Raw genomic sequence first — 72,089 nt, 5'->3', positions numbered from 1 at the left:
AAGCAGAAAATCCTGCAAGGTCGGAAAAGAAAGTGCCGATCCTGGGGATGCGTGAAGTAGCCTGCTGCATGATGAGGTTCAGCTGATGTGCATAGCAGTGGACGTAGTGCGCATTTTCGTACACATCCACTATTTTACGCTGCACTCCGCCGGTGGCTCCCCTCATCACACTTGCTCCGTCGTAAGCCTGGGCAATAAGTTTGGCCTTTTGTCCATGTGAGAGTATGGTGCTGAGCCTCTCCAGCAGCGCTGTAGCGATGGTGTCGGCGGTTGCGTTCTCGATCAAAATGAACTCGAAAAAACGCTCTTGGACGTTACTTTTAGCATCGATGTAGCGTATCACAAGCACCAACTGGCAGTGGGTGGAAACGTCAGTCGTCTCGTCAGCTTGAATGGCGATAAAATCAGCACTCTTTACTTCCTCCAGGATGTAATCCTTAAGCACTGACAACATACAGTCCAACAGCTCGTTCTGTATCGTCTTTGACGTGCCCTTAAAAACGGTAGCTGTCTTCAGGTGCTCCTCCAGCACACTGTCGAGGGAGGCAACAAAATCCACTAAGCCCCGGAAAATGCCGGGGTTGTCCGAGGAGTCAGTCTCCTCGTGCCCACGCAAGGCCAACTCAAAAGCCCCACAGAACTTCACACAATCGATAATTTTGGATAGAATGTGCCTGTTTTTATCCACCTCCTCATTGTGTTTCCTCACCGCAATCCTGTGGCCGTCATCCAGCTGCGTAGCAATGTTCACCCTTCCTAATACAGCTAGCTTTACAGAGTTGTCCATGTGTGCCCTGGTGTTCTCATGTTTCTTTACCTTCTCTGACAGGTGCTTCATATCCCTCACTCCGGTACCTGTCCAAGCTGAATCTGACCCCGTCGTTTTAAAAAGCAAGCACGGAAAGCAAAATAAAGCATTAGCATCAGTGCACCCAGCTAGCCAAGCCTTCCTGGTGTACCAGCTACGGGAGAAGCCGCGCATATACTGCTTCCCTTTCTCGCTAGCCTGCTGTCTGATTGAGAGGTCAGGTTGATCTGGGCCCAGCTCTTTCACCCGAACTTTCTCTGACAAAGTTCTCCTCTCAAACGGATCTTGGAGGAGAGATTTCACCGAGTTAGGGTTGGGTCTTGGAGGAGTAACGTTTGCGTTCGCCATTGTCGTCTAGTAAAAATGGCGCCACTGGAGCCCGGTCCTTATTTTATCAGGGGCGAGCTTGGGGCGATAAAATAATCGCCCTCCTTGGATTCGAATTAAAATCGCTGATTAGCTACATTTTATGTCATACATTCATATCTTAAATTAGCAATTGGCTTAACTGCTACGTAGACCCGCCTCCTCGGGGCACTTTCTGTATCGCCCAGAGCTGACGAGGCGTTTGACAGGCAGAGGAAAGTTTGCGAATATGATTTTCTATCATATCTTACCAGTGGCGGCTGGCCGATAGAGGGCGCTAGGGCGCCGCCCCCTTAAATAAAATTATTTAAAAATAAAAAATAAAATAAAAATAATAATAATAATAATAATAATAATAATAATAAAAACATCAGTATGTCAATATTTGTGTGTTTGAAATATGGAATGCACACAGTAATATGTGTAAGATATGATAGAAAATCATATTCGCAAACTTTCCTCTGCCTGTCAAACGCCTCGTCAGCTCTGGGCGATACAGAAAGTGCCCCGAGGAGGCGGGTCTACGTAGCAGTTAAGCCAATTGCTAATTTAAGATATGAATGTATGACATAAAATGTAGCTAATCAGCGATTTTAATTCGAATCCAAGGAGGGCGATTATTTTATCGCCCCAAGCTCGCCCCTGATAAAATAAGGACCGGGCTCCAGTGGCGCCATTTTTACTAGACGACAATGGCGAACGCAAACGTTACTCCTCCAAGACCCAACCCTAACTCGGTGAAATCTCTCCTCCAAGATCCGTTTGAGAGGAGAACTTTGTCAGAGAAAGTTCGGGTGAAAGAGCTGGGCCCAGATCAACCTGACCTCTCAATCAGACAGCAGGCTAGCGAGAAAGGGAAGCAGTATATGCGCGGCTTCTCCCGTAGCTGGTACACCAGGAAGGCTTGGCTAGCTGGGTGCACTGATGCTAATGCTTTATTTTGCTTTCCGTGCTTGCTTTTTAAAACGACGGGGTCAGATTCAGCTTGGACAGGTACCGGAGTGAGGGATATGAAGCACCTGTCAGAGAAGGTAAAGAAACATGAGAACACCAGGGCACACATGGACAACTCTGTAAAGCTAGCTGTATTAGGAAGGGTGAACATTGCTACGCAGCTGGATGACGGCCACAGGATTGCGGTGAGGAAACACAATGAGGAGGTGGATAAAAACAGGCACATTCTATCCAAAATTATCGATTGTGTGAAGTTCTGTGGGGCTTTTGAGTTGGCCTTGCGTGGGCACGAGGAGACTGACTCCTCGGACAACCCCGGCATTTTCCGGGGCTTAGTGGATTTTGTTGCCTCCCTCGACAGTGTGCTGGAGGAGCACCTGAAGACAGCTACCGTTTTTAAGGGCACGTCAAAGACGATACAGAACGAGCTGTTGGACTGTATGTTGTCAGTGCTTAAGGATTACATCCTGGAGGAAGTAAAGAGTGCTGATTTTATCGCCATTCAAGCTGACGAGACGACTGACGTTTCCACCCACTGCCAGTTGGTGCTTGTGATACGCTACATCGATGCTAAAAGTAACGTCCAAGAGCGTTTTTTCGAGTTCATTTTGATCGAGAACGCAACCGCCGACACCATCGCTACAGCGCTGCTGGAGAGGCTCAGCACCATACTCTCACATGGACAAAAGGCCAAACTTATTGCCCAGGCTTACGACGGAGCAAGTGTGATGAGGGGAGCCACCGGCGGAGTGCAGCGTAAAATAGTGGATGTGTACGAAAATGCGCACTACGTCCACTGCTATGCACATCAGCTGAACCTCATCATGCAGCAGGCTACTTCACGCATCCCCAGGATCGGCACTTTCTTTTCCGACCTTGCAGGATTTTCTGCTTTCTTCTCCAGGTCTCCCAAGCGAACCACCGTGCTTGACGAAGTGGTTGCGCATAGACTCCCCAGAGCCTCTACAACACGGTGGAACTTCCACAGTCGCGCTGTAAACACTGTGTACGAGTACAGGGATGACCTCCTAACGTGTTTCCAGACCATCAGAGACTCTGGGAACTTTGATGCCCCGACTGTCAGAGAGGCGGGGGGCTTTGTGAGGATGCTCGAAGACGAGGCTTTCTGTTTTTTCCTGGCACTGTTCCACAAGATCATGCCAAATGTGGACATGCTTTTCAGCCAGCTGCAGAAGAGGAACATCGACCCTGTCTTCATTAAAACACTTGTCCAGAGGTTCACAGAAAGCATGCTAACAATCAGGTAAATAACTATATTTACTATTGGCTGATAAAGATGCTGTTAGAAAGATGAATAGTTCACTTACAACAGTTTAAAAGCCTAAATGTGTCTGGTCATCAAAGTGAGTGATTATCATAGAGCCGTCACAATTATATTTGTTTTAGTATTTTAAAAGGAAAGAGAAGACATTTACATTACATTTTAGTCATTTAGCAGACGCTCTTATCCAGAGCGACTTACAGTTAAGAGTGCATACATTTTTTCATACTGGCCCCCGTGGGAAACGAACCCACAACCCTGGCGTTGCAAGCGCCATGCTCTACCAACTGAGCTACACGGGACCACATTAGTTTTGGCAAGATCTGAAAAAAGAAGTTGGTGGAGTGCAACCCTCAAACATTGAAGAATTACAGCAGTTTGCTGCTGAAGAATGGGCCAAATTGCCAGCAGAAAAGGTGCAGCAAGCTCATTGATGTCTACAATAAGCATATGTTGGCAGCTATCTTGGCCAAAAGCTGTGCAACCAAGTACTAGCTCCAGGGTGCCAATAATTTAGTCCATGACATTTGTCTATATTTTCTAAATTACAATTGTAAACTTAAGTTTACAGAAATATAATTAAAGGTGTGGAGACCCATTTTTTCCTCTCAAATTTCAACTGATTTTAGAAGAAATAGGGAATTATTTAAGAAAAGCCCAAGGGTGCCAATATATTTGGACACAACTGTATGCCTTCAGTCTAATTGGAATGTATGGCAGTAGAGTTGTTTGTATTTCTCCCTAACCAAAATGGCTGCCATTAGGATACCATTCAGGATTTTTTTTCACCTGTGTTACCACGACAATCACGCCAAATGAGCATTGCATTTGTGTGCTCCTTCAGTGTGAATGCGCAAATTTGATATGGGTCACATGTAAAACTGATACATAATTGATACAGATTTACGGTATGTTGCCTATATATTACTATATACCGGTATTGATGCACAGACCAGTTTGGGTTTTTACTTTACCTTCTATAACGGTATTTCAATGTTTGGTTTGTTAAATGTGGTAATGCCACTCCGCCATGTGTAACGTCCGTTTTTCTAGTTTACTCCGCAATTTGGGTCGTCTCTCTCCCTCTCTCACCAAGTACCACCCCGTCACTCAAGGAGCGCAGTTGTTGTTACTCGACCACGAGAACAAGTGTTTGTCCAAAAAGACACAATCAGACGTTGATAATAATGCAGGAAAGTACTACACAGTTTGTAATAATTATTCAGGTGTCCACCAGGTCAATTTCTAGAAGAGGCCTAGTTGTTATTGAAGATTAACTTTATTGCTAAGTGCACAGCAGAACAAAATTATGTTGCATCCCTCTCACAAATGTAATAGAAAAAGGCTTTAAAACGTAATAACATCAGTTAATTATGTACATCACAGGTTAAAAGCAGTTACTAGACATAGTTTGTGTGTATATACACACTATCTGTCTGTCTGTCTGTCTGTCTGTCTGTCTATATATATATATATATATATATATATATATATATAAATAAAAGTCACTGGTTGTGTGTTGAGGGGGAATTACAGTGAGCTAAGAAGTCTGATTGCAAGTTATCAAATTAAACTTTATTTTTTGGACCCAGGGCCTCAATTCCCTCTTTGTGTGGGGACAGCGCATCTGACGAGCAGCAACAGCCCATCAAGCGACGGAGGATGCTGGGACCAGGAGAACAACAGAGGTTGGCTATAGAGGTAAGTTGTGATGTAATTGTCAGTGTTTCCCCATAGAACTTTTTTCAGGCCTGGTAGTATGTAGCCAAAACCCTGAACAATCAGCACCTTGGTAATCATATACTTGAGTTGGACATAGGCATGTGTCAGTCAGGATCACTTGCATCAAAATAGCTTAATTGCAAATTAAAGCTGATGATGTATCTTTTACAGGTATGTGATACCATCCTGAGTCATGCCAAAGAGAGGTTCTCCTTCACCCAGCACCTCATCAGCGCAACACTATTGCACGGAGAGTTGTTCCCACAACACAGTGTGAAGTTCCCCGATACAGCGCTTGAAACAACCGTGGAGGCGTACCCCATGTTGAACAAGGCCAAGCTCAAAACCGAACTGTCCCTCATCTATGAGAACAGTGAGTTCAAGGCTTGTAGTGGTGCAGTGCCCCTGTACCAGTTCTTCATGGAGAACAACCTTCAGAGCACTTTCACAGAGACTGCCAGCCTCCTCAAGATCCTCATCACCACACCCATGACAACTGCTGAGTCAGAAAGGTGCTTCTCTACACTGAAAAGGATCAAGACCTTCCTGAGAAACAGCATGACACAGGATCGCCTGAACGCTCTGGCCATGCTCTCCATGGAGAAGAAACTTGTCAGGGACATTCCTGACTTTAATCAAAGGGTCATTGAGAGGTTTGCCACTCAGAAGGACAGACGGGCAAAATTCCTGTACAAATAAGATGACAGACACACACACACAGAGCAGCTCTGGCCGCATGTTTCTTTGTATATAGTTGACCTTAGCATAAAAAATCCAGTTATATATGGTACTCTAGAAAGTCTTAATAGTGTCTTTGCTAATATTACTGTATATATGTTGTTTTGTATCAATTAATTGTTGCAGTTCTGGAGCACATTAACAATTAGTCACATTTAGTATGATCATAAAATACTGTATGCTATTCTTCCAGTCAAAGGTTTGAGTTCATCCACTTGATATCCATTTCTATATTATACATCCTTTTATACAGTGTAAGATTTCCTATAAACTTTATAATAATTTCATGTTATTGTCCACTTTCCACTCTGTTCTGACAGCATGCCTGTTGCGTTGCCTGTTTACTACCAATGGTAAAAAGTTCACTTTAAATGCAAATGAAAGGCTTGGGTTTGTGTAATATGTTTTTGTGTAAGAATGCCTCAACTTTTTAATATTGGCATTAAATAATTACTGAATGTTTCACTGAGCACTGCTGTCCTGCAGTTTGTGTTAAAATATATCGCGATGGTTACAGGAAAAAAAAAGTATGGCACAGCCCCACCGAGAATATTTTTCACCAGCCGCCACTGCAATTGAGAAAGTAAAGCAAATTCTAGCTTGGTATATAATTAGCATAATCTGCAGGGGGAAATATGTAAATTAGCATTCAATAACATAATTTGAAGTGGTTTCCCAGATCAATAATTGAAAAGCTACTCCATGGTGTGCTTGTCACCATATCCTTCAAAGATGTTAAGTTAGGCTACACACGCTTACTGCCAGGCCTCTAACCCTGACTGTCTATATGCACAACATGGCAATGGTAGGGAATTCATTGGATGGGTTACTGGAAATTCATGGTTTATATTAAATGTGGATATCAACCCCCCTGTTGTATCAAATCAAAGGCAACTCAAGAAAATCTAGTTTTTAATATAAGGCATTGACATGGACCAACTACAAGAAAAGCCTAAACTACATGCAACAAACTCATGAGATTGCAGTGCAATCTATAGAATATGGAGTTGCACTGCTGTGCATCATTTCAACGTGGGGCAGATATTTTGTTACCCACAAATGATGCAGCCCCTACCCAATTGATCCTCAATAACTGTCCCAAATGTTGTGTATGCCTTCATGATGTTAGAGAGAAAGGCGTGCTACAGTGTCATCTACTGGACAAGTATAACAATTGCAGTCTTCAGAGCTCAATTTCAGCATAGGCCAACTGAACGTAGCGTAGCCTACGTTCAAAAATGTATATATGGCAGAGGCACACACGCCATTGCTGTGTATGCAAGTTTAGATACAAATAACGAATTGATTGATTCGCTCATGTAAACGAGAGGCAACCGACATGCACGCTGTTTTATTCCACTTTGAGAAAACCATGGTCAAGATAGTAGAACAGGTGCTTCGATACAAGTGCTTTTCTTTAGTTCAACTGACAGGTAGGCCTGTATGTAGAGAATTGGTTCCTTTGCTATTACTTGACTCTTTCAAAATTATATTTATATTTAGTATAGTCTCAGAATACGGTAGGAAAGAAAGATCTTAATCAACATGAACAGCGCTGGAACTGATCCGCCATAATTGCGTGGGACCATTATGACGTAAATAGTTTACCTGTCTGCCAACATGGGCGGGTAATTTAATCTCATCACAAATACGCCAAATTATTGATTACATTAAAATGTAGGCATATCTTGTATGGGAACATCAGGCATATTCAATTATAATTAATCACAAAGATTGGTCAAATGAATTACTTATTTACTATTACCACCCATTATTGCTAAATTATATGTCACTATTGATTTGGAAATCATGCTGGAAAACGCAGTCAAAGTCAAACAATTTCCTGTAAACCTCAATATCATTAGGCCTTTTTGATGTGAGTTATATATCTTGCTTTACCTAATTTCCTCATATACAGTACCAGTCAAATGTTTGGACACACCTACTCATTCAAGGGTTTTTCTTTATTTTTACTATTTTCTACATTGTATAATAACAGTGAAGACATCAAAACTATGAAATAACACATATGGAATCATGTAGTAACCAAAGAAGTAAACAAATCAAAATATATTTTATATTTGAGATTCTTCAAATAGCCACCCTTTGCCTTGATGACAGCTTTGCGCACTCTTGGCATTCTCTCAACCAGCTTCACCTGGAATGATTTTCCAACAGTCTTGAAGGAGTTCCCACATATGCTGAGCACTTGTTGGCTGCTTTTCCTTCACTCTGCCGTCTGACTCATCCCAAACCATCTCAATTGGGTTGAAGTCGGGGGATTGTGGAGGCCAGGTCATCTGATGCAGCACTCCATCACTCTCCTTCTTGGTAAAATAGCCCTTACACAGCCTGGAGGTGTGTTGGGTCATTGTCCTGTTGAAAAACAAATGATAGTCCCACTAAGCCAAACCAGATGGGATGGCGTATCGCTGCAGAATGCTGTGGCCTCGCGACTAGCTCTTAGGAAACTTTGCAGTATTTTGTTTTTTTATGTATTATTTTTTACATTATTAGCTCAAAGTGTTTTGCATCATTACATACAGCCGGGAAAAACTACTGGATATCAGAGTGGCGGTAACTCACCAGCATTACGACCAGAAGAAGCAGATCCTTTGTTTGCTCTCCCCAGGGCAACTGAACTGATTCCAGCAGCTGACCCAAAACATCGCTGGCGGAGGAGAGGCACTCGGAGCAGCCTGCTGGTCCGACTTAGGAGGCATGCACACCACCCACCGCTTCCAATTATTCTACTCGCTAATGTTCAATCTTTGGTTAACAAAGTCGACGAACTATGGGCAAGGATTTCTTTCCAGAGAGACATCAAGGCCTGTAACATACTCAGTTTCACGGAAACATGGCTCTCTTGGGATATTCTGTCGAAATCGGTCCAGCCAGATGGGTTCTCAGTTCATCGCGCAGACAGGAATAAATATATCTCTGGGAAGCAGAAGGGTGGAGGTGTGTGTTTCATGATTAACGACTCGTGGTGTAATTGTAGTAACATAGAGGAACTCGAGTCCTTCTGTTCACCCGACCTAGAATATCTCACAATCAAATGCCGACCGTATTATCTCCCAAGATAATTTTATTTGGTTATAGTCACGGCCGTGTATATCCCCCCTCAAGCCGATACCACGACGGCCCTCCAAGAACTTCACTGGACCTTATGCAAACTGGAAACCACATATCCTGAGGCTGCATTGTAGCCGGGGATTTTAACAAAGCAAATTTGAGGACTAGGCTGCCGAAGTTCTATCAACATATCGACTGTTAATATCCTCGACCATTGCTATTCAAACTTCCGGGATGGTTATAAGGCCCTCCCGCGCCCTCCTTTCGGCAAATCTGACCACGACTCCATTTTGCTTCTCCCTTCCTATAGGCAGAAACTCAAACAGGAAGTACCCGTGCTAAGGACTATTCAACGCTGGTCTGACCAATCAGAATCCACGCTTCAAGATTGTTTTGATCACGCGGACTGGGATATGTTCCGGGTAGCTTCCGAAAATAATTTAGCCATATACACTGAAACGGTGACTGAGTTTATCAGGAAGTGTATAGGTGATGTTGTGCACACTGTGACTATTAAAACCTACCCTAACCAGAAACCGTGGATAGACGGCAGCATTCGCGCAAATCTGAAAGCGTGAACCACCGCATTCATCCATGGCAAGGTGACTGGGAATATGGCAGAATACAAACAGTGTAGCTACTCATTCCGCATGGCAATTAAACTGGCAAAACATCAGTATAGAGACAAAGTGGAGTTGCAATTCAACGGCTCAGACACGAGACGTATGTGGCAGGGTCTACAGACAACCACGGACTACAAAAATAAAACCAGCCACGTCGCCGACACCGTCGTCTCGCTTCCAGACAAGCTAAACACCTTCTTCGCCCGCTTTGAGGATAACACAGTGCCACTGACGAGGCCCACTACCAAGGACTGTGGCCTCTCCTTCTCCATGGCCGACGTGATTAAGACATTTAAGCATGTTAACTCCCGCAGGGCTGCCGGCCCAGACGGCATCCCTAGCCGTGTCCTCAGAGCATGCGCAGACCAGCTGGCTGGTGTGTTCATGGACATATTCAATCTCTCCCTTTCCCAGTCTGTTGTTCCCACATGCTTCAAGATGGCCACCATTGTTCCTGTACCCAAGAAAGCAAAGGTAACTGAACTAAATGACTATCTCCCTGTAGCACTCACCTCTGTCATCATGAAGTGCTTTGAGAGACTAGTCAAGGATCATATCACCTCTACCTTACCTGTCACCCTAGACCCACTTCAATTTGCTTACCGCCCCAATAGATCCACAGACGATGCAATCGCCATCACAATGCACACTGCCCTATCCCATCAGGACAAGAGGAATACCTATGTAAGAATGCTGTTCATTGACTATAGCTCAGCATTCAACACCATAGTACCCTCCAAGCTCATCATTAAGCTCGAGGCCCTGGGTCTGAACCCCGCCCTGTGCAACGGGATCCTGGACTTCCTGACGGGCCGTCCCCAGGTGGTGAAGGTATGAAACAACATCCCCACTTCGCTGATCCTCAACACTGGGGCCCCACAAGGGTGCGTGCTCAGCCCCCTCCTGTACTCCCTGTCCACCCATGACTGCGTGGCCAAGCACGCCTCCAACTCAACCATCAAGTTTGCAGACAACACAACAGTAGAAGGCTTGATTACCAACATTGACGAGACCGCCTACAGGGAGGAGATGAGGGCTCTGGGAGTCTGGTGCCAGGAAAATAACCTCTCACTCAACATTAACAAAACAAAGGAGATGATCGTGGACTTCAGGAAACAGCAGAGGGTGCACCCCCCTATCCACATCGACGGGACTGCAGTGGAGAAGGTGGAAAGCTTCAAGTTCCTTGGCGTACACATCACTGACAAACTGAAATGGTCCACCCACGCAGGCAGTGTGGTGAAGAAGGCGCAACAGAGCCTCTTCAACCTCAGGAGAAGGCGAGGTCAGTATAGGTGCATCAAAACTGGGACCGAGAGAATGAAAAACAGCTTCTATCTCAAGGCCATCAGACTGTTAAATAGCCATCACTAGCACATTAGAGGCTGCTGCTGCCTATTGAAATCACTGGCCACTTTAAGAAATGGAACACTAGTCACTTTAATAATGTTTACATATCTTGCACTACTCATCTCATATGTATATACTGCATTCTATTCTATAATATTCTTTTGTATCTTAGTCCATGCCGCTCTGTCATTGCTTGTCCATATACAGTGGGGAAAAAAAGTATTTAGTCAGTCACCAATTGTGCAAGTTCTCCCACTTAAAAAGATGAGAGAGGCCTGTAATTTTCATCATAGGTACACGTCAACTATGACAGACAAAATGAGGAAAAAATTTCCAGAAAATCACATTGTAGGATTTTTTATGAATTTATTTGCAAATTATGGTGGAAAATAAGTATTTGGTCAATAATAAAAGTTTCTCAATACTTTGTTATATACCCTTTGTTGGCAATGACACAGGTCAAACATTTTCTGTAAGTCTTCACAAGGTTTTCACACACTGTTGCTGGTATTTTGGCCCATTCCTCCATGCAGATCTCCTCTAGAGCAGTGATGTTTTAGGGCTGTCGCTGGGCAACACGGACTTTCAACTCCCTCCAAAGATTTTCTATGGGGTTGAGATCTGGAGACTGGCTAGGCCACTCCAGGACCTTGAAATGCTTCTTACGAAGCCACTCCTTCGTTGCCCGGGCGGTGTGTTTGAAATCATTGTCATGCTGAAAGACCCAGCCACGTTTCATCTTCAATGCCCTTGCTGATGGAAGGAGGTTTTCACTCAAAATCTCACGATACATGGCCCCATTCATTCTTTCCTTTACACGGATCAGTTGTCCTGGTCCCTTTGCAGAAAAACAGCCCCAAAGCATGATGTTTCCACCCCCATGCTTCACAGTAGGTATGGTGTTATTTGGATGCAACTCAGCATTCTTTGTCCTCCAAACACGACGAGTTGAGTTTTTACCAAAAAGTTCTATTTTGGTTTCATCTGACCATATGACATTCTCCCAATCCTCTTCTGGATCATCCAAATGCACTCTAGCAAACTTCAGACGGGCCTGGACATGTACTGGCTTAAGCAGGGGGACACGTCTTGCACTGCAGGATTTGAGTCCCTGGCGGCGTAGTGTGTTACTGATGGTAGGCTTTGTAACTTTGGTCCCAGCTCTCTGCAGGTCATTCACTAGGTCCCCCCGTGTGGTTCTGGGATTTTTGCTCACCGTTCTTGTGATCATTTTGACCCCACGGGGTGAGATCTTGCGTGGAGCCCTAGATCGAGGGAGATTATCAGTGGTCTTGTATGTCTTCCATTTCCTAACAATTGCTCCCACAGTTGATTTCTTCAAACCAAGCTGCTTACCTATTGCAGATTCAGTCTTCCCAGCCTGGTGCAGGTCTACAATTTTGTTTCTGGTGTCCTTTGACAGCTCTTTGGTCTTGGCCATAGTGGAGTTTGGAGTGTGACTGTTTGAGGTTGTGGACAGGTGTCTTTTATACTGATAACAAGTTCAAACAGGTGCCATTAATACAGGTAACGAGTGGAGGACAGAGGAGCCTCTTAAAGAAGAAGTTACAGGTCTGTGAGAGACAGAAATCTTACTTGTTTGTAGGTGACCAAATACTTATTTTCCACCATCATTTGCAAATAAATTCATAAAAAATCCTACAATGTGATTTTCTGGATTTTTTTTTCTCAATTTGTCTGTCATAGTTGACGTGTACCTATGATGAAAATGACAGGCCTCTCTCATCTTTTTAAGTGGGAGAACTTGCACAATTGGTGGCTGACTAAATACTTTTTTTCCCCACTGTATGTATATATTCTTAAATCCCATTCCTTACTCGTTTTGTGTGTATTGGGTATATGTTGTGAAATTGTTAGATATTACTGCACTGTCGGAGCTAGAAGCACAAGCATTTCGCTACAACCGCTATAACATCTGCTAAACACGTGTATGTGACAAATAAAATGTTATTTGATTTGGTAGCCATGCTGGTTAAGTGTGCCTTGAATTCTAAATAAATCACAGACAGTGTCACCAGAAAAGCACCCCCACACCATAACACCTCCTCCTCCATGCTTTACAGTGGGAATTACACATGCGGAGATCATCCGTTCACCCACACCGCGTCTCTCAAAGACACAGCGGTTGGAACCAAAAATCTCAAATTTGGACTCCAGACCAAAGGACAAATTTCCACCGGTCTAATGTCCATTGCTCATGTTTCTTGGCCCAAGCAAGTCTCTTCTTCTTATTGGTGTCCTTTAGTAGTGGTTTCTTTGCAGCAATTCGACCATGAAGGCCTGATTCACACACTCTTTTGAACAGTTGATGTTGAGATGTGTCTGTGACTTGAACTCTGTGAAGCATTTATTTGGGCTGCCATTTCTGAGGCTGGTAACTCTAATTAACGTATCCTCTGCAGCAGAGGTAACTCTGGGTCTTCCATTCCTGTGGAGGTCCTCATGAGAGCCAGTTTCATCATAGCGCTTGATGGTTTTTGCGACTGCACTTGAAGAAACGTTCAAAGTTCTTGAAATGTTCCGTATTGACTATCCTTCATGTCTTAAAGTAATGATAGACTGTCGTTTCTCTTTGCTTATTTGAGCTGTTCTTTCCATAATATGGACTTAGTCTTTTACCAAATAGGGCTATCTTCTGAAATGCTTTTAAAATGCTTATTTTACTAAATGCACTAACAGTGTCCATAAAACAGAATAAAAAAATCAGTAGCCATAAAACAGTGTCCATAAATCAGTGTCCATAAACCGTGTCTTCAGGTGTTGCGCGGTTAATCAGGGATTAGTCGGAGCCGTCAGAGAAGCCCGAGGCGTCTCTGTACTTGTCAGCGGCCTCCTGTTTGCCGTCGCCTTTGGATCTCCTCCGGACCTGAGGAAACCCTCCAGGGAAACCATGCGCTGCTCCATGCCATCCATCTTGAGCAGGACCTGCTCCTGCAACTCAAATCCCTGGTGCAGCTTCTGCATGTTGCCTTTGCACTGGAGGAATCCTCCTTTGCCCTAACAGAAATGTTGCCAGACATACATTCAAAAAACAAAAATGTGTCCTTCAAAAAACAGTAACATAGAAATACATAGAGAGCAGTATGATTTTAGGACTTTTCTCCAACCTGTACCAGGCCTTTGTAAGCTACAGTGGGGAAAAAAAGTATTTAGTCAGCCACCAATTGTGCAAGTTCCCCCACTTAAAAAGATGAGTGAGGCCTGTAATTTTCATCATAGGTACACGTCAACTATGACAGACAAAATGAGAAAAAAAAATCCAGAAAATCACATTGTAGGATTTTTTATGAATTTATTTGCAAATTATGGTGGAAAATAAGTATTTGGTCAATAACAAAAGTTTCTCAATACTTTGTTATATACCCTTTGTTGGCAATGACACAGGTCAAACGTTTTCTGTAAGTCTTCACAAGGTTTTCACACACTGTTGCTGGTATTTTGGACTATTCCTCCATGCAAATCTCCTCTAGAGCAGTGATGTTTTGGGGCTGTCGTTGGGCAACACGGACTTTCAACTCCCTCCAAAGATTTTCTATGGGGTTGAGATCGGGAGACTGGCTAGGCCACTCCAGGACCTTGAAATGCTTCTTACGAAGCCACTCCTTCGTTGCCCGGGCGGTGTGTTTGGGATCATTGTCATGCTGAAAGACCCAGCCACGTTTAATCTTCAATGCCCTTGCTGATGGAAGGAGGTTTTCACTCAAAATCTCACGATACATGGCCCCATTCATTCTTTCCTTTACACGCATCAGTCGTCCTGGTCCCTTCGCAGAAAAACAGCCCCAAAGCATGATGTTTCCACCCCCATGCTTCACAGTAGGTATGGTGTTCTTTGGATGCAACTCAGCATTCTTTGTCCTCCAAACACGACGAGTTGAGTTTTTACCAAAAAGTTATATTTTGGTTTCATCTGACCATATGACATTCTCCCAATCCTCTTCTGGATCATCCAAATGCACTCTAGCAAACTTCAGACGGGCCTGGACATGTACTGGCTTAAGCAGGGGGACACGTCTGGCCCTGCAGGATTTGAGTCCCTGGCGGCGTAGTGTGTTACTGATGGTAGGCTTTGTTACTTTGGTCCCAGCTCTCTGCAGGTCATTCACTAGGTCCCCCCGTGTGGTTCTGGGATTTTTGCTCACCGTTCTTGTGATCATTTTGACCCCACGGGGTGAGATCTTGCGTGGAGCCCCAGATCGAGGGAGATTATCAGTGGTCTTTTATGTCTTCCATTTCCTAATAATTGCTCCCACAGTTGATTTCTTCAAACCAAGCTGCTTACCTATTGTAGATTCAGTCTTCCCAGCCTGGTGCAGGTCTGCAATTTTGTTTCTGGTGTCCTTTGACAGCTCTTTGGTCTTGGCCATAGTGGAGTTTGGAGTGTGACTGTTTGAGGTTGTGGACAGGTGTCTTTTATACTGATAACAAGTTCAAACAGGTGCCATTAATACAGGTAACGAGTGGAGGACAGAGGAGCCTCTTAAAGAAGAAGTTACAGGTCTGTGAGAGCCAGAAATCTTGCTTGTTTGTAGGTGACCAAATACTTATTTTCCACCATAATTTGCAAATAAATTCATAAAAAATCCTACAATGTGATTTTGGGATTTTATTTTCTCATTTTGTCTGTCATAGTTGACGTGTACCTATGATGAAAATTACAGGCCTCTCTCATCTTTTTAAGTGGGAGAACTTGCACAATTGGTGGCTGACTAAATACCTTTTTCCCCCCACTGTATGTAAGCAATGTAGGCAAGTACACAGCAGTGCACATTTTCAATGTAGACCATATGTAAAACTAGGGCAGAGATTTTATTACCACCAAAAATAATTAACAAAATTCATAAATTGACTAAGAGTAACTATTCACCAATCTGTCCAGGGCTCTTCTTCCAGCTGATCCACAGGTAAATCATGGAGATGACCAGAAAGGCCATGCTGAGGGCCAGGATCATGCAGCCGAAGTCGTGCAGGGCCATGTCCAAGAAGGAGGTGTCATACTCCTTGCTCTCCACCACCTTTCTCAGCTCATCAGGTGTGATCTCCATCCCAACCCTTGACCAGGTTGGGTGTTTGCAGTACTCCACGCCAATATCAACACAGACCATCTTCAGATAATGAAGTAGCTCATAAAACAGCTCTGTGTTCTTATCTTTGGAGGCCAGAGATGTGTATCCAATCGTGTCTGAGTAAAGAATGAGGGCCTGAGCCAGTGCAGCCTCAGACCAGCTCAGCAGCCCCATTATTACATCATATGTACCATGATTGCATCATGACTGCCAAATGACAACTATACCAACTTTGAAAATGAATCATTTGTGAAAATAGCACCCTGGTGTGCTCATCAAAACAAATGTATCAAACACAGTGCATCTTAAATAATGAATTAAACAATTTTCTAATTCTTCTAACCTTAACAGTTTTCTTAAAACAAACAGGTGTATCAAGACACAAGGCGGCAAAATTTAGTTCAGAACTGAGTTATATTTTAAGAACAGAACAGGCTCCAAGTCCTGTCTCGTTGTCAGCGCTCCCGAGTGCTGGTTGTCAGCGCTGCCGAGTGGTTGCCCTCGTCTTCACTCTCTCCTGATGAGCAGCAACATGAGGAAGATTCCACAGCGTCACAGCGGGTTAGTTCTCGGCCCCTGTTATTTCGAGGTGCTTTCCCCCGTCTCCTACGTTCCTCATCCATCGCCTGAAGCTTCTTCTCCAGGGCTAGCAGCCTCACCTCCACGCCCTTCAGTTGTTGGAGATGCTCTGACAGCATGGCGGATGTGTAATGCACATCCAACTTCTTCTGCAGGAAAAACACATTTCAGAGATGATTTTTTTTACCACCATTTTGATAAGTTAAATCCTTAGTATTCCTCAGTGTTTTGGGCCAGATATTCCTACAACCAGCTTTCCTGGGACTAAACCTCGACAAGCACCAATATAGAGGACTTACATATCTAGTTATGTTTCTCAAAAATCTAAATGTTGCCCTGATGTGAAAGTGGGTAATAATGTTACTTACCAGTAATGTCTTGATCAGCTTCCTCTTGTATATTCTGTAAAGAGTATTAAAGGCAACAAATGCCAAGGAGATCACTAGCAGGTACGGGAGCACAGGTTCTATTGCACTGAAAACTAGGCTAATCCCACTGGCACTGGGTCTGAAAAATGCAGCAAGTTCCTCTGGAGTTATATCTATTCCAACCGTTGCCCATGCCGGAAGGCTGGGGAAAATTGAATTTTTGGGGGGTGGAGGACTGGAAAAGGGCCATATAGAAAAGGCCATCTTTACCAGATTAAACCACACACAGTGAAGCTGACACAGGCATTAGAAATGTAGAATGTATAAAACTGAGCATAGAATCTTTGGCAACATTCCAGTCAGAGCTGTAATTGTGACAAAACCATGGAACTGGGAGAGCCTTCTTTGACAATCATTGATGATGCAACCTCAATTCCATATCAACTCAACAAAAGGGATGGCAGAGAGCTATCAGTTCATTCCTCAAGTTGTGCATTTATTAAAACAACTTCAATGAAAATTCACCATCAATGAATTTTCAAAATTCCATTACAAGAAACATACTGCAATAAAAACAACATTTTTTAAAAAGAGGATGTTCAGTTATGTGCAGCCTATACAGCCCTGAGACATATTCCCATTATAAATGGTTACAGCAAAACATTTCAGATACATCAATTCTACATTTTTATCCAATACCGAATGGCAATACAATTCTATGGCTTACATGTCCTGTCAAAAAAGAACGATCACTCCACGTTTGTAAATTATCCTCTAGTTTTCAGAAATCTATAACAAACAGTTTGAACAGATTGGGCTTTTATGGCCCATGATAAAAGTTGCAGTTACCAATGTGATGTAATGCAACAGAAATAGGTTTTTATGAATGGCTTTTTCATCCTAAGGTCTTAAAACTATACAAGAAGATTCAAATGCAGCTTTTCCCAGAGTATCCAATTAGTATCAAATTACACCGCTTTTAGACTTTAAAATGTCCAACTTGACCTCACTCACCTCTTAACTAAAATCCTTAATGAACTATGCAAAGAGCCCTCAATCAACTCTCCCACTAAATCATAATTCTCTCAATGAGATGCAAAATTGGACAGACATGGCAGTATAATCAAGTCATTTAAAGTGATTAATTTACCCAGCTAATGACTGAGCACTAAAATGTCAGGTCAGAAACTGGACTCTAAGAACACATCCATATGAGTGACCTTCCACCAACATTAGAAAATGGAGCCCGATCATTTATCATCCTCAGGGAACTTGAACTTGGCATACACAATGAGCATGACCATCGACATGACAACACACAGAGATCCAACCACCAGGTATGCGATGCCCAAGAACTGGTTCTTTCCGCCCATCCAGGACACGTTGCTGAAGACCACCTTCTTCCTCCCGCCAAAGCTCAACACGGGATAGTCTGGAGAAGGAGTGTGTTAAGGTCGAACAGGACATAGAAGAGTGTCATTTGAGAGTGACCATACAAATTAGACACCGTTGGCAATATTTGCATCGAAAAATGTACTCTTTCCCTAGCATCTGCTTTTTTCCAAGGCCCAAGAACTACCACGTCATGGTAGTATTGTCTCCCATTCTCTTCTGTTTGAAAAGCAGAGTCCCACCTAACTGGTAAGACCAGTTGAGCTGAAATGCAGGGGTAAACCATTGAGCAATAAACTGTTGTAACACGAGACACTAGCCCCATGGGAGTGGAATACAAGTCACTCCGAGCAGAGTAAAAAACACATTATTACAGTTGTCTGTATTTAGCTGGAGTAATAGCATCAAAATGCAGTTAATGTTCTCTCTGATGAATGAGTGAGTGGAAATGACAATTGGATTAGAATGAAATAAGAGCTTATGAATTTACGGGAGTGATTATTGAATTACATAACATGACATTGTAATGTTTGAATCATCTGTCATTCCGTACATAATAACAGAACATTACATTTTAGTCATTTAGCAGACGCTCTTATCCAGAGTTAGTGAGTGTATACAATTTTTTGTTTTCATACTGGCCTCCCGTGGGAATCGAACCCACGCTTCATAAAGCCTGCGCCCCTTCACACACTCCCACTGACTTATTGACATTTCCATAGACCTATACATATTGTAATGAAGGATACTGTAGGCGATTTCAAGGGAGTAGTTCCCTGCAGGTAGGCCACTGGCGTAGTCGCCCTCTGTGATTCGTCGATACAGCTTCCTGAAGTCTGGCAGGGCAGCCCTTCTCATCCACACCAGGAAGTCCTGGTTCACAAAGCCGTTGTTGGATGGGTCAGAGGTGTCCAGCTCATAGGCCGGCTTGGACCAAAAGGGTGGCTTCACAGTACCTACGTGAGGAAAGCAAATGAAAGTCAATGTAACATCCAACTTCTAGGTCAGTGTGTTAAGACATGTGGATGTAGGGTATTAATGATTAGGCATCTCAAATTAGGATGTCACCGTATACATTAATGTCATGGTCTCTGGATTGAAATTATTACCATTGAATGCGTTCTTTAGAGGGGTAACAGATGGGTTCCTGTATTTGATGTTGTAGTCAGTCCACCATGCTATTCCTTTTCCATCAAAGGGAACAAGCTTCTTGGTCCCATTGACCATCTGATAGAGCTTAAAGGTGTCTTTCAAAAAAACAATGCAGAGATGTAATTATTGGACAATGTTGAACAGAACATTTACCCCAAGTGTAGCGTGTTACAAAACGTTCTACTAGAGTTACGATTAATGAATTATGGGCCTTGTACCATTGAACATGCTGTTTGCTAATGATCCACAGGGCACAATTGGGTTGTTGTTGGCATCATACTGATAGGGAGAGCATGCAGAATTAGGTGTCTGCAAGAAAGAGGGGAAAACAGTTGGTGATAGCTGTCCGTCACAACATTTGAGGCTGTTCTTAGATAATTTGCCACACATTCACATATCTTCTCACCTTGAAGTAGTCAAGATCTCCTGAGAGCTGGTATTCATCTTTTGAAGCCCCATATGCACGTTGGCTCTGAAAGTAGTTGGACAGACCATAGTAGAAAAACACAGGACCCTGAAGAACAAATAGTTTGTTAGAACCAGCTCTGTACTAGATGTAATGAGCAGACCTCACATTACTGTGATAACTTAAATAAGCGAAGGAGAGTACCGATGGCACGTTACCTCAAACAGATTGGAGAGAGAGAAATCCAGTTTGCACGTACAGTTCTTGACGCTGGGGTTAGAGCACTTGTAGCAGTCCGAGACGGTCTCTACTCCGGTGTAATCCCTCTGTGTCAACATGAAGCCTTGCATCAAATATTGATCAGCACCTATCACCATACAACCACAACTCACACCTCCATTGTGTTGTATGCCAGATACTATCACCTTCATCCTGCCAAGACCGAATTAGCTAGTAAACGAGCTTGAACAGATAGCAAGAGTAACATTCAAGTAGAAGATGTACACGAGTAACTAAAGAGAGTTACAGGCTGTGTCTAATTTGAACTAGTAAAAATAGAGCTACTCTGAGGGTACGTTGATGAACTTCATAACTAAATTGAGAACATACAACTGGCCAATATAAATTGTTATGCAAATGGTAAATAAATGTATCGTAAGTCCTGAAACTAGGAGTCACTTTTGACCAGTTATGCTCTTACCTCCAGCACTGTGATGTTCTGGGAGGCGATGAAGAGGGCAACACCTATGCCAATGAATGCCAGGCCGATGAGCACAAACCCAGGGATGACGATACCAGCCGACAGCATGGGCTGCCAAGCAGGGAGCCTCTGCTGTGTGAAGGCTGTGTTGTCTGGCCGGTTGGCCGTTTCTAGCTCTTCTTTCATCATGATTCTGTTAGTAAGAGAGAATAAGGAAGGACTTGTTTTAATCCAGGAGAGCTGTTGACCAGCAGATCAGGGCTGGGGTCAATTACAATGGAAGGCAATCAAGTCAGGAAGTGATTTAAGTGTAATATTCAAAAACGTTTGAAATAAATACTATAGCTTCTACTCCTCAGTTTATTGAGAAGTCATTGAAAATAGATGCATTTCACATTTTGAATTGTTTTTTTAGTTTACTTCCTGAATTGACTGCCTTGAATTTGAATTGACCCAGCCCTGCAACATATGTAGGCATATCAGAGTTTTTCCATGCAGGAATTCCTAAAGAAAAAATTAAAACAATACAATGCAGTTGCACTGACATGATTAGGGCCCTGTGTTTTGCGCAATCATGGGACATGCCTGGATTTGTGACTTTACTTAGTTTTTTCATCAAACTGTCCCCTTTTTATGTCAGATGTTCCAGCACCATCCTCAGACAATTTATTTCATTTGTGTAATTCTCATTTCTGGATATAAGGATACAATCTTACTGTCACATGATTGCACAAAACACAGATTAACCATATAATATAAATGACTCGGAAATCAGAGATAAGTGGGTTTATATTACACATTTCTTGGTCAATCCCCCCCCCCCCAAATATGAATAATCCAATTAAGATAAACCTTCGGCAAAATAAGTAAAACAACCGTAAAGTTAAAAGGTAGACTCAGCGAAATGACATTGCCAGGAGCAGCACAGGTTGGGCGCGTTTGAGTGGTATACTCAAAGTAGTCGACTGTAGACGGACGTCGACGAGTAAAGTCAGGGGAGGTACATATGCACCGACAGCAAGTCAGTCAACTTCTGCCGTTTCTAGGAAACGCGACTATGGCAGACATGGCATTCGCCTTTGTTGTTGCCGATGACAACACGAAGCTGAACATGATCAACAAGTCTTGTAAATGTTAGAGCTTGTGCTGGTATCTAATTTCCTTATCAGAATATTAATTCCTTGGGCCATGTTGATCATAACCAGGTAGTGAGTGCATAGGCTACTAGAATGAGAACATAGGTGTTTTTTCAGCATATGCTCTGTTGTTGCCATTACTTTGTGCCCTTGTACCTTCCTCATTATTATTTGTGATTGTGCAACATGGAATTGTAACAGATTGTGATTAAATGGAGTCCAAAGATTCTTACTGTATGGTAATTGATTGCATGTCAGCTTCACTACAGTCTCCAGTGTATTTATTTATTTAATTCTCAACCTTTATATTGCTATTGTCAGTAAGCAGAATTTGATTCAATCACATGAAGGACAACACACTCACTGTACAGAAAAGGATTAGACAATACATGTACATCAGTTCACATAAATTACTGGGTAAACAATATGCCAAGCAGTCAAATGCACTTGGTATTGACCCCACGACTGGTGTCTGGGGAAAAATCTGTCATTAATTTCGACGTTTTTGCAGAGGATATCTTAGTCGTGCAATTTTACATCTAACTAAGATGTTTGGTGCAGTATTTCTCAATGAAAATGTGCATGAAAACGAGTCATCCTCCTTGAATGACAAACACTTCATTGAAGAATCCCTACTGATGACCGATGAAGGGGCGTAGACTTCGGCTACGAACTTCGGATTGCCGAACAGCCCAAAAAATGACCATAGTCATAATATATGTTCCGAACTGTTTCAGATTGGGATACAGCGGCGGCCCGCCCATTAGGGCATTAGGGGCTGCGGCCCACTTGTGATTGGTAAAAAAAAAATAAGTTACTATATATATTTTTTAAACAATATTATATAATTCACAGATTATGCTTTAAATGCTCAAAAGCCCGGTAAATGTGTACATTTCAAAAATATGTTTCAAAACAAGCTGTTCAGTTCCCACTCTGCTCCTCAGTGACTGCCAGGGACCTGGACCTTCTCATCGCAGATCTGGTAGGACAAAAAAGCATGGCCAATTGTTCCCCCCCATGTTTTTCATCATCAGGTTCTACTGACAGGGCGACATGTTGTATACACTAAAACAGCATAAAAATGGGTGTATCACAAAGCATGATCAAATTAATTAGCCAGCTACAGTAATTGAGAATCATTGAGAAATAGTTTTGTCGATCTTTTGGTCAAATTAACCACTTATTTACCTTCGATAAGCAGCTAACTAGCTAGCTGGTAACTTGCTAGCTAGTTAGGTCCCATGCCAATTTCAAGTCTTTCTATACTAATATCGGACTAACTATTCAGTTCTTTCAGAATGAAAGTTAACTGACTAGCGCACCATGCTTTGTGACATCATGTTAGCAAGCTATCCCCAGTTAGATCATGTGTTTTCACTTATTGCATCTGTATGCTGCTTGTTGCATTTTTCCTGGTGCACTCGTTCATTTGTAAACTGGCTGCTCATTCTAAATAGTATAATCACAGAGTTTCTAAACCCAGAGGCGGACCATCGTGAGACTTCCGGGAACGCTTGCGTTTGAGAAGTCAATGAGAGAAGTGAACAATTCTTCCTTAGTTAATTTTCTCTAAATCTAAAAATGCACAACCTAGATTCGAGCCAATGTCTTAAGTAGTTGAACATGTTATTACTCCAAAGTCGTGAAAGTGATAAACTGATACTGTACCATCTTTGGTATAATCTAATCTGTTCAAAACAGAGGCAGCATGTGCAGCAGTGGTCATTCGGCTTTTGAAATGCAAAAGTGAAATAGGTGTATTTATACTGTTGGTTACATTTCTGTCATCCAGCTTTAATGACAACTCCAACCACCTTGCGCCCCCGAATATTCAGCCAATCAGTGGCCGCCACTGACGGGAAGCCTTTAGTTGTTGTGAAATTGATGGTGCTTTCAAGACAACTGGGAACTAAAAAAAAATTATGAAGTCAGTGTTCTTCAGGTCGGAAAGTCAGAGCTCTAGAAAGAGGCTCAAGTTCTCGACATGGATGACCATAAAAAAATATATTTCCGATTAGGAGCTCGTTTTTTTCCCCCCCGAGTTCCAATTTGTCTACCTTTAAATACCAGTACAGCTTCTTTGATATTGGGTTTTTAAATAATCCCAAATAGTATGATTTTTTGCCTCAAACAGCTGCTAGAAATAATGAGCATTGTTATGTTTATGTCAACTGTATTTTTGTTTTACTTTTAATGTGGAGAAATGGTGTATGGATGACTGAATGATTGCATTTATGAATACTATTTGTCTTTTCAAAGGGACGATTGTGGTAAAAATGAGAGCATTTCTTATTTTGTTAACTGAAATACAGGTTAGGTGACCCCCTTTCGATTCCGATTGTGGTATCACGGTCTGATTTATTAGGTAAGTTATTGACTAGCATTTGGCAAACACGGCATACTCCACTGCCAGAAGAACATTTTAAATATTTCCGCGTGCCTGTCGCCTTCTTCACTCTGAGAAGTTGGAAAGTAAATAATTGCAAACTAGCGTACTTACCCGTTTTAACGAAGAAGAAAAATCGGTGTCTTTTTTTCCAGATTCGGTTGAGGGATATTCACAATAGGCAGCGTAGATAGACAATAGACTGGGCGCTGCCTGCCGCCAACACCTTTACCTGACTGACTGTTCCTTCCTTTTCTCTCTCTTCTCTTCCTGCCAATGGTGTTCCTCACAATGACGTCATTTGTCCTCCACAAGTCGTGAAAAGCACTATACATATAAATTCCTTCAAGTTACATAGGCAATGTTACAGAAAAAGTATATGTGCTGTCGAATATTATAATGCCATTTTTTATGCATTATTTTATTTATGTTATTTTTGTGTAGGCTGTCGTTTTTTGTAATTTTATCTTGCCTGATTTGTGTATTGTGTTGTTCATTTTTTCAATTAAAAAGCACTTTACATTTTTAGTAGACACTCTTATCCAGAGCGACTTACAGTTAGTGAGTGCATATATATATATATATATTTATTTATTTATTTTCATACTGGCCCCCCTGTGGGAATCGAACCCACAACCCTGGCGTTGCAATACCTCACTTATCTCCAATATGTAACGTTAGGCCCAATTCTATGGTGAGAATTCAACCACAGTAGCCTAAGACATATGACTTACACCGTCTTGTCATGGCAAAAAATAAGGACACCTAACTATAATTATAATTGACGTTTTGTTATCATAGCAGACTTTACAATTGGCCTCTAGCCATTCCTTCCAGTTCTCTGCTGCAAATGACTGGAACGAACTGCAAAAATCTCTGAAGCTGTAGACACTTATCTCCCTCACTAACTTTAAGCATCAGTTGTCAGAGCAGCTTACCAATCACTGCACCTGTACACAGCCCATCTGTAATGAGCCCACCCAACTACCTCATCCCCATATTGTTATTTACATTGTTATTTATTTTGCTCATTTGCACCCCAGTATCTCTATTTGCACATCATCATCTATCACTCCAGTGTTAATACTAAATTCTAATTATTTTGCACTATGGCCTATTTATTGCCTTACCTCCATAACTTACTACATTTGCACACACTGTATATAGATTTTCTATTGTGTTATTGACTGTACGTTTTGTTTTTGTTTATTCCATATGTAACTGTGTTGTTGTTTTTATCGCAGTGCTTTGCTTTAATAATAATAATAATATGCCATTTAGCAGACGCTTTTATCCAAAGCGACTTACAGTCATATGTGCACAACATTTTTAACGTATGGGTGGTCCCGGGGATCGAACCAACTACCCTGGCGTTACAAGCGCGGTGCTCTACCAATTGAGCTACAGATATCTTGGCCAGGTCGCAGTTGTAAATGAGAACTTGTTCTCAACTGGCTTACCTGGTTAAATAAAGGTGAAATAAACAAAAAAACTAAAAATAGCTTGAGTAATGATTTCATGGAATGGTTTTGCTTGAGCAGCACAGATCAAGTGATACTAAAAGGGATGCATTTGCTCCATTGTCTATTTTTTGTTGGTGACCTACCCTATGTGCACATAGTGTGGGTTTCTTTCTCTAGGGAAATTACACGGACTTCAATTCATTCATACATTTAATTAACTGAAAACAAATGCATGAGTAGCCTACAGAAAATGCAATAAATCTTTGTTGTAACCATCAGCGTAATTGAAAAAAAATCGCCTCTTCCTTGATGATTGACAATATCCATAACCAATCATTGTGTTCACGAGCGTATCGACGTTCTCCTCCTTAACCAATAGGATGATAGTGAGGGGCGGGTCATATAATTCAACGAGAGGACGAGTTGCCTTTGTGTTGACAAATTACGAAGATCTAGAGGTAAAAATATCATATTATGCATATAGCTAGTTATGTTTTATTTTTCATCTCACGGCCCCAGTATTGCCTGAATACTGAAATGCGATATTATTTTATAGCGTAGCTAAGTTACTAACACGTAATTGGAGTGCAGTGTTTTCACTGACACGGGTAACGTTAGCTAGTTGCTATCGTTAGCTAGTTGCTATCGTTAGCTAACTAGCACACACAGACACTTCATCTGCTGAGACTCATTGTTAGCCTGCTAACGTTAGCTAACTAGTTAGCTATCTAACTAAATTGATTAGTTTGTGAATCCGGTGAGGACAGTACAACATGCACATTACGCGTTAAATAGACCTTGTTAAGTCAGAGAAGCTAGCTAGCTATGTTGTAATAATGTCAGACTGGGGTTTATAAAATGGCTAGCTAGCTAACATTAGCAGCATGATTTAGCTAGGCAGATGGCTTGTTAGCTAGCTCGACTGACTGGCGGCTGCAGTCCGATTGTCCGACATGTTTTCTTGGTTACGAAACCATCGAAAAAGGCGATTGATACGAACCAAGTAATGTTAGATAGCTATCTGGCCTAACTACTAGTACCAACGGTTGTTTTTCTCTGCATGTTTAAAATACAATTACAATAAATTAAGTAGTTAGCTACCTAGTAATAGCTAGCTAATTCCTAGCTAGCTAATACACCTGGAGATCTTAAGTTATTAAGGCTAAGTTAATCGTTAGCTAGAGCCTTTTAACGATTAATTTAGCCTTAAGATGCTTTTGGGAAACCGGGCCCAGGACTGATTGGCTTTCGGCCTGGCTAGGTGGACTTAACTAACTATTTCTCAGTTGCAGTTGTTCATGACCATATTTCTGATTCTGTCTTTATTTCTTAGTGTTTGAATGGATATTACCAGGTGCCCGGAGAAATGGTTAAAACAAGACAAGGTTATTGTGGCGTCCTCTTACATTTGTCATCATGCACATCTGTCAACGCATCTAGCTAATAGTGCACTTCTTAGGCACGCTACAATTCCCGTGACTGGCAGGTGCATTTAAAGCCCCAACAATAAAAATTATAGAAATGTATTTAGCTAGCTGTTATGGAGTTGTTCAGAACTCTTTTCCATATTTTTCCATCATGATATTGTTATTATCCATATAGAAAGTGAGAACATGAATGCATTAATCAGACAAAGAAAATTATGAAACATAAAAAATCACAACAAAAAACATTCAGTGTGACCAGGAGATGTTAGTTGAGTTGGTAAACTACAAAATTAATCTGAACAACAAAATGATCTCAATATTCTAGTTGTGTTTCTTAGCTATATTGGTGATCTTTTTGCCTGGCCATTGTAAAAATAAATCCATTAACAGCAATTCATCGTCATTTTCATTTGCGAAATGCAGAAATGTTGCTAATATGCAACTTCATAGCCGTTTATTATTTTCCATCACAACACAATGGACCATCGTTGTGGAAAAACTTCAACACTGGCCATCCTAGAGTATCACATCACCAGCTGAAACTCTAGAGCTGCGAATGGATTTGGCTCATGCCTATTTTTGTGGTCTCTCTTTCCAGGAGAGGCCTCTGTCTTCCTCCATTATGCTGTCGAGTAAGAAGTCGGATGCAGGCACCTCTTCCTCCGCATCTTCCTCCTCCTCGGCGGCAGGGGGAGCTGAGCGGGCCCCTGAAGCTCAGGCTACTGCCCAGGCTGGGGCCCCTGCTTCGGCACCAGGCCCCATGGAGATAAAAAAGAAAGAGCGGGCCTCCCCAAGCGGGGAGCCTGGCGGACCCCCTCTGCTCCACCCTCCTGGCCCCGGAGGCGTTGACCCGGACACGGCTGAGGGCCGCAGGACAAGCCGCCGCAAGCGATCAAAAGTAAAAAACCTATTACTCCTGTCCCCCCTATCTTAGAGAGAAATAGAGGAAGTCACTACAAGCACGTGCCCCCACCAGCCCTAGACCAGGAGCACATTGAATGACTATTAAGAATACAGTAATCTTGGTATGGCCATTTAATTAGTGGTGAACAACACCAGAGGAGCACAGGGAGCTTGACCTTTGACCTCATCTCAGGTGAGCCGGAACATGGTTTTAATGGAGCGTTTATTGTGCCCCTTGTTGCAGGTGGAGTACCGCGAGATGGACGAAAGCCTGGCCAATCTGTCTGAGGACGAATACTACTCGGAGGAGGAGCGCAATGCCAAGGCGGAGAAAGAGCGAAAGCAGGTGATCCCGCCGCCGGCGCCTCCCGTGGAGGAGGAGCCGGACAGCGAGCCTGAGGAGCCTTCTGGTGAGTGTGAGTCGGACTTTGCGAAAGTGTGTGTCTGTGAGCGTGAATGTTACATTGGGCAGCGAAAGGTGTGTGTGTGTGTGTCAGGGCAGGTGGTGAGGGTGGTGTGTTTGTGGTTTTCCAGGCGTGGAGGGAGCTGCGTTCCAGAGCCGCCTCCCACACGACCGCATGACCTCCCAGGAGGCCGCCTGCTTCCCGGACATCATCAGCGGGCCCCAGCAGACACAGAAGGTGTTCCTGTACATCCGCAACCGCACGGTGAGAATGCACACACACACACACACACACTTCATTAATACGATTTGCTTCTTTCTGGAGAGTATTGTACATTTTGGACTTTGGTCTGAAGTTGTGGCGAATTCTCCGTTCTAGCTCCAACTTTGGCTCGATAACCCGAAAATCCAGCTGACCTTCGAAGCCACAGCACAGCAACTCGAAGCGCCGTACAACAGTGATACAGTGCTGGTGCACAGGATACACAGTTACCTGGAGAGACACGGCCTCATCAACTTTGGCATCTACAAGAGAGTCAAGCCTTTACCAAGTGAGTATATTAGCTTTTCACTATCTGCCAGATACAGAAACTTTATGTACAATGCATACACTCATTTAGATATGCACATATTAAACGCACACCAGTAGTACTTATAGGTATTTAGGCATGCATAGACAATGTTTTCCACAAGCACATGGAGTAGCCAGACAAATAGAAAAAGTAGCCAGTCAGGATTAAGACCTTTTTGCTGAACAAGCTTTATTTAGGTGGCCTCTGGTACATCCTAATGCTAGATTGTATTTTCAACCAGCAACTATCAGGAAATAACACAGATCAAATGTTCACACTTTTACAGTGTAAGTAGGTTCATCAGCTGTTGTACAATATGATAAAAACACAGGAAAAACTTAATTTTGACCGCACTGGGCCTTTATAGAATCCTGTAATTGTCTGCTGACTTCCACAGGCTTCAATCTTCCTTTTAAAAGGCATTTTCTCAGCTATCTGCAATACAGGTATGATTGAAGAATGAAGCATGTGTTAAACATGGGTTTTGCTACACAGAAAGCAACAGTTGATTACTCCATTGTCAACACTTTGATTAAATCAGTAGACCTTTATCAATATCTGAAAATACCATATATGTATCATTTTAGCTTTTAAAACAATTCAATCTGTTTTCTTTTATAATATTTTGGACCAGAGTGAGGCTCTCTCTCCACTAGCCTACCTATTGTTTCTGCAGTAAGGAGGATTCACCATCTGCCTCTGTTTTCATCATTTATCTGCAGATGAGCGACAAAAAGCCTACCAGTATGCAAATGAGGGAGCCAAATGAACAGCTCTCTTACCGATGCAATTCAGTAGGCTACTGACGGGTCACTCACTTTAACGTCACTGTCTGGCAAGTCCTGATGGACTTCATATCAAAAATACAAGTGAGATCTTCAGATTAAATGTCCCGATGCGATACCATGGACATATAACTACGTTGTATGATTTAAGAATTGGCAAGGATATATGAGATCAGTCAGATCGACACCTTTTATAAACTAGTCAAGGTTGCTGTTTGTCAATCGAAGCACAGTAAATAGCCTTTACGCCTCCACTCCATGGCTGCATATGAAACGCCAGAGTCCAACGGTAACTTTTTTTCTCACTGGCCAAAAATCTACTGGCCCGAACAGAATTTCTACAGGCCCGGACATAGTGTAGTTCTTAAATGCATTGGGGGGGCCTATATGTTGGCAAGCTTTCTCTCTATATTCAGCTATTAATAGGCTACATTTGGTTATGATATGTATTAAAAAGCTGTGTAATCATTTTACAATGCAAGTCATTACTCTATTCATTTGAATTGCATTGTATTCATTGCCTTCATTTTGAAAATAGGATGCTGCCCCTTTAAGACAAATTTCCAAAAGAGATATCATAAACTGGGTGGTTCGAGCCCTGAGTGCTGATTGGCTGACAGCCATGGTATATCAGACCGTATACCACGGGTATGACAAAACATTTATTTTTACTGCTCTAATTACTTTGGAAACCAGTTTATAATAGCAATAAGGCACCTCCACTGAAGAACAGCCCTTAGCCGTGGTATATTGGCCATATACCACACCCCCTCGGGCCTTAATGCTTAATCGACATGGCTACACTAGGCTAGCCAAGAGGAATGCTAGGTGTGTTTTTGTAGCGTTCTTTTTGCAAACTATCAACAGTAGCCAGCATATTGCTAGTATTTTCACTATTGAAGGTTAACTTTTGTAAATCACTTTCCCTAAAATAAATAAGCTCAGCGAGTTGGGTGCTTCTTTTTGTTCTGGACAGCTTGCGTGTGCTGTGTGAAGGCATCAACTCATGTATTGCTCTCGCGGGAGCGTGGTGATGCTTGAATTAACGGCCAATCATATTGCTCAAATACAAATTGCATGACATTTACGCATGTAGTCTTCAATTATTTTCAATGGTAGACTGCGAATGAGCAGGTAAAATGTTCAACCGGAATGCAAAGATGCGCTGAAAAGTTAGTGGCCCTTTTGGGCCAGTGACTGACGAGATCCACTGGCCTGACACATGTTTTTACTGGCCCTGACCAGCGGGCCATCGTTATTTTGGGACCCTGCACGCGAAAGAAAGTAAATGAATGTGCCAGAAAACAATAGGCTAAGTGGATTTTGAATAATCGTTACCACATTATATGGGACGTGCAAATTCATGCTCTCTCCCTCTGTGTAAAGACATTTGACTACAACCACAACACACATAATGCACACATCCAGGTACAGAGAGTCGGGACAGACAGCAGACTGTCAAACCAGCAGTGTTTCCATGTCATCGCTCACTTTGCCTATCAATAGATCGCTAGAAGATGCATATTGTTCATTCTAGCGGGAGAGGGCTCTGCAGACTTTTCTGACTCGCTAATTGAAAAGTAGCCTAGTTAATTTAAGTGGAAAAAGTACCTGGCTGAAAATGTGTCTGTAATCGGCTGTATAGCCGACAGCCGGTGCTAGTGGAAAACACTGCATATATAGGTGTTTTCCTGAAGCATACCCTCAGATACTGGATGACGTGAAAATAAGTATATTTTTAGCAATGTGTGTGTCAAAATAACTGGTTATGTGGTAGGGCTGGGAATTGCCAGGGACTTAAAGATACGATTTTATCACGATACATAGGCGCTGATACAACATGTATTACGATTCTATATGTATTGCAATTCGATACTGTAATTTTATTGCGATGAAAAATTGCTCACTATATGTCTGCTGCAGAGAGACAAGAGAAAGAGTTTTGATCCGTCAGGGAAATACAAATGCTGAAAACATGTTGACTCACTATTTAAAAAGAAGATGGAGAACAAGCGATAGGATGAAAAATACCAGAGTTTTGGCACAGGTACAGACGGCTATCGCTAGCTAACGCTACCTAGCAACAAAAAAGAAATGATACCTGGAGCCAAAGTATCAATATAATATCGTCCAAAAATAATATTGCAATATGCAACTATCGATTTCATCCCCCATTACTATGATGTGATTGTCAACCACTCTGGTTTCCCTGTGTCCCTGCAGCAAAGAAGACTGGGAAGGTAATCATCATCGGAGGGGGTGTGTCTGGGCTGGCGGCCGCGCGGCAGCTGCAGAGTTTCGGCATGGACGTGACAGTACTGGAGGCCAGGGTGGGTCAACAGCACATCACATGTCAACACGAGCACAATAAAGAGGGTCATGTACATTGGGGCACACCATAGAAAAACAAATAAAATAATTCTTATTGGATAAGCTCAGATAGTCTGTTTCGCTCCGCCTTTGACCGTTTTCTTCTGTTTTGTGCCAATTGAACACGCCCTACATCTACCCATCCGCTAATCCAGTGATACTGACCAGCCTGGTGTCCTGTTTTGACCTGGTGTAACAGCTAAAGGTTTTCCTCTTCACTGTGGTAGTTGTGTGATATGGTTGTCTCCTCTCAGGACCGCGTTGGGGGGAGAGTGGCCACGTTCCGGAAGGGCAACTACGTGGCTGATCTGGGGGCCATGGTGGTGACGGGACTGGGTAAGGATTAGGGTTGTGAAATTCTGTTAACTCTCCCAAAAATACCAGGTTTTCTGGAAATCCAGATGGGAAGATCCCCGGAATCAGTGGGGAATAAGCATGAAATCCAGGAATCCTCCAACTGGGATTTTTAGAAAACCGGTGAAATTTTACAGAATTTTGCATTCTAGTAAGGATGAACCAGAGACATGCAAACTATTACATACATGTACAGGTGAGGATGTAGATGATTGAAAGTCACGTTGAACAGTCATTTCCAGTTGACCGCAAATTCCTCTCACCTATTATCAAGGAACAATTTACTTTGAATGATCTATTGACTAATACCTCTACTGTGAATTCGTCAGTGTTCCTGCTATGACAGCTTCTCACCAGCAGAGGGTGGTGTTGACCTTTTCAATGTAGTCTCATCAAATGTAGTCTGAATGAAAAGGATTGGACAGGCAAAACAATACTTGTTCACCACTTTTCTCCTATAAAAACTACTATTGGATAGAACGATGAGATTCCACAGATGTGTTTCAAAAGATACCAAGTTTGGTCATATTCAGCTTGTTGTGCGATCATAATATATTTTACATTACATTTTAGTCATTTAGCAGACGCTCTTATTTTCATACTACTCGTCTATTCAGAGTATTTTACATTAGTCATTTACAGTGCCTTGCAAAAGTATTCATCCCTCTTGGCGTTTTCCTATTTTGTTGCATTACAACCTGTAATTTAAATGGATTTTTATTTGGATTTCATGTAATGGACATACACAAAATAGTCCAAATTGGTGAAGTGAAATGAAAAGACATAACTTCTTTCAAACAATTCAAAAAAATAAATAACGGAAAAGTGGTGCGTGCATATGTATTCACCCCCTTTGCTATGAAGCCCCTAAATAAGATCTGGTGCAACCAATTACCTTCAGAAGTCACATAATTAGTTAAATAAAGTCCACCTGTGTGCAATCTAAGTGTCACATGATCTCAGTATATATATATATGTATGTATATATGTGTGTGTGTATGTATGTGTGTATATATATATTATTATTTATATATATTATTATTTATATATATATATATACACATACATACACATATATATGTATACAGTGAGGGAAAAAAGTATTTAATCCCCTGCTGATTCTGCACGTCTGCCCACCGACAAAGACACGATCAGTCCACAATTTCAATGGGAGGTTTATTTGAACAGTGAGAGACAGAACAACAAAAAACTCCAGAAAAACGCATGTCAAAAATGCTATAAATTGATTTGCATTTCAAATGAGGGAAATAAGTATTTGACCCCTCTGCAAAACATGATTTAGTACTTGGTGGCAAAACCCTTGTTGGCAATCACAGAGGTCAGACGTTTCTTGTAGTTTGCACCAGGTTTGCTCACATCTCAGGAGGGATTTTTTTGTCCAACTCCTCTTTGCAGATCTTCTCCAAGTCATTAAGGTTTTGAGGCTGACGTTTGGCAACTCGAGCCTTCTGCTCCCTCCACAGATCTTCTATGGGATTAAGGTCTGGAGACTGGCTAGGCCACTCCAGGACCTTAATGTGCTTCTTCTTGAGCCACTCCTTTGTTTCCTTGGCCGTATGTTTTGGGTCATTGTCATGCTGGAATACCCATCCACGACCCATTTTCAATGCCCTGGCTGAGGGAAGGAGGTTCTCACCCAAGATTTGACGGTACATGGCCCCGTCCCATCGTCCCTTTGATGCGGTGAAGTTGTCCTGTCCCCTTAGCAGAAAAACACCCTCAAAGCATAATGTTTCCACCTCCATGTTTGACGGTGGGGATGGTGTTCTTGGGGTCATAGGCAGCATTCCTCCTCCTCCAAACACGGCGAGTTGAGTTGATGCCAAAGAGCTCGATTTTGGTCTCATCTGACCACAACACTTTCACCCAGTTCTCCTCTGAATCATTCAGATGTTCATTGGCAAACTTCAGACGGGCCTGTATATGTGCTTTCTTGAGCAGGGGGACCTTGCGGGCGCTGCAGGATTTCAGTCCTTCACGGCATAGTGTGTTACCAATTGTTTTCTTGGTGACTATGGTCCCAGCTGCCTTGAGATCATTGACAAGATCCTCCCGTGTAGTTCTGGGCTGATTCCTCACTGTTCTCATGATCATTGCAACTCCACGAGGTGAGATCTTGCATGGAGCCCCAGGCCGATGGAGATTGACAGTTCTTTTGTGTTTCTTCCATTTGCGAATAATCACACCAACTGTTGTCAACTTCTCACCAAGCTGCTTGGCGATGGTCTTGTAGCCCATTCCAGCCTTGTGTTGGTCTACAATCTTGTCCCTGACATCCTTGGAGAGCTCTTTGGTCTTGGCCATGGTGGAGAGTTTGGAATCTGATTGATTGATTGCTTCTAAGAGTGTGCTCTTAATCTCAGCTCGTTACCTGTATAAAAGACACCTGTGAGGCAGAAATCTTTCTGATTGAGAGGGGGTGAAATACTTATTTCCCTCATTAAAATGCAAATCAATTTATAAAAATTTTGACATGCGTTTTTCTGGATTTTGTTGTTGTTATCTGTCTCTCACTGTTCAAATAAACCTACCATTAAAATTATAGACTGATCATTTCTTTGTCAGTGGGCAAACGTACAAAATCAGTAGGGGATCAAATACTTTTATCCCTCACTGTATCATGTGTACTTACATTGCTAATCTTTGGAAAATATACTCCAGAAAACACCAACTGTAGCTTTCTGGTGTGTCCACTTTGAGTGTTCAGTCGCTATTTTTCACTGACCCCAGGCCTAAAACGTTAAGCTTAGCACAGCAGTTCTCTGAGCCTGATGCCGAAGTAAGCAAAAAGAGAAAAGCGAGGGAGGATGAAAGTGAAAAGACCTCCAAAGTTATACGCAATAGTCATCATCAAGTGAACTGCCAGGCTAGTAATCAATGACATTCCTTGTAGTTGTAATATAGGCTATGTGATGGTTCTATGGTTGTGTAGGCCTATATCCTGATGTTCTATCTGGTGTGTTCTAGGAGGGAATCCCATGGCAGTGGTCAGTAAGCAGGTCAACATGGAGCTGGCCAAGATTAAACAGAAGTGCCCTCTGTACGAAGCCAACGGTCAAGCTGTGAGTGCTGCATCGCTAACTATTTGGTTAACTTACTTTACGTTATGAGGTTTAGGCTGCAGTTGAGTGAAATGCCTGCATGTAGATAGAACATTATAAGAAAATGAATTGTCATATTAGGCCTACATTGGCGTGTTGGTGTCTCGTGCAAGCATGCTCGATTTCAGCAGTTGAAATGTCTGCTTACCCCAAACGCAACTTTCTACCATTGTAACCTACAATTGTATACATCACTATTTGGTTCTCGTTCCCCCATGTTAACTTGCTCCATTTGTTATTTACCTCCTGTGCTGAACCACTATGTGCTGTGTTAGCAGGGCCCTTCACTTTGTCCGCGGGGTGGATTCATTTAGCCGCTTATCAGGGTGGATTCATTTAGCTGCTTAGCAGGGTGGATTCAGTTAGCCGCTTATCAGGGTGGATTCATTTAGCCGCTTAGCAGGGTGGATTCATTTAGCTGCTTAGCAGGGTGGACTCAGTTAGCCGCTTAGCAGGGTGGATTCAGTTAGCCGCTTAGTAGGGTGTATTCAGTTAGCCGCTTAGCAGGGTGTATTCAGTTAGCCGCTTAGCAGGGTGTATTCAGTTAGCCGCTTAGCAGGGTGGATTCAGTTAGCCGCTTATAAGGGTGGATTCAGTTAGCCGCTTAGCAGGGTGGATTCAGTTAGCCGCTTAGTAGGGTGGATTCAGTTAGCCGCTTAGTAGGGTGGATTCAGTTAGCCGCTTAGCAGGGTGGATTTAGTTGGCCGCTTAGCAGGGTGGATTCAGTTAGCCGCTTAGCAGGGTGGATTCAGTTAGCCGCTTAGCCTAGCATCATCCAACAGCTCAGCCCTCTCCGGGTTGAGACCGGACTCTCCAAATGTAATAATGTTCGACTGGAAATAAACAGCAGTGTCCTTTGTGAACTATTATTTTCTCCCCCCTCTCTATCAAGCAGCAGTAGGATGTTTGGGGTTATTTTCAGGCCAGGGTTGTATTCATTATGGCAAAACATTTTGCAATGGAAAATGGAAATGAGCCTTTTTCTTATTAGACAAGTTGAGGTAGTCCCTCCCTGTTTCAGTCCATTTTCTTCCAGTTGGTGCCTAATGAATATGACCCATTTCACAGAGGTGGTAGTCAGGCATAAGGCAGCCGGTCGCGCCCCACTCCACGTGCAACTGAGTGTCATTTTCAAGTGTATGTAAATCTGTTCAATGTTAAGTTTGTGTTTGTTTATCTAATTTGTTATTTATTTGACCCCCGGCCTCAATCCCTCCTGCGTTCATCTCCTGGTTCATCTCCTGGCTGACTGCTAAAGGGCGAACGATGCACAAGTGTATGTATTGTTTTGGGATTGTGGTACTACATGATAACATTGTTCACCTATTGTTCATATTAATGTCAAATCAGCTGTCAGTTTCCAATGAAGCAACTGTGTAGTAGACCGTAATAGAACTGGGTCTGTTCTTGAGTGTCTGTCTATGGTTCAGTTGGCTGTAGTATGTTTGTAGTCAGTCATTTTTTCCCCTTCCGAATCGATACCTTAATGGTAAACAATACCTCCTAGGTCAGCTTCTCTTTATAGAGAAAATAAGGATTGCTTTCTAAATTGGACCGCCCTCCCTGCTGACCTCATGTTCATGATTGACGTCAAATTGTTAGTATCAAATGCTGTAATCCTATGGTTGATTCTTAACACGTCACTGTATTACTGACTGCTCCCCCAGGTGCCCAAGGAGAAGGATGAGATGGTGGAGCAGGAGTTTAACCGTCTGCTGGAGGCCACCTCCTACCTCAGCCACCAGCTGGACTTCAACTTCCTTAACAACAAGCCTGTGTCTCTGGGACAGGCCCTGGAGGTGGTCATCCAGTAAGTGTTTGGCCCTTTGGCCAGGTAATCTCAGTTAACCCAGAACAATCTAGTGTAATTTGGTCAGCCGTGTGATTTAGTTCTGGGTCCATCCATACGTGTTAGAAATTGGGAGTTCCCCTTCAGTTGAAGTGTTTAAGCACCGCTTTCACCCAATCCTGATATGCCCAAATAATCAGTGTGGAAAACCCAAACACCAGAACTACTGCTGCTCATTATCCTACGCATTCCATCCCGTCGCGACAGATTCTTCGATTTACGTGCTGAATCTGTCCACTAGAGATCAACGGCCAAGCAACTTGTACAAATTCTGTGACAGTGGTTGTGTGTTGTTTTTCATAAAAAAAGTATCCCTCTTTCTCAATGGCACATATAATCACTGATGTGTTCTTTTGTCTGGTAACGTCCAATAGACTGAGGTGTTCTTTTGTCTGGTAATGTCCAATAGGTTGCAGGAGAAACATGTGAAAGATGAGCAGATAGAGCACTGGAAGAAGATAGTCAAGACCCAAGAGGATCTCAAGGAGCTGTTGAACAAGGTGACCATGAGATCCACTGTATCTCAGAGGTCAAAAGAACGATGAGTAGCTTGCGTGTAGATTTACTCTGTCCCTCCTTTTAATCTGTTTTCTCCTCCTTTGTATATCTACCTTTCTCGCTTTCCCTCATTTCGTCAGATGGTGGGTACCAAGGAGAGGGTCAAAGAGCTGTATCAGCAGCACAAGGAGGCCAGCGAGGTCAAGCCCCCCAGAGACATCACCGCCGAGTTCCTGGTCAAGAGCAAGCACCGCGACCTGACTGCACTCTGCAAGGTGAGACCACAAGTCAACCACTCACGTTCTCGGTCACACCACCCTACTGTAGAGGCAGAGAGGAAGGATAGATGGAGGTATGGATAAAACTAGATTATGGGATGATTGATGATGTTGGTTTTTGGAGTGGATAGGAACAAAATGGAATTGAAATCCTCATCACCTCAATTGACTTGTTCCGTACAAATGGCTTCAAGCTGCAAGCAGTTAATGCCACATTACTTTGATTACTTTCCTGTTTGCTTAGTTGTTTTTCCAAAACAAACTAATTCCATTCCTGTGAGGTGTGGTACTTTCTCCAGACTCTCACACTGTGTGGATAAGCCATAAATCTAACAGCTGGAGTTGTTAGCAGGAGCAATCACCTATTTCTAGCCTCCAGACACAATTTGATTAAATTAAAGGCGTTCTCAATGTATGTGTTTTGAATCGCATCAATTTTAAGCCACTTTCGTGCGATTATCAGAATATGTTTTCTGTGGACAGGGACTCCCAATAGCAGCTTGACTAGCAGAATGGCCTGCAGCTATAGTAAAGGCCTAGTCTGTATACCTCTCGCTGTTGATTTACTTTCCATGAAGACATTCCATTGTAATTGTTGTGGTTGTTAGTCTCTCCTCCATTCAAGTATTTTCTTGATTTGAGTAAACTAATTTGCAAGGGGAAATATAGAGACTAATGACTATAGCCTACTGTCTGTCACACTATGGCTTCGTTAACACCGGCAGCATAATTCAGATCGTTGGCCTGTGTCTCTGGGACAGGCCCTGGAGATGGTCATCCAGTAAGTGTTTGGCCCTTTGGCATTGTAATCTCAATCTGTTTTTCATTTTTAAAAAGTATCCCTCTTTCTCAATGGCACATATAATCACTGATGTGTTCTTTTGTCTGGTAACGTCCAATAGACTGAGGTGTTCTAATTCAGCCTAATTCAGATCGTTTGCCCAAAAGACTAATTAGTGGAAAAATAATCAAGAGTTGGGCTGCCTGTTTTTAACGCAGCCTAAGAGCTTTACCAGAAATAATGTTAGCATAGCAAATGGATAGATTGGATTTGGGCCATTAAGACAAGGACAAAGAAGTGTACTTGATACCTAACTTTCACTTAAGTCCAATTTTCACTCAGCCTCCCATTGACATCAACGCACGACTTAAGTGAGAATTCGACTTAAATAGAATTGTAGGATTTGCCCCATAGAGACAAAAAATGCTATAAGTCGTGACAATGGTATTATCTCTAAGCAAAGCCGACCGTTTCAGCAGCATGTGTTTGACTGGTCTAATGCCTTGCCTGGTGTGTATAATTTTTTTGCGCAGATAAAGCTTCACCTCAGAAGTGTATTTTCAGGAGGCAAGCGTAAACACAGCTGCTGTCTGAACTTGTCGTCTTTCGGTCGACTGCCTCCTGAAAAAGCAACTTCTAAGGCGTGACTCAGGCTGGTCTGTCTGGTTGGAAATGGTGTACACACCACACACACCACACAGAGTGTGTTTGATACACATACAGGCTAGGTCAGGGTCGGGGAAGCCTTGGTCCGAACGCTGTGGGGTTTTAGTTGGACATATTTGTTAGGCCGTGGCTGCAGGGGTAGGTGGTGAAACTGTGGGAAATCTGGATAGGGTGAGTCAGCCCATTAAACTGACTAAGCTGCTGTCCTTCCTACTTGACTTAGAACCTCTTTGGGGGTGTGTGCAGCGCAGTACATACATGCCCTTGTTTCCCTTACTATCACTTAGTGTCCAGTACACACACCTCTATATGTCCCACAGTGCTTATACCTTGCTGTCCCCTGTCTCCTGTAGGAGTATGATGAGCTGGTGGAGTTGCAGGTCAAACTGGAGGAGAAGCTCCAGGAACTGGAGGCCAACCCACCCAGGTAACACTTTAACCCCTCAACTCCACCGTAAAGGCCTGTTGTGGTCCTGTTCTTTAAGCGTGGGCGTGCTGTAGCCTGGGGGCTAGTCTGTTTCTGCTCTCTTGCCAACTCTATATGGAATTGTCATGCCAATGTTTGGCTTTACAATGACAATGGAGTAGGCTAAAGTACAGACAGGTCTGGGACCAGGATACAGGCAGGTCTGGGACCAGACCCAGGCCACAGGCAGGTCTGGGACCAGACCCAGGCCACAGGCAGGTCTGGGACCAGACCCAGGCCACAGGCAGGTCTGGGACCAGGCCACAGGCAGGTCTGGGACCAGACCCAGGCCACAGGCAGGTCTGGGACCAGGCCACAGGTAGGTCTGGGACCAGACCCAGGCCACAGGCAGGTCTGGGACCAGGCCACAGGCAGGTCTGGGACCAGACCCAGGCCACAGGCAGGTCTGGGACCAGGCCACAGGCAGGTCTGGGACCAGGCCACAGGCAGGTCTGGGACCAGGCCACATGCAGGTCTGGGACCAGGCCACAGGCAGGTCTGGGACCAGGCCACAGGCAGGTCTGGGACCAGGCCACATGCAGGTCTGGGACCAGGCCACAGGCAGGTCTGGGACCAGGCCACAGGCAGGTCTGGGACCAGGCCACAGGCAGGTCTGGGACCAGGCCACAGGCAGGTCTGGGACCAGGCCACAGGCAGGTCTGGGACCAGGCTAGATGCTCGCATCCATCCGTTCTTTTTTTTAACCCTCTGATAATCTCTCTACAGTGACGTGTACCTGTCGTCCCGGGACAGACAGATCCTCGACTGGCACTTTGCCAACCTGGAGTTCGCCAACGCCACACCCCTCTCCACCCTCTCGCTCAAGCACTGGGACCAGGTATACTCCCACTCACTCATTAAAGTTTGACTCAGCGAAATGAGTTGCATGCATGAAGTAAAATCTGGTCAATTCTGGCAACGGCTAAGAGCGTTGGCGCGCGAGGCTAAACTTGTCAACTGTTTTGCACCAGTAGATACCAGGTTGTAGCATCGTCAGGACAGAGAAGCTACGTCTGGTAAGGCAGGGGTGTGTGTCTATTTGTCAATAACAGCTGGTGCGCGATGTCTAATATTAAAGAAGTCTCGAGTATTGCTCGCCTGAGGTAGAGTACCTTATGATAAGCTGTAGTCCAGACTATCTACCAAGAGAGTTCTCATCTATATTATTTGTAGCCATCTATTTACCACCACAAACCGATGCTGGCACTAAGACCACACTCAATGAGCTGTATAAGGCCATAAGCTACAGGACTGTTTTACTAGCACAGGCTGGAATATGTTCCGGGATTCACCACTTCAGTCATCGGCTTCATCAATAAGTGCATCGACGACGTCGTCCCCACAGTGACCGTACGTACATATCCCAACCAGAAGCCATGGATTACAGGCAACATCCGCATCGAGCTAAATGCTAGAGCTGCCGCTTTCAAGGAGCGGGACACTAATCCGGACGCTTATAAGAAATCCCGCTAAGCTCTCAGACGAACCATTAAACAGGCAAAGCGTCAATACAGGGGCCAGACGGATTACCAGGATGTGTACTTAAAGCATGCGCCTTCACTGACATTTTCAACCTCTCCCTGACCGAGTCTGTAATACCTACATGTTTCAAGCAGACCACCATAGTCCCTGTGCCCAAGGAAGCGAAGGTAACCTGCCTAAATTATTACCGCCCCGTAGCACTGACGTCGGTAGCCATGAAGTGCTTTGAAAGGCTGGTCATGGCTCACATCAACAGCATCATCCCGGATACCCTAGACTCACTCCAATTCGCATATCGCCACAACAGATCCACAAATGAAGCAATCGCACTCCACACTGCCCTTTCCCACCTGGACAAAAGGAACACCTATGTGAGAATGCTGTTTATTGACTACAGCTCAGCGTTCAACACCATAGTGCCCACAAAGCTCATCACTAAGCTAAGGACCTTGGGACTAAACACCTCCCTCTGCAACTGGATCCTGGACTTCCTGATGGGCCGCCCCCAGGTGGTAAGGGTAGGCAACAACATGTCTGCCAGGCTGATCCTCAACACTGGGGCCCCTCAGGGGTGCGTGCTTAGTCCCCTCCTGTACTCTGTTCACCCACGACTGCGTGGCCAAACACGACTCCAGCACCATAATTTAGTTTTCTTACGTGACGACACAACAGTGGTAGGCCTGATCACCGACAACGATGAGACAGCCCATAGGGAGGAGGTCAGAGACCTGGCAGTGTGGTGCCAGGACAACACCCTCTCCCTCAATGTGAGCAAGACAAAGGAGATGATCGTGGACTACAGGAAAAGGCAGGCCGAACAGGCCCCCGTTAACATTGACGGGGCTGTAGTGGAGCGGGTCAAGAGTTTCAAGTTCCTTGGTGTCCACATCACCAACAAACTATCATGGTCCAAACACACCAAGACAGTTGTGAAGAGGGCACGACAACACCTTTTCCCCCTCAGGAGACTGAAAATATTTGCGATTGGTCCCCAGGTCCTCAAAAGGTTATACAGCTGCACCATTGAGAGCATCCTGACCGGTTGCATCACCGCCTGGTATGGCAACTGCTCGGCATCTGACCGTAAGGCGCTACAGAGGGTAGTGCTTACGGCCCAGTACATCACTGGGGCCAAGCTTCCTGCCATCCAGGACCTATATACTAAGCGGTGTCAGAGGAAAGGCCAAAAAATTGTCAAAGACTCCAGTCAGCCAAGTCATAGACTGTTCTCTCTGCTACCGCACGGCAAGCGGTACCGGTGTGCCAAGTCTAGGACCAAAAGGCTCCTTAACAGCTTCTACCCCCAAGCCATAAGACTGCTGAACAATTAATCAAATGGCCACCCTGACTATTTACATTATTATTTGTTAAATATTTCTTAACTCTTTATTGGAACTGCATTGTTGGTTAAGGGCTTGTAAGTAAGCATTTCACAGTAAGGTCTACACCTGTTGTATTCGGCACATGTGACAAAAGTTTGATTTGATTTGAAGCACAGATACTCTGTGTGACTGTGAGAATCACGCGCATCTCATTATCTACGGTGCTGCTCGTTGCAACGTCATCTCGCTGAGTCTACCTTTTTAAGATTTCTTCTTGCAGTGCATGGGGCTTGCCTTTCCACTAAACCAAACTGTCTTGTCCTGGCACTTCTCTCTCCTAGTATGCACATCCACACTAGATCAGATTTCACCCACCAGAAGAGAGGATGACATCAGTATGCACTTACTAGAAACTGCTATTAGACACCAGGTCCAGTTTAATCTAGGCCATTCAAACCACCAGGCTATAGTCTCCATAAACCACACATAACCAACATTGAGTCTGTTCTAATGTTTTCTAGTCCCTGTAAACCACACAATCCACATTCTGAGTCCCTGTAAACCATATATAACCCTCTCTCCCTTAGTCCCTATAAACCATATATAACCCTCTCTCCCTTAGTCCCTGTAAACCATATATAACCCTCTCTCCCTTAGTCCCTGTAAACCATATATAACCCTCTCTCCCTTAGTCCATGTAAACCATATATAACCCTCTCTCCCTTAGTCCCTGTAAACCATATATAACCCTCTCTCCCTTAGTCCCTGTAAACCATATATAACCCTCTCTCCCTTAGTCCCTGTAAACCATATATAACCCTCTCTCCCTTAGTCCCTGTAAACCATATATAACCCTCTCTCCCTTAGTCCCTGTAAACCATATATAACCCTCTCTCCCTTAGTCCCTGTAAACCATATATAACCCTCTCTCCCTTATTTAGTCAGCCACCAATTGTGCAAGTTCTCCCACTTAAAAAGATGAGAGGCCTGTAATTTTCATCATAGGTACACGTCAACTATGACAGACAAATTGAGAAAACAAAATCCAGAAAATCACATTGTAGGATTTTTTATGAATTTATTTGCAAATTATGGTGGAAAATAAGTATTTGGTCACCTACAAACAAGCAAGATTTCTGGCTCTCACAGACCTGTAACTTCTTCTTTAAGAGGCTCCTCTGTCCTCCACTCGTTATCTGTATTAATGGCACCTGTTTGAACTTATCAGTATAAAAGACACCTGTCCACAACCTCAAACAGTCACACTCCAAACTCCACTATGGCCAAGACCAAAGAGCTGTCAAAGGACACCAGAAACAAAATTGTAGACCTGCACCAGGCTAGGAAGACTGAATCTGCAATAGGTAAGCAGCTTGGTTTGAAGAAATCAACTGTGGGAGCAATTATTAGGAAATGGAAGACATACAAGACCACTGATAATCTCCCTCGATCTGGGGCTCCACGCAAGATCTCACCCCGTGGGGTCAAAATGATCACAAGAACGGTGAGCAAAAATCCCAGAACCACACGGGGGGACCTAGTGAATGACCTGCAGAGAGCTGGGACCAAAGTAACAAAGCCTACCATCAGTAACACACTACGCTGCCAGGGACTCAAATCCTGCAGTGCAAGACGTGTCCCCCTGCTTAAGCCAGTACATGTCCAGGCCCGTCTGAAGTTTGCTAGAGTGCATTTGGATGATCCAGAAGAGGATTGGGAGAATGTCATATGATCAGATGAAACCAAAATATAACTTTTTGGTAAAAACTCAACTCGTCGTGTTTGGAAGACAAAGAATGCTGAGTTGCATCCAAAGAACACCATACCTACTGTGAAGCATGGGGGTGGAAACATCATGCTTTGGGGCTGTTTTTCTGCAAAGGGACCAGGACGACTGATCCGTGTAAAGGAAAGAATGAATGGGGCCATGTATCGTGAGATTTTGAGTGAAAACCTCCTTCCATCAGCAAGGGCATTGAAGATGAAACGTGGCTGGGTCTTTCAGCATGACAATGATCCCAAACACACCGCCCGGGCAACGAAGGAGTGGCTTCGTTAGAAGCATTTCAAGGTCCTGGAGTGGCCTAGCCAGTCTCCAGATCTCAACCCCATAGAAAATCTTTGGAGGGAGTTGAAAGTCTGTGTTGCCCAGCGACAGCCCCAAAACATCACTGCTCTAGAGGAGATCTGCATGGAGGAATGAGCCAAAATACCAGCAACAGTGTGTGAAAACCTTGTGAAGACTTACAGAAAACGTTTGACCTGTGTCATTGCCAACAAAGGGTATATAACAAAGTATTGAGAAACTTTTGTTATTGACCAAATACTTATTTTCCACCATAATTTGCAAATAAATAAATTAAAAATCCTACAATGTGAATTTCTGGATTTTTTCTCATTTTGTCTGTCATAGTTGACGTGTACCTATGATGAAAATTACAGGCCTCTCATCTTTTTAAGTGGGAGAACTTGCACAATTGGTGGCTGACTAAATACTTTTTTTCCCCACTGTATAACCCTCTCTCCCTTAGTCCCTGTAAACCATATATAACCCTCTCTCCCTTAGTCCCTGTAAACCATATATAACCCATGTTTTGTTGTGTATTCTCTCTCCTGTCCAGGACGATGACTTTGAGTTCACAGGCAGCCACCTGACAGTGAGGAACGGCTACTCCTGTGTCCCTGTGGCTCTGGCCGAGGGCCTGGACATCAAACTGAACACAGCAGTACGACAGGTCCGATACACCGCCTCTGGTAAGTTTACAGGATGTGTGTGGGTAGCTGTCTTTTGTTTGTCAATCTGTGTGTCACTTTTGTTTATGTGTGTGTGTGTGTGTGTGTGTGTGTGTGTGTTAAACTTGTTTGACTAACCATGTGTATATCTCCAGGCTGTGAGGTCATAGCAGTGAACACGCGCTCCACCACCCAGACATTCATATACAAGTGTGACGCGGTGCTGTGCACCCTACCTCTTGGTGTCATGAAGCAACAGCCCCCCGCCGTACAGTTTGTTCCCCCCCTGCCCGAGTGGAAGACCGCAGCTATCCAGAGGATGGGCTTTGGAAACCTCAACAAGGTACAGAACAATCCTCCAATTGGTGTTGTAACACTTTGCGTCTCTGTTATGTTTGGTGTTTGTACTGAGGTGCAAGTCCTTTGGGAGTCCTGCTGCAAAAACAAGGTACTGAAAATCCCTCACACACACATACATACATATACACACACACATATACATATATACATACACATATATATATACAGCTCTGGAAAAAATTAAGAGACCACTACAAATTTTTCTTCAATCAGCATCTCTACATGTATGACAGCCATTCCATTCCAGTGTCTGTTGAATTCCAACACAGGCACACCTCATTCTACTGAATTAGGTACTGATTAGGTGATCACCTGAACCAAATCTTATTTAACGAGGAAAAGTATAAAAACCACTGCTGTGGTCATCACTATCCTCTTGCAATAGGACCAGCTGGATGGCAAACACAATGCTAATAGTACCTCAAAAGTAATATTAATCAAAAAATAACTATTGACCATGCCAAAAGAGTTGAAAGGGAAAGTTTTGAGTGAGGAAAAGAAGGGTTCAATTCTGGCTTTACTGGCAGAGGGATACAGTTAGCGTCAGGGTGCTTCCATCCTTAAAATGTCAAAGACTGCGGTTCATAAGAACAAGGTCAAGCAGCAGACATTGGGGACAACAAAGCTACAGACCGGCAGAGGGTCGAAAACGACTCTACTGACCGGGATGACCGCCAACTCATTCGAATGTCACTCAACAACCGTAGGATGACATCAAGTGACCTACAAAAAGAATGGCAAACGGCAGCTGGGGTGAAGTGCACGGCGAGGACGGTTCGAAACAGGCTCCTAGGGGCAGGGCTGAAGTCGTGCAAAGCTCGAAAAAAGCCCTTCATCAATGAGAAGCAAAGAAGAGCCAGGCTGAGGTTTGCAAAAGACCATAAGGATTGGACCGTAGAGGACTGGAGTAAGGTCATCTTCTCTGATGAGTCCAATTTTCAGCTTTGCCCAACACCTGGTTGTCTAATGGTTAGACGAAGACCTGGAGAGGACTACAAGCCACAGTGTCTCGCACCCACTGTGAAATTTGGTGGAGGATCGGTGATGATCTGGGGGTGCTTCAGCAACGCTGGAGTCGGGCAGATTTGTCTTTGTGAAGGACGCATGAAATAAGCCACGTACAAGGTTGTCCTGGAAGAAAACTTGCTTCCTTTTGCTCTGACATTGTTCCCCAACTCTGAGGATTGGTTTTTGCCAGCAGGACAATGCGCCATACCACACAGCCAGGTCAATCAAGGTGTGGATGGTGGACAACCAGATGAAGACCCTGTCATGGCCAGCCCAATATCCAGACCTGAACCCCATTGAAAACTTCTGGAATGTGATCAAGAGGAAGATGGATGGTCACAAGCCATCAAACAAAGCTGAGCTGCTTGAATTTATGCGCCAGGAGTGGCATAAAGTCACCCAACATCAATGTGAAAGACTGGTGGAGAGCATGCCAAGACGCATGAAAGCTGTGATTGAAAATCAGGGTTATTCCACCAAATATTGATTTCTGAACTCTTCCTAAGTTTACATACACTCAATTAGTATTTGGTAGCATTGCCTTTAAATTGTTTAACTTGGGTCAAACGTTTCAGGTAGCCTTCCACAAGCTTCCCACAATAAGTTGGGTGAATTGTGGCCCATTCCTCCTGACAGAGCTTGTGTAACTGAGTCAGGTTTGTAGGCCTCCTTGCTCGCACATGCTTTTTCAGTTCTGCCCACAAATGTTCTATAGGATTGAGGTCAGGGCTTTGTGATGGCCACTCCAATACCTTGACTTTGTTGTCCTTAAGCCATTTTGCCACAACTTTGGAAGTATGCTTGGTGTCATTGTCCATTTGGAAGACCCATTTGCGACCGAGCTTTAACTTCCTGACTGATGTCTTGAGATGTTGCTTCAATATATCCACATAATTTTCCTTCCTCATGATGCCATCTAATTTGTGAAGTGCACCAGTCCCTCCTGCAGCAAAGCACCCCAACAGCATGATGCTGCCACCCCCGTGCTTCACGGTTGGGATGGTGTTCTTCGGCTTGCAAGCGCTCCCCTTTTTCCTCCAAACATAACAATGGTCATTATGGCCAAACAGTTCTATTTTTGTTTCATCAGACCAGAGGACATTTCTCCAAAAAGTACTATCTTTGTCCCCATGTGCAGTTGCAAACCATAGTCGGGCTTTTTTATGGTGATTTTGGAGCAGTGGCTTCTTCCTTGCTGAGCGGCCTTTCAGGTTATGTCAATATAGGACTCGTTTTACTGTGGATATAGATACTTTTGTACCTGTTTCCTCCAGCATCTTCACAAGGTCCTTTGCTGTTGTTCTGGGATTGATTTGCACTTTTCGCACCAAAGTACGTTCATCTCTAGAACGCGTCTCCTTCCTGAGCGGTATGACGGCTGCGTGGTCCCATGGAATCATGTAGTAACCAAAAAAGTGTTAAACAAATCAAAATATATTTTATATTTGAGATTCTTCAGATAGCCACCCTTTGCATTGATGACAGCTTTGCACCCTATTGGCATTCTCTCAACCAGCTTCAGGAAGTAGTCACCTGGAATGCATTTCAATTAACAGGTGTGCCTTCTTAAAAGTTAATTTGTGGAATTTCTTTCCTTAATGCATTTGAGCCAATCAGTTGTGTTGTGACAAGTTAGGGGGGGGGGGGGGGGTATACAGAAGACAGCCCTATTTGGTAAAAGACCAAGTCCATATTATGGCAAGAACAGCTCAAATCAGCAAAGAGAAACGACAGTCCATCATTACTTTAAGACATGAAGGTTAGTCAATACGGAACATTTCAAGAACTTTGAAAGTTTCTTCAAGTGCAGTCGCAAAAACCATCAAGCGCTATGATGAAACTGGCTCTCATGAGGACCACCACAGGAATGGAAGACCCAGAGTTACCGCTGCTGCAGAGGATACGTTCATTAGAGTTTCCAGCCTCAGAAATGGCAGCCCAAATAAATGCTTCACAGAGTTCAAGCAACAGACATCTCAACATCAACTGTTTAGAGGGGACTGTGTGAATCAGGCCTTCATGGTCGAATTGCTGCAAATAAACCACTACTAAAGGACACCAATAATAAGAAGAGACCTGCTTGGACCAAGAAACACGAGCAATGGACATTAGCCCGGTGGAAATTTGTCTTTTGGTCTGGAGTCCAAATTGGAGATTTTTGGTTCCAACTGCCGTATTTTTGTGAGACGCGGTGTGGGTGAACAGACGATCTCCGCATGTGTAGTTCCCACTGTAAAGCATGGAGGAGGTGTTATGGTGTGGGGGTGCTTTGCTGGTGACACTGTCTGTGATTTATTTAGAAATCAAGGCACACTTAACCAGCATGGCTACCACAGTATTCTGCAGCGATACGCCATCCCATCTGGTTTGGGCTTAGTGGGACTATCATTTGTTTTTCAACAGGACAATGACCCAACACACCTCCAGGCTGTGTAATGGCTATTTTACCAAGAAGGAGAGTGATGGAGTGCTGCATCAGATGACCTGGCCTCCACAATCCCCTGACCTCAACTAAATTGAGATGGTTTGGGATGAGTCTGACCGCAGAGTGAAGGAAAAGCAGCCAACAAGTGCTCAGCATATGTGGGAACTCCTTCAAGACTGTTGGAAAAGCATTCCAGGTGAAGCTGGTTGAGAGAATGCCAATAGTGTGCAAAGCTGTCATCAAGGCAAAGGGTGGCTATTTGAAGAATCTCAAATATAGAATATATTTTGATTTGTTTACTTTTTTGGTTACTACATGATTCCATATGTGTTATTTCATAGTTTTGATGTCTTCACTATTACTCTACAATGTAGAAAATAGTAAAAATAAAGAAAAACCCTTGAATGAGTAGGTGTGTCCAAACTTTTGACTGGTTCTGTATATACATACATACATACATACATACATACATACATACATACATACATACATACATACATACATACATACATACCAATATTTTCTTAAGCGCACTGGACTCCACGTGTATCGGCCAATCAATGAATCACTCCAGTCTTAATTCCAACCCTCAGATGTTCAGACTAACCCATCTTTCCCAGTACATTATCATTTTACTATTTCCTTTTGCAACACATCCTTCTATTTTACTGATTTCTTACGAGGGTCTTGAACCTCTATTTGTACCATTTCTACAGAGATTGCCCTACAAATAAACACTTTACCTAAGAGTATAATCATATTTCCCATTGATTATGGTTTTCCAGATCTCCTAACAGTACTGTTTGTAGGTCCATGTGAACACAAGACATTATGACTTAACAACCACTCCTTGCCCTGATGCCAAAAGCAGTACCAAAATAGATGATCTATTGATGATGATCCCTCATGGCAGTCTGCACAGGGCTGACTGTCCAAAGCCCCATATATTAAGCATTATTTTTGTGGTGAGAATTTTATATAATAGTTTAAATTGAAAAGAAAGGATCGATGCGTAAATTGTGGTTTTGTATAGCAGTTCATAAACCCGTTGCCATGGTATTGGGACATCAAAGAACTGTTCCCAACTGTCTTGAATTTGGTGCAGCATAGTTGTCAAACCTATAGACCCTAACTGAAATTGATATATTTTACGATTTATACAAGTCATTTTAAGCCATGGATGGTTTTTCATTGGAGGCAGACCACCAATTTATTCCTTTTGCTTTTGAGCAATTGCCTCTTCCATTTTTGTGCCAGAGCTGCGATGAGTTGGTTATACTTTTGTATTGAGCATACACATCTCCATACACCTTTTCAATTGCTTGTGTAACAATTTTACAGTCCTTATTTACAATGTCAGTCATAAACATGGTACCTCCCTTATACATTTTATTAGTACATTGGAGTTTAGCCATATTATTTGCGGTTTTATTTGTTCTGGCTTTTCTGGAGGATGAAATTTGGAATTGTAACCAACTCTGTATTGCTTCATTTATAAACAAGGACAAGGTTACCTCTCTCCCCAAAATAGCTATTTATCCTGCTTTATATCAACCCAGAGAGAGAGAGGGAGGGAGGTTGAGTTGGAAGGTGTGCGGGTGAGTGAGTGTTTTGGCAATCTGTTAGTAATCAGATCAGAGTCCTCCTCCACGCTCTCCCCTCTTTTTCTTCCTGAGCCCTGATGTGCATCATCTACTGCAGAGTTTCAATCTGCTAATTCGGCTGCAGCAGAAAATGCTGCATTATTATGCAATGAGAGCTGTTTGTGGTGCCTCGTGGCCACCAGAGGGAGCTCTGTCTCTGGATCACTTGAATGGAGCAACTGTTTCTAATGACAGCGTTTGTATATGAAAAGATTAATGTGCGTGAAATGGGTCTTAAACAACTTCTCACGAATATAGAACAGTCAGTTGGAACCATAGAGATTATATAATTCAGTTGCTTTTAATACTGTGGGTTGGAACGATGTTGAAATGCAGTTGCTCAGACTTCTCACATTTGGTCCGGTTCCAGCTTTCCCTCGGGTGTCTCTTATAAAACAGTTCAATTCTGATTCATCTGACACTTCTGGGTTCTTTTTGATTACTAGTGTCATCAGAAAGGCCTAGAGCACATAATTCCCCTTCCTCTGGCTCCCTGCTCCTACCTGTTCTGTTACCTCCCCACAGGGCATCAAACCAGGCTTATTGCCTAATTATTCACTTATATTCGACTCATTGCTCAACTCCAAACTTTGCCTGGGAAACTGTCCTGAATAGACTGACTAGACTCGGGTTGACTGGTATCTGTGTGGTTGTGGGGTGTATTGAGTCACTCATGCTGATGTTGTGTGTCCCTCCCGTCACCAGGTGGTGCTGTGCTTTGACCGTGTGTTCTGGGACCCCAGTGTGAACCTGTTTGGTCATGTGGGCAGTACTACAGCCAGCAGGGGAGAACTCTTCCTCTTCTGGAACCTCTACAAAGGTGAGTAGGGCTGGGCGATATGGGCAAAATATGTCACGGCCCCCCAAAAATATTAGACAGTATTTTCTGTTTTTGAATAATACAAGTTCGAAATGTGCTTTATGAGTTGTGCGTGACCCTAGGGTGGCATCAAATCAAATTGTATTTGTCACATACACGTGTTTAGCAGATGTTATAGCGGGTGTAGCAAAATGCTTGTGCTTCTAGCTCCGACAGTGCAGTAATATCTAACAATTACACAACATATACCCAATACACACAATAAAGTAAGGAATGGGATTTAAGAATATATACATATATGGACAAGCAATGACAGAGCGGCATGGACTAAGATACAGAAGAATATTATAGAATAGAATGCAGTATATACATATGAGATGAGTAGTGCAAGATATATAAACATTATTCAAGTGACTAGTGTTCCATTTCTTAAAGTGGCCAGTGATTTCAATAGGCAGCAGCAGCCTCTAATGTGCTAGTGATGGCTATTTAACAGTCTGATGGCCTTGAGATGGAAGCTGTTTTTCATTCTCTCGGTCCCAGCTTTGATGCACCTGTACTGACCTCGCCTTCTGGATGGTAGCGGGGTGAGCAGGCAGTGGCTCGGGTGGTTGATGTCCTTGATTATCTTCTTGGCCTTCCTGTGACATCGGGTGCTGTATGTGTCTTGGAGGGCGGGTAGTTTGCCCCCGGTAATGCTTTCGGCAGACCGCACCACCCTCTGGAGAGCCCTGCAGTTGTGGGCGGTGCAGTTGCCGTACCAGGCGGTGATACAGCCCGACAGGATGCTCTCAATTGTGCATCTGTAAAAGTTTGAGGGTTTTAGGTGATAAGCCAAATTTCTTCAGCCTCCTGAGGTTGAAGAGGCTCTGTTGCGCCTTCTTCACCACACCGTCTGCGTGGGTAGACCATTTCAGTTTGTCGGTGATGTGTACGCCAAGAAACTTGAAGTTTCCACCTTCTCCACTGCGGTCCCGTTGATGTGGATAAGGGGGGTGATTTCAATGGGTCTTTCCCACTGTTCAATTCAACCGTTCCCCCACAAAATTAAGCATTTTCATCAATTTTTGCATTTCCTGCACTCATTTGAGATAATTTCCACACTGCCACGTAGGGCTGCACGATATGGTCAAATAATCTAGGCCTTATTTTTAACTAAATGTTGCAATTGTGATTTGACTTGTGAATTAGAGCAAAACACTTGCGTGAACTGTTGGAATTATGGAAATTGAATGATTATTCAAATTCTATAGTTAGAATATAATAATGGGCACTTTGAATAGTGTTTGACATGACAACAAATGAAAATTCCAGGGAGGAGTTATTGTGACAGGGTAGGAACCGAAGTGTTGACAAGTGTTTCCTAGGGGACTCTCTAATCTATGGCTAAATTGAATGTTTTCTCTTAGCTACTTCATGTAGCTAACATAGTCTTGTTTTGCGTATTCCTCTTTGATTTAGAAGATACTGTTGCACAAACAACATGCAGATGTAGGACTACACCACCACTGGTATTATCAGGCTGTATAGCTAGTTACATTTGCTCTGACTCAGTCCATTTATTAGCTAGCTAGCGATTAGTATTAGCAATTAGCGGCTAACAAGGTTTAGGCCCAACTTACTAAGAAAATACAAACTAGCTGTTTGCAGATGTAAGAAACACAAACTAATAGTGTAATTATATTACGCTAGTGGATTTATATTAAGAAGTAAGTTGAAAACAGCATCGTTGTCATCAACATTGTTGCATGTGCTGCAATGACCATGCAGAGACTGAACAGGAGTCTCGTGCTCTAGGAACAACATGGAGGGAGAGCGGAGAGAGATGAATCAAGTAGCGAAGTAAACTATAAACATGGACGTTACACACGGCATATCACATTTAACAAACCAAACATTCAAATACCGTTATAGAAGGTAAAGTAAAAACCCAAACCGGTCCGTGCATCAACACCGGTATATTGTAAAATACGGTATACGGCCCAGCTCTAAAGATGAGCACAGTGAACCAGTCAATTCTCTCTGAACTGTGATGGGCCTAATTTGACTTTTTCTTTTGTTTTTAATAGTCTATCCTTTCATCTCCTTCATTGCACTGATCAGAAAGAACTGACCAGGTGAAAGCCAGCCTGATGATAAGCTTCCTCCACCATTTAGTTGTAAATTGTAACGTCTTCTCCCGTGCAGATAAAGGGGAGGAAACAGGGAGAGGATGGATTTAGAAGCAACTGAGTTAGAGACGTGGTGATATTTGGATGTAGTCACTCATTTTGACTTGGGACAGAATTTCCTTCTCTGAATGAACACGACTACATTTTCACAGTGGTGGAAAAAGTACTCAATTGTCATACTTGAGTAAATGTAAAGATATCTTAATAGAAAATGACTCATGTAAAAGAGAAAGTCACGCATTAAAATACTACTTGAGGTAAAGTATAAAAATATCTGGTTTTAAATATACACTACCATTCAAAAATTTGGGGTCACTTAGTAATGTCCTTGTTTTCGAAAGAAAAGCAATTTTTTGTCCATTAAAAGAACATCAAATTGATCAGAAATACAGTGTAGACATTGTTAATGTTGTAAATGGCTATTGTAGCTGGAAACTGCTGATTTGTAATGGAATATCTACATAGGCGTACAGAGGCCCATTATCAGCAACCATCAGTCCTGTGTTCCAATGGCACGTTGTGTTTGCTAATCCAAGTTTATCATTTTAAAAGGCTAATTGATCATTAGAAAACCCTTTTGCAATTATGTTAGCACAGCTGAAAACTGTTGTGCTGATTAAAGAAGCAATACAACTGGCCTTCTTGTGACTAGTTGAGTATATGGAGCATCAGCAATTGTGGGTTTGATTACAGGCTCAAAATGGCCAGAAATAACTTTCTTCTGAAACTCGTCAGTCTATTCTTGTTCTGAGAAATGAAGGCTATTCCTTTCGAGAAAATGCCAAGAAACTGAAGCACTCGTACAACGCTGTGTACTACTCCCTTCACAGAACAGCGCAAACTGTCTCTAACCAGAATAGAAAGAGGAGTGGGAGGCCCTGGTGCACAACTGAGCAAGATGAGAAACAGACGCCTCATAGGTCCTCAACTGGCAGCTTCATTAAATAGTACCCGCAAAACACCAGTCTCAACGTCAACAGTGAAGAGGCAACTCCGGGATGCTGACCTTCTAGGCAGAGTTGCAAAGAAAAAGCCATATCTCAGACTGGCCAATAAAAATAAAAGATTAAGATAGGCAAAAGAACACAGACACTGGACAGAGGAATATTGGAAAAAAGTTATGGACAGACAAATGTGTTTGGATCACAAAGAAGAACATTTGTGAGATGCAGACCAAATGAAAAGATGCTGGAGGAGTGCTTGATGCCATCTGTCAAGCATGGTGGAGGCAATGTGATGGTCTGGGGGTGCTTTGGTGGTGGTAAAGTGGGAGATTTGTACAGGGTAAAAGGGATCTTGAAGAAGGAAGGTAATCACTCCCATTTTGCAACGCCATGCCATACCCTGTGGACGGCGCTTGATTGGAGCCAACAAGGACAATGACCCAAAGCAAAGCACAGTCACCGGATCTCAACCCTATTGAGCTGTTGTGGGAGCAGCTTGACCGAATGGTACGTAGGAAGTGCCCATCAAGCCTATCCAACTTGTGGGAGGTGCTTCAGGAAGCATGGGGTGAAATCTCTTCAGATTACCTCAACAAATTGACAACTAGAATGCCAAAGGTCTGCAAGGCTGTAATTGCTGCAAATGGAGGATTCTTTGACGAAAGCAACGTTTGAAGGACACAATTATTATTTCAATTAAAACTAATTATTTCTAACCTTTTCAATGACTACATTTCCTATTCACTTTGCTATATTTCCTATTCAAACTAATTTCATGTATGTTTTCATGGAAAACAAGGACATTTAAGTGACCCCAAACTTTTGAACGGTAGTGTATTTAAGTACAGTGGTGGGAAAAGTACTTAATTGTCATACTTGAGTAAAAGTAAATGCCATATATCATATTCCATAGATTAAGCAAACCAGACGGCACAATTGTCTTGCTGCTTTCTTTACAGATAGCCAGGGGCACACTCCAACACTCAGACATCATTTACAAACGCAGTATTTGTGTTCAGTAAGTCCACCATAACAGAGGCAGTTGGGATGACAGAGCGTTACATTGATAAGTCCGTGAATTGGTACCATATTGCTGTCCTGCCTGAGCATTTGAAATGTAACGAGTACTTTTGGGTGTCTGGGAAAATGTATAAAGTACAGATTTTCTTTAGGAATGTAGGGGAGTAAAAGTTGTCCAAAATATAAATAGTAAAGTACAGATACCCCACAAAACGACTTAATTGGTACTTCAAAGTATTTTTACTTAGTTACTTTACACAACTGCATTTTCACATGCCTTTTTGACAGTGTTACTGCGAAATTGACCCATGTGTTTTTTCCCCCTCCCAGCCCCCATACTGCTGGCGCTGATGGCCGGAGAGGCGGCCGGCATCATGGAGAACATCAGCGACGACGTTATTGTTGGACGCTGCCTCGCCATCCTTAAAGGTATCTTCGGAAGCAGCGCAGTACCTCAGGTATGTGTGAATTTGCTTGTTTTGTACATAAAAATATGGCCGCCACCGGTCCTCCCATCACGGAACGTAGACTTGAATCGTAATATCCGTTCTAGTTATTTTATTTATATACACTGCTCAAAAAAATAAAGGGAACACTTAAACAACACAATGTAACTCCAAGTTAATCACACTTCTGTGAAATCAAACTGTCCACTTAGGAAGCAACACTGATTGACAATACATTTCACATGCTGTTGTGCAAATGGAATAGACAACAGGTGGAAATTATAGGCAATTAGCAAGACACCCCCAATAAAGGACTGGTTTTGCAGGTCGTGACCACAGACCACTTCTCAGTTCCTATGCTTCCTGGCTGATGTTTTGGTCACTTTTGAATGCTGGCGGTGCTTTCACTCTAGTGGTAGCATGAGACGGAGTCTACAACCCACACAAATGGCTCAGGTAGTGCAGCTCATCCAGGATGGCACATCAATGCGAGCTGTGGCAAGAAGGTTTGCTGTGTCTGTCAGCGTAGTGTCCAGAGCATGGAGGCGCTACCAGGAGACAGGCCAGTACATCAGGAGACGTGGAGGAGGCCGTAGGAGGGCAACAACCCAGCAGCAGGACTGCTACCTCCGCCTTTGTGCAAGGAGGAGCAGGAGGAGCACTGCCAGAGCCCTGCAAAATGACCTCCAGCAGGCCACAAATGTGCATGTGTCTGCTCAAACGGTCAGAAACAGACTCCATGAGGGTGGTATGAGGGCCCGACGTCCATAGGTGGGGGTTGTGCTTACAGCCCAACACCGTGCAGGACGTTTGGCATTTGCCAGAGAACACCAAGATTGGCAAATTCGCCACTGGCACCCTGTGCTCTTCACAGATGAAAGCAGGTTCACACTGAGCACGTGACAGTCTGGAGACGCCGTGGAGAACGTTCTGCTGCCTGCAACATCCTCCAGCATGACCGGTTTGGCGGTGGGTCAGTCATGGTGTGGGGTGGCATTTCTTTGGGGGGCCGCACAGCCCTCCATGTGCTCGCCAGAGGTAGCCTGACTGCCATTAGGTACCGAGATGAGATCCTCAGACCCCTTGTGAGACCATATGCTGGTGCGGTTGGCCCTGGGTTCCTCCTAATGCAAGACAATGCTAGACCTCATGTGGCTGGAGTGTGTCAGCAGTTCCTGCAAGAGGAAGGCATTGATGCTATGGACTGGCCCGCCCGTTCCCCAGACCTGAATCCAATTGAGCACATCTGGGACATCATGTCTCGCTCCATCCACCAACGCCACGTTGCTCCACAGACTGTCCAGGAGTTGGCGGATGCTTTAGTCCAGGTCTGGGAGGAGATCCCTCAGGAGACCATCCGCCACCTCATCAGGAGCATGCCCAGGCGTTGTAGGGAGGTCTAAGGCACTGCATCGCAGTGCTAACTGTGCCACTAGAGATCCTGGTTCGAATCCAGGCTCTGTCGCAGCCGGCCGCGACCGGGAGACTCATGGGCGGCGCACAATTGGCCCAGTGTCGTCCAGGGTAGGGGAGGGAATGGCCGGCAGGGATGTAGCTCAGTTGATAGAGCATGGTGTTTGCAACACCAGGGGTGTGGGTTCGATTCCCACGGGGGGGGCCAGTATAAAAAAAATGTATTCACTAACTGTAAGTCGCTCTGGATAAGAGCGTCTGCTAAATGACTAAAAATGTAAATGTAAATGTGAATACAGGCACGTGGAGGCCACACACACTACTGAGCCTCATTTTGACTTGTTTTAAGGACATTACATCAAAGTTGGATCAGCCTGTAGTGTGGTTTTCCACTTTAATTTTGAGGGTGACTCCAAATCCAGACCTCCATGGGTTGATACATTTGATTTCCATTGATAATTTTTGTGTGATTTTGTTGTCAGCACATTCAACTATGTAAAGAAAAAAGGATTTTAATAAGATTATTTCATTCATTCAGATCTAGGATGTGTTATTTTAGTGTTCCCTTTATTTTTTTGAGCTCCAACCACCAGTCAAATACATCATGAAAAACGTGTCATATGTAGTTATTCATGTTGGTTAGGGTTGGAACTGTTTAGTGTTTCCCAACCACGTTTACTGGAATCTAATATCGGCATGGAAACTCGCCGCTTTCTGTTTGTCACGGCAGCCCAAGGAAACGGTGGTGACTCGTTGGCGTGCCGACCCCTGGGCGCGGGGCTCCTACTCGTACGTGGCGGCCGGTTCCTCCGGTAACGACTATGACCTCATGGCCCAGCCCATCACACCTGGCCCTGCCATCCCCGGAGCGTCACAGGTAACCACTAACACATGGGACCACTAAGAAATACGATACATTGCGAGACAGTTTCCCAGATACAAATTAAGCCTAGTCCTGGGTCAATAAGTACGCTCAGTGGAAAACACATACACTACATACTACGCTGTACTACCCTATACCACTTTGTACTCTGCTTTGGGATTAAGGCTGTAAACACTACATACATAAAAATAGCTGCAAGCAGCAATGCTGGGGTTACGCTATGTGTCCACTGTGCCACGATCAGGGAAAATGTATCACTTTGCCCTAGGACGAGTTACTTCTGTAATGTTTACCACACTTGCCAAATATCAGAATTCAAAATCAAACTGATCATGAAATTAATTGCATGATCAGTTTGATTTTGAAGTATTTTTGACCATTTTCAATGATGCTGACGACTTTAAAAGTCTTATTCTCCAGAACCACTGGACCAATCGGCACCAAATTTGGCATATAGCATCTATGGATGCACATCTTCAAACGCAAAACTCTGGCTGAAACAATATGGCCGCTCTGAGCCAACATTGTTTTTTCCTGTCCGACAGCGCCACAATGTGGACGAACTCAACCATACTTTACAGGTTAGCTAGACTCATATCCTTGAGCATGTGTGCCAAATTCCATCACTCTGAGTCAGACAGATCAAGAGATATAGAAATGTGCTCGTTATTGCGCCACCGTGTGGTCGATCTGTATGTACTTGCATATGTTAAGTTTGCAGCATGTGTACCAAGTTTTATTACGATTCGAATATCCGTGACTGATTTATAGGCATATACAGTGGGGAGAACAAGTATTTGATACACTGCCGATTTTGCAGGTTTTCCTACTTACAAAGCATGTAGAGGTCTGTAATTTTTATCATAGGTACACTTCAACTGTGAGAGACGCAATCTAAAACAAAAATCCAGAAAATCACATTGTATGATTTTTAAGTAATTCATTTGCATTTTATTGCATAAGTATTTGATAAAGCATAACTTAATATTTGGTACAGAAACCTTTGTTTACAATTACAGAGATCATAAGTTTCCTGTAGGTCTTGACCAGGTTTGCACACACTGCAGCAGGGATTTTGGCCCACTCCTCCATACAGACCCTCTCCAGATCCTTCAGGTTTCGGGGCTGTCGCTGGGCAGTACGGACTTTCAGCTCCCTCCAAAGATTTTCTATTGGGTTCAGGTCTGGAGACTGGCTAGGCCACTCCAGGACCTTGAGATGCTTCTTACGGAGACACTCCTTACTTGCCCTGGCTGTGTGTTTCGGGTCGTTGTCATGCTGGAAGACCCAGCCACGACCCATCTTCAATGCTCTTACTGAGGGAAGGAGGTTGTTGGACAAGATCTCGCAATACATGGTCCCATCCATCCTCCCCTCAATACGGTGCAGTCGTCCTGTCCCCTTTGCAGAAAAGCATCCCCAAACAATGATGTTTCCACGTCCATGCTTCACGGTTGGGATGGTGTTCTTGGGGTTGTACTCATCCTTCTTCTTCCTCCAAACACGGCGAGTGGAGTTTAGACCAAAAAGCTCTATTTTTGTCTATCAGACCACATGACCTTCTCCCATTCCTCCTCTGGATCATCCAGATGGTCATTGGCAAACTTCAGACGGGCCTGGACATGCGCTGGCTTGAGCAGGGGGACCTTGCGTGCGCTGCAGGATTTTAATCCATGACGGCGTAGTGTGTTACTAATGGTTTTCTTTGAGACTGTGGTCCCAGCTCTCTTCAGGTCATTGACCAGGTCCTGCCGTGTAGTTCTGGGCTGATCCCTCACCTTCCTCATGATCATTGATGCCCCACGAGGGGAGATCTTGCATGGAGCCCCAGACCGAGGATGATTGACCGTCATCTTGAACTTCTTCCATTTTCTAATAATTGCACCAACAGTTGTTGCCTTCTCACCAAGCTGCTTGCCTATTGTCCTGTTGTCCTTGTGCAGGTCTACAATTTTATCCCTGATGTCCTTACACAGCTCTCTGGTCTTGGCCATTGTGGAAAGGTTGGAGTCTGTTTGATTGAGTGTGTGGACAGGTGTCTTTTATACAGGTAACGAGTTCAAACAGGTGCAGTTAATACAGGTAATGAGTGGAGAACAGGAGGGCTTCTTAAAGAAAAACTAACAGGTCTGTGAGAGCTGGAATTCTTACTGGTTGGTAGGTGATCAAATACTTATGTCATGCAATAAAATGCAAATTCATTACTTACAAATCATACAATGTGATTTTCTGGATTTTTTTAGATTCCGTCTCTCACAGTTGAAGTGTACCTATGATAAAAAGTACAGACCTCTACATGCTTTGTAAGTAGGAAAACCTGCAAAATCGGCAGTGTGTCAAATACTTGTTCTCCCCACTGTATGTGCGCTCCCATGTGAAATGTTTATTGGTCAATGTTGTTTTAGGGAAAGGGGATACCTAGTCAGTTGCACAACTGAAATGCATTCAACCGAAATGTGTCTTACGCATTTAACCCAACCCCTCTGAATCAGAGAGGTGCGGGAGATGCCTTAATCGACGTCCACGTCATAGGCGCCCGGGGAGCAGTTGTTGTTGGAGGTTAACTGCCTTGCTCAAGGGCAGAATGGCAGATTTTTCCACCTTGCCGGCTTGGGGATTCGAACCAGCAACCTTTTCGTTACTGGCCCAACGCTCTAAACCGCTAGGCTACCTGCCGCCCTAGTCTGGAAAATATTGCATTGAGAGACCTTTGTCCATAGATACCACATCAACTTTCGTGCAGATCGGTCATTTGGTGCCAGAATAATTTTTTTAAAGTGTTTATCACAAAATTCAAAATGGTGGAAAATCCATCATGGCGGACCTGAGGAATCGGTATTATAATAATAATAATAATGAACCAAAGGATTGACAGCCGTCCCATATAGATTGCAAAATAGTTGGGAAGAGATTTTTGACGTACCGATTCCATGGCATAGTGTTTATGAATTGATACGCAAAACGACGCCGGATTCAAAACTTTAAATTATTATATAAAATTCTTGCTACCAATAGAATGTTATTTATATGGGGGATACAATCTTCCCAGCTCTGCAGATTTTGCTGCGGAGAGACAGAATCATTAGATCATTTGTTTTGGTACTGTCCATTTGTAGCTTGTTTTTGGACACAGGTCCAGGAATGGCTAAAGGATTGCAATATTTACCTGGAGCTAACCCTGCAGATAGCACTACTGGGTGATCTGAAAAGTCATAGTCAATCGATCAATAATATAATAATACTTTTAGCAAAAATGTTTATTTTCAATTTATGATCTGTAGAAACAATGAGAATAGAAAGGTTCAGAACTTTTGTAAAACATCACAGTACAGTTGAAAAATATATGGCAAATAGAAATCCAATATGGATGGTGTTAAGAGATAGATGTGAGGTGTTGAATGGAGCTGAAGGATGGGACTAATAACAACAACTAATAACAACAAGAACTAATGTAAAGCATACTGTGTCCATAATACGTATATAGGTTATAGGTTGAGAGCTTTTGTGAAAGAGCACAGTTAGAAAAATATGGCATGTAGAAGCAAACCAGATGGACATCATGAAAATGATCGGAGGAAGTTCAGGAGTAAAAAGAAACAAAATATAATTATTGTAGAATTTGACTGTGTCCATAAAATGTATATAGTATGTATGGGCTGGAAGTAGAGGCCTAAGTGTTGTTGTTCACTAGTTTACTCCAATTGGGGAAGGGGTGGTGGGGTTGGAAAGTAATGAAGGGAAATATAATTTAAAAAAGGATGTGTGTGTGTACAGTGAGGGAAAAAAGTATTTGATCCCCTGCTGAAAAAAGTATTTGATCCCCTGCATGATCAAGTTTAATGGTAGGTTTATTTGAACAGTGAGAGACAGAATAACAACAAAAAAATCTTGGTGACTATGGTCCCAGCTGCCTTGAGATCATTGACAAGATCCTCCCGTGTAGTTCTGGGCTGATTCCTCACCGTTCTCATGATCATTGCAACTCCACGAGGTGAGATCTTGCATGGAGCCCCAGGCCGAGGGAGATTGACAGTTATTTTGTGTTTCTTCCATTTGCAAATAATCGCACCAACTGTTGTCACCTTCTCACCAAGCTGCTTGGCGATGGTCTTGTAGCCCATTCCAGTCTTGTGTAGGTCTACAATCTTGTCCCTGACATCAGTGGAGAGCTCTTTGGTCTTAGCCATGGTGGAGAGTTTGGAATCTGATTAAGGCTGAACGATTTTGGAAAATAATCTAATTGCGATTTTTTGCCCCCAATATTGCGATTGCGATTTAATATGCGATTTAATTTATTTATCCTTTTTCCCCTACAAAACATAATGAATGATTTAAATATGACCAACACAATAGTATATACATTTAGTGTGAAATGTTCTTTCCCATAGGCTGGGTCTATTTGTTAGAATTAAATTCAAACATGTATGACTTGAAATAAATGACATTTTTATTGAACTGCTCATTACAGAAACATCTGTGGCTTTGCCACTGTGCATTTAAATAATTTAAACAAAGGCATGAACTTTGTAAACACTGTGTGCAAAAGGTACAGTCTTAAGAAAAAAATAATTTTAAATTGTATGTATCTTACTGCTCCCAAGTCAGTAACATTTCACACAACTGAAACAAGGAATTTGCTTTGAAAATATTTTGTAAAATCAAAGTAAATAAAGTTATAAATAAAAAATGAGAAATGCACTTTTAATTTAGACAAACTATTTTTTATAAACGATTTGAATATTATAATATAAAATAGATGAGCCTCACTTATCTCAAGTACACAACAATAACACACCACACAGACTAAAGTTCACTACGAGTATGGCACTGCCAGCCATACTTATCCAACAGTTCTGTTCTCAGTGGCTCACAGGTTTTTTGCTAAGAAAACCAGAATATTGACTTTTTCTGGCTTCAAGGCTGAGCGAGTGCAAGTCACAATATTCCCTCCTGTGCTAAAAAGACGCTCTGAGGGAGCGCTTGTAGCAGGTACACAAAGATACTTGCGTGCCATGGTGCACAACTGTGGGTAGCTGATCTTGTGCACCCTCCACCAAGCCAATGGATCATCTTCTCCATCAATGGTAGGAGTCATCAGGTAATTGTTTATCTCTGCCTCTGCGACATCTTCAAGATTTACAGGCAAAGAAGGAGAGGCTGAACTGGTCTTGAAAAAACTGCCAAGAGACCTCTTCGTCTTTTCCCCCAAGGACTGTGCACTTTGAGGCATCTGAACAGTTTCAGTACGAGACCTCTTCTCCTATTAGATGAAAACAACAGCCATTAGTTTTCCAGTTAGATTTTACAGAAAATTTTTGTTTTTGTGAAATACATAATTATTTACCCAATGATATGTACGTTGTGCCAAGTCTACTATCTCTGTCTTCAGACGAGTCTTGATAGCAGGGATGTTGTCTGTACTGATGTACTGTATTTTGAACCTAGGGTCCAGGAAACAGGCAACATCCAAAAGCTCCTGGATGTTTGGGTCTCCATATTTGTTATTGAGGTATGCTAGGACTTTGGTTTTTATTGATTTAGTCAGGTCAGTGTCCTCAGCATCTTCAGCCAGGACTGATGTGGCAAAAAGGTGGAGAACTGGCTTGAGGTAGGAGATGCTTACATACTCCTCTCCAGAAAGAGCATCAGTAAACTCCAGTAGAGGATGCAGTGCCTTGTGAATCGACTCCAACACGTCAATATCCTGCCAGGTTGGGATAAGGGAGCGTGCATATCGATCTCCAGACAATACCTGAGAAATGGCTTTGGCCTGTTCAAGCACTCTGGCAATCATCATTTCTTTAGAACCCCATCTTGTTGGGCACTCCGTTATGAGGTTGTGCTCAGGGAGTTTGAGCTCTCTCTGTGCCTCCGTCAGGGCTGCTTTCTTCTTCCAACTGTGGGAAAAGTGCCCCACCAGCTTCCTGCACAGTGCTGTTGCCCTTGACACTCTGTCATCTTTGAGTGCATTTTCTAAAAGAAAAAAAAGTAGTGTATTACACACAATTTGAGTTTTGATACAAGGCTCTCACTATTACACACTCAAATTAGCTGTAATTCTGAAATACACACATCCACAACACATCCTCTCTCTCTCTCTCAATTCAAAGGGTCTTTATTTGCATGTCAATTCTCTCTCTCTTTCTCTCTCTCTCTCTCTCATAAACACTAAAAAAACATGTAAAAAACAAAAACAAGAAAAGAAAAAAAATGCAGGTGGGCATTCCACCACAGACAGACATATGATATAAGCAAGTAAAATGAATTTACATATTAGAAAAGGAGTGGAAGTATGAATTTATTTAATCCCATCCGATTTATATAATATCATTTATATATATTTGTATATTCAGCTTTACTAATCGACGCATCTCTCTCTCTCGCACTCGCGCACACACACACACACACACACACACAAACACACACACACACACACACACACACACACACACACGATAACTTACCAATGGCAAGATGTAATCTGTGGCCAAAACATTGGAGCCTCGTCCATTCATTAAGCCGCGCAGCAAGCACCATATTCGACGCGTTGTCCGTCGTGATGCAGACGTGATTCTCCTCGTGGAGATCCCAGCTGACAAGCCCTTCTCTCAGGCCGGCTGCAATATTTTCCCCTGTGTGATCGTCTGGGAAGTAGGTAGTTTGTAGGCAGCGAGCTCGGAGGTTGAAATCTTCATCAATAAAATGGACTGTAAGACTCTGGTACGGCTCAGCTGTGCGGCTTGACCACATATCAGTAGTGCTAGCAAAAAACTCCACCGTTTTAAGTTCCGCGGCGACTTTCTCTTTGCACTTTTTGTACAGCTCCGGTATGGCAGTCTGACTGAAGTATGTGCGGGAGGGTATACTGTAACGTTTATCAAGCGTATGTATTAATGCCATGAACCCAGGCTTGGTCACCGTGCTGAGAGGCATCATATCTTTGGCTATGAACTCGGTTATTGTCCGAGTGATTTCTCCGTGCCGTTTTGAATTACGTTCATACGGAGTGACACTTTCGAACATTTCTGTCAGTGATCCCTGTCTTGAGGTATTTGGCTTGTCTCGCGCACTGATGCTCGGCATTTTGGTCATACAACTGTCATGCATTGATTTGTGGTATTTTTTTAAGTGCTGAAACAGGTTTGTAGTGTTACCCCGTGAAGTAGCAATCGGAGCACGGCATGCTCTGCACAACACCTGACGCTGCTCAGCATCTTCTTTTTTAAAACCAAAATAGTTCCACACCACCGACGTGCTGTTCCTCTTCGATATTAAAGTATCAGCTGTGTCAGTTTCTGACTGTTCCGTCGAGCAAGAGGCCATTGCGCTGGACAGCATGAAAAGTCGCGTCACGTGACCACCTCAAATCGCGCACGTTGCGATTAGAAAATCGCGTTCAGTCAAATCGCGATATTATCGCGAATGCAATTAATCGTTCAGCCCTAAATCTGATTGATGATTGCTTCTGTGGACAGGTATCTTTTATACAGGGAACGAGCTGAGATTAGGAGCACTCCCTTTAAGAGTGTGCTCCTAATCTCAGCTCTTTACCTGTATAAAAGACACCTGGGAGCCAGAAATCTTTCTGATTGAGAGGGGGTGAAATACTTATTTCCCGCATTAAAATGCCAATCAATTTATAACATTTTTTACATGCATTTTTCTGGATTTTTTTGGTTGTTATTCTGTCTCACTGTTCATATAAACCTACAGACTGATCATTTCTTTGTCAGTGGGCAAATTTACAAAATCTGCAGGGGATCAAATACTTTTCCCTCACTGTATGTATGTATATATATATATATATATATATATATATATATATATATATATTTGCGAGTGAAAAAAACATATGGGGGATTGGAAGTGATGCAGACAATTACATTGATGGAAGTTACAATCTATCTGAAATAGTAAAGCTGATCTACCCCCTAAAAATAAAAAATAAAAATAAATATATATATAATGAACCAGAACAAAAGCAATAGGGTTTCACCTATTAACATATTCCACTACTTTTTCTGTACTCTACTGGCATCCCACTTTTGATTGGTGTGCAGTGAATGGAGTGGTAAAGGCCCTAAGCATGTTGTCTTTATTCATAAAGAGTGTAAAGCCCCCATCTATTAAATCATCAGAATCCCCCCATCGCTCTAAGCCAATGAGAATACTGTAATTTATCACACGCCAGAAAGCTGTTCTGCGTGTTTTTATTTTAAAAAAAAACATTTGCCCGATCTCATTCACGAAACGACCAGAGCATGTTCGCAAATCTCATCCTCCTTAGCCAACCCACATTTATTGGACTAAACCGAGTCGTTCCCGAGATGTTTTAGGGTCGTTTTGATGTTGAAACACTGATTAATGGGAACAGTCATATTTCTGTGTTGGCTGATGAGTTTGTCGTTTTGATGTTTGTCATTTCTTTCTTTCCCCCCTTTCCTTCGCAGCCCGTCCCACGTCTGTTCTTCGCCGGCGAGCACACTATCCGGAACTACCCGGCCACGGTGCACGGCGCTTTGCTCAGCGGCCTGCGAGAGGCGGGACGCATCGCAGACCAGTTCCTGGGTGCCATGTACACCCTCCCCCGACAGGCCACGCCCACCGCCGCCCCTCAGCCCTCCCCCAGCGTCTAGAACCCTGCCCCTTTATAACAATGTCCTTCCATGTTCAAGTGATGTCAGTGACTCCTAACTAAGATGTAAACAATGTGCCTGTCATTTTGTGTTAATGTTTAACCACAATTCGATGTTACTGGGCAAACAAACAGTGGAACTACCACTGTACATTCCCAAAGGACCGAGCCAGCACCAGTCATGTCTCTGGCACATCTCTTATCCTGTATCGTTCCCTCTCATCCACCTCATAACTCAGTCAATGCAGTCCTCATAGCTGATGCACTTAGGTGGAACCTGCAATGGAACTCTCAGCTGGTTTAGTGTTCCTTCCATTGCCGCTAGTTAACCATAGTGCTGTTTGAGCAGGCTAGGCCCATGCTAGGATCTGGTTGTTGAAGGTAAAGAAAGCCTCTTTGGAAGGACAGATCTAGTTCTGGTTCCCACTTCCCAGTCTTATTCCAGTAGGATGACACTACATTAGGTGTCATGGCCATCCCCGTTCCACTTCTTCGTCACCCAGCCCGGGACTTGAACCAGCAACCTTCCTGTTACTGGTCCACCTCCTCTGGGCTATCTAGCATTAAATGGATGGAGGGGCTGAAGAGAAAGACCAGCAGCCAATGGAATCCAGAAAAACAGACAATGAGCCACAGAGGACAGCCAATCACGCGCTGCTCCCTCCAACCCTAACGTACTGTACCGGGTAGGTCTGCTAGCCAGCATCAACACCGTAGCACTGTTTCACTCCCATTGAAACATGTTGTGTTTTTCTATTAAAAGTATGCTAGCTGCTGCGATGTTGTAGCCTACAAGTGCATTGTATTGATTGTTTTAAGGCTAATGTCGCTAATGTTAGTTGTATGCCTGCTACTGAATAGGACCTGTACCATGTAGGGTATGATGCATAGAAGAGTAGTGGATGAAAAATAGCAGTTTGTATTAAAATGCAAAAGGATAGATACTATGATTATGTTGAGAGAAAAAAATCCAGTTAATGTTTTTGTTACTTATTGTTTTTAGCAGCTTGTTTTGAAGTGTATTTTGTCAGCATTGCATACCTTTTTGATATGTTTTCAACATTTGGGTATAAAAATCAAATAAATGCATCTTGTGTCCCAAAAAATGTTTCTTATTGAACAGGTTCAGATAGTCCCTACCTGTTTCACTTCTTCCATTTCATGCCTAGTGAACACAACACAGGCAGTTATGAGTGGCGAAGATGGTCAATGCTTTCTGACAAGTGTCCACACACAGAGGGTGCGTCCCAACAATCTCCTGAAGTGTACACTCTTTCACTACTTCCAAAGATGATTAAATTGACAAGCTAGCCGAGTGACTGCTCTAACCATGGAAATACATGTCCTCAATGATTGAAGGAAGGCGAGAGCAGGTGGGACCATTCTAGCCAATGAGAGGGCAGATACGTGTGTGAACAACAGGCACAACTAAGTTGCCAGAATTACATTTTAGTCATTTAGCAGATGCTCTTATCCAGAGCGACTTACAGTTAGTGAATACATTTTTTTTATACTGGCCCCCCCCGTGGGAATCGAACCCACAACCCTGGTGTTGCAAACGCCATGCTCTATCAACTGCCGGCCATTCCCTCCCCTACCCTGGACGACGCTGGGCCAATTGTGCGCCGCCCCATGAGTCTCCCGGTCGCGGCCGGCTGCGACAGATCCTGGATTCGAACCAGGATCTCTAGTGGCACAGTTAGCACTGCGATGCAGTACCTTAGACCACTGCGCCACTCAGGAGTACATGGATGAATGTCTAAATCCTCTCACTTCGCCTCTTCCTCTGCTACTTCCCACAAATCTAAAAGCATTGGATTGGTGGAGGCATGGACTAGTGGGAGATTCCACCATGTCTTATAAAAAGCTCTGTCTCACGTCAGAATTAAGACATTCATCCATGTTTCCCAAATGTCAAAATTGGAAGTGTTTGGTTACTTCTCTACCGTTCCAAGGTTGTTTAATGCCGAATGAAGGTTTGAGATAAGCTTAAAACAAAAACAGCTTTCAAATCGCAGGATTCGAACATGCAACCTTTTGAACCAGAGGCAGACGCCGTCCACAACGCCCTAACAAAACGAATGCCTACTTGAAGATAATGCTCACTGTTGCCCCTAGTGGCCGGTTTCCCAGACTGGTCTCAGACTAGACATAAAATAGTAAACATACGTCTGGGAAACATATGAGTATATGTTACATTTGGTATGGTTACATGAAATAGGTTACTTAAGGCAAAATCAAAAGGAGGGTGGTTGTATAACGCAAACATCTAGCAACGCAAAGGGTGCGTGTTTGAATCTCATCACGGACAACTTTTAGCGTTTTAGTTAATGTTAGCTTTAGCCACCTAGCTAACGTTTGCCACAACAAATTGGAATTTGCAACGCATTGTACTTTTTGCAAATTCATAACATTCTGTACGTACATCCACAAATTAATACATACCGTACGAAACGTAACATATCATACTAAATGGAGTGTCTCGGATTTACATACAGAATAATAAGAAATGCTCTGAGATCAGGTTGGGTTTCCACGTCATCTCCCAACATCCTCAGACATGGATGGGCGTCGAATACTGATTTGTATCATGGGTGACCTGCCTGATTTTATAGCAGTAATTTGCTTTCAAATCAGTAAAGGGCAGTGAACAAATGCACACTTTGGGAGAAAGGAGAGATAATTGGGATATAGCCACACATCTGTGACCTGGGTGGCCTCAGTGTTTATGTAGGACTGATTCTCCCGGTCCTCTCCCTGACCCTGCTCCCTGGAGCGTGTGTGTGTGGTGGCCCGGACAGGCTTTGGCAGCCAACGCCATTGTGGGGGTCTGATGGACCAATGGAGAAATTGCACTGGGCGGTTTGGGAACATAGTTCAGTACCCCTATATTATTAGTGAGATTTTCCCTGGGCATGAGGGGCCATAAGACCACAGTAGAGAGGTTTGACTTAACTATAGTAAATTCGGTTGGGAAATGTATTGAAATAGCTCTCATCAAGGTTGGCACTAGGTTATTTCCATGTGCGGTTCACCATGGGGCAGTAGTGGGTGGCATGTTATTATATACACACACACAACAGTTTCCATTGGAGTTCTCTAACACGACTTTCCTCTCCTACTGTCAGGTGTGCGTCTCCATGCTGGTAGAGGTTAGTTACACAAGGCTGAGGCCTGTCTGAACGCATCTCCTCCAACAGCCTTGAGACTCACACAGCAGCCTGTACAGACATCACAGGTGGGGTGAAAAATGTACCCAGACACACACCTCACTTTCTCTCCCACACACTCGGTACACGTATGCCAGTCACAAGATGCGACAGCAGTTCCAAGAATGAACTTGTAGACGAGGTACCGCTATTGATACTCAGACCCAAGTCAGGATGACAGTAGAATTATTGGAAAATAATCTATGGACACATACAGTATCACATTGCTGTGAATGTCAAAATGCATGTAAGCTCATGTTCCTTATTGTTCTAGAACCACTGAAACATAAATCATATCTGTCTGTATACAGGAAAGTACTGTACAGACGCATCCTGTTTTTGTGTCGTTTTAACCTCCAAACTAAAGCCATGTAGCACATTTCCAGAGTTCAATCAATGGGATAATTCATTCAGGTTGTACAACTGATGTGCCGGGTGTCTCCGCAACCGTTTTAAAATCATTTTTATATAGACAAACTCATAAAAGAATATGCATGCTATGTCTCCAGAACCACTCTATAACCCTGTTACTAGACCTGCTGGCTGTAAGACTGTCCGGGAACAACCCCTAGACTTCTCACAGCCTGGCAGTGCTGTTTAATAGAAAGGTTTGTGTGACTAGGCATTCCACAAGAGTTTCCTCCTCTCACCTGATGCATTTGCCTAATTTGTCTGCTAGTTTGCCTATCTTGCACACGGTCAAAAGCCTCTCACTAACCAAGCCTCAATTGCAGGTGATATAAAAGCAATGGAAGTGTTGCTCTCACCCAAACACACTTCCGTGCACGCACACACACACACACACACACACTAGGGTAAGGTGCTGTCAAATCATTAAACTAAAATGAAAGACATTTACATTTACATTACATTTACGTCATTTAGCAGACGCTCTTATCCAGAGCGACTTACAAATTGGTGCATTCACCCTATAGCCAGTGGGATAACCACTTTACACATTTTTTTATTTTTATTTTTAGGGGGGGGGGGGGGGGGTAGAAGGATTACTTTATCCTATCCCAGGTATTCCTTAAAGAGGTGGGGTTTCAAATGTCTCCGGAAGGTGAAGACCTGAGCACTGCTGAGTGTTTTTTTTTCTCCACTTTCCCATAACACAAAGTATAGTCAAGATAGACACAAAAACATGGTCACAAACAGGTTGGTTTTTTATTTTATTGGAATACATAGTCCACTGTACAGTCGGCAGCTTCGAGAGACCTACATGCAGAATGCGGTAAGGTTAAACATGCACAAACGTATTACCCTAGGACAGAAAAAGCATCCCGCACAGTTTACAGTGTATCACTGACACAGAGAGAAGCTCAGAGCAGCGACATCCATAATAACCCTTTTGATCTGATTTCAAAACATACATTTTTCTCTCTTTGATACGACTGTAGGTTCCCTCCAGCTGTCCAATAGTCATTTCTATCCATTTATAAACGCACTGCAATATAAAATACATGAGTTGCAACTACCCTAGTTGATTGTACAGGACGAAGTTCCTCTGT

At 43.3% G+C, this 72,089-nt stretch overlaps 3 protein-coding genes across 6 annotated transcripts; 1 reads left to right on the top strand and 2 right to left on the bottom strand.

Annotated features, from left to right (window-relative positions):
- Positions 1-17,387: 17,387 nt before the first annotated feature.
- On the bottom strand, positions 17,388-24,405 carry LOC311121988 (cell cycle control protein 50B-like). Its single transcript, XM_084196415.1, has 8 exons — positions 24,242-24,405; positions 20,603-20,795; positions 20,121-20,228; positions 19,903-20,010; positions 19,715-19,805; positions 19,454-19,591; positions 19,094-19,300; positions 17,388-18,384 (listed from the first exon to the last, which is right to left on the bottom strand). Exons 2-8 carry the CDS (start codon positions 20,789-20,791, stop codon positions 18,203-18,205), a joined length of 1,023 nt encoding a protein of 340 aa, XP_084052541.1. The 5' UTR covers positions 20,792-20,795; positions 24,242-24,405; the 3' UTR covers positions 17,388-18,202.
- A 1,577-nt stretch (positions 24,406-25,982) lies between these two features.
- On the top strand, positions 25,983-68,469 carry LOC311121992 (lysine-specific histone demethylase 1A-like). 4 transcript variants are annotated; one of them, XM_084196420.1, is made up of 21 exons: positions 25,983-26,048; positions 26,924-26,975; positions 27,616-27,915; positions 28,165-28,330; positions 28,455-28,588; positions 28,703-28,874; positions 31,904-32,010; positions 32,305-32,386; positions 35,393-35,487; positions 36,785-36,802; positions 37,194-37,336; positions 37,785-37,875; positions 38,014-38,148; positions 39,952-40,025; positions 40,791-40,902; positions 45,490-45,622; positions 45,757-45,944; positions 51,743-51,857; positions 56,323-56,450; positions 58,582-58,728; positions 67,185-68,469. In XM_084196420.1, exons 2-21 carry the CDS (start codon positions 26,931-26,933, stop codon positions 67,368-67,370), a joined length of 2,571 nt encoding a protein of 856 aa, XP_084052546.1. In that variant the 5' UTR covers positions 25,983-26,048; positions 26,924-26,930; the 3' UTR covers positions 67,371-68,469. The 4 variants fall into 4 exon arrangements, with proteins under 4 accessions (XP_084052546.1, XP_084052548.1, XP_084052545.1 ...); XM_084196419.1 differs by having other exon boundaries at positions 25,996-26,048; positions 28,165-28,336; XM_084196422.1 differs by lacking the exon at positions 26,924-26,975 and having other exon boundaries at positions 25,992-26,048.
- On the bottom strand, positions 63,159-65,768 carry LOC311121987 (E3 SUMO-protein ligase ZBED1-like). Its single transcript, XM_084196414.1, has 3 exons — positions 65,199-65,768; positions 64,079-64,707; positions 63,159-63,994 (listed from the first exon to the last, which is right to left on the bottom strand). The coding sequence occupies exons 1-3, from the start codon at positions 65,755-65,757 to the stop codon at positions 63,602-63,604; spliced, it is 1,581 nt and encodes a 526-aa protein (XP_084052540.1). The 5' UTR covers positions 65,758-65,768; the 3' UTR covers positions 63,159-63,601.
- Positions 68,470-72,089: the final 3,620 nt, after the last annotated feature.

Source organism: Coregonus lavaretus (assembly GCF_964263955.1).
Source record: "Coregonus lavaretus genome assembly, contig: HAP1_SCAFFOLD_447, whole genome shotgun sequence".
NCBI lineage: Eukaryota > Metazoa > Chordata > Actinopteri > Salmoniformes > Salmonidae > Coregonus > Coregonus lavaretus.
This window is presented reverse-complemented; position numbering and strand designations above follow the sequence as displayed.

Excerpts from the sequence above, each read along its gene's own strand:
- LOC311121988 (XM_084196415.1), bottom strand. The coding sequence starts at position 20,791 with ATGATGAAAGAAGAGCTAGAAACGGCCAACCGGCCAGACAACACAGCC. Across the intron at positions 20,229-20,602 it reads AGAACATCACAGTGCTGGAG|AGGGATTACACCGGAGTAGA; the intron begins GTAAGAGCATAA and ends ATGTTGACACAG. Across the intron at positions 18,385-19,093 it reads CTCCCTTGAAATCGCCTACA|ACTATCCCGTGTTGAGCTTT; the intron begins GTATCCTTCATT and ends CTCCTTCTCCAG.
- LOC311121992 (XM_084196419.1), top strand. The coding sequence starts at position 26,931 with ATGGATATTACCAGGTGCCCGGAGAAATGGTTAAAACAAGACAAG. Across the intron at positions 28,875-31,903 it reads GAGAGTCAAGCCTTTACCAA|CAAAGAAGACTGGGAAGGTA; the intron begins GTGAGTATATTA and ends GTGTCCCTGCAG. Across the intron at positions 58,729-67,184 it reads CCATCCCCGGAGCGTCACAG|CCCGTCCCACGTCTGTTCTT; the intron begins GTAACCACTAAC and ends TTTCCTTCGCAG.
- LOC311121987 (XM_084196414.1), bottom strand. The coding sequence starts at position 65,757 with ATGTTCGAAAGTGTCACTCCGTATGAACGTAATTCAAAACGGCACGGA. Across the intron at positions 64,708-65,198 it reads CAGATTACATCTTGCCATTG|AAAATGCACTCAAAGATGAC; the intron begins GTAAGTTATCGT and ends TTTTTCTTTTAG. Across the intron at positions 63,995-64,078 it reads CACAACGTACATATCATTGG|GAGAAGAGGTCTCGTACTGA; the intron begins GTAAATAATTAT and ends TTCATCTAATAG.